This window comes from Clytia hemisphaerica, unplaced genomic scaffold (genome assembly GCF_902728285.1).
Source record: "Clytia hemisphaerica strain Z4C2 unplaced genomic scaffold, Clytia hemisphaerica genome assembly, whole genome shotgun sequence".
NCBI classification, from domain to species: domain Eukaryota; kingdom Metazoa; phylum Cnidaria; class Hydrozoa; order Leptothecata; family Clytiidae; genus Clytia; species Clytia hemisphaerica.
The window spans coordinates 1,073,595-1,124,825 of record NW_027103648.1 but is presented as its reverse complement, the minus strand read 5'-3'; the positions used below and the strand labels follow the sequence as shown (position 1 = coordinate 1,124,825).

Sequence of the window (51,231 nt, the reverse complement as noted above, 5' to 3'; positions counted from 1 at the left end):
TGGTGGTTCGAGTCGGGGTCGGAGACTTATTTCACCGGGCAAATTTCAGAAAAACACTTAGAAATAAAACAGTCCAGACCCGATCAATCGAACTTGTCGAACCAATCGAACAATCAAACTAATCGAACTCCATCGAACGATTAAAGTTCGATTAAAAAAATTAATCGAACTTTAAGATTTTTTAAAAGATTGTGAGTGTTCGATTAAGTTCGATCAATAAGGTTCGGTTAAATCAGTTCTATAAACCAATTTTGTTCGCTCGACAAGTTTGTGCTGCTCTGCCACCGTATATTAGCTTCTTTTCAAAGCCAAATTCGGAATGTAAATCGGGAAATTACTTCCGATAACGGATTACACCGTCAGGAGAGGCGGTTTGTTGGGGCGGGCGTAATATTCCGCCACTCGGCCGCGGGCGAAATCGCAACAGAGGGGCTACGGACTTTTTTCCGGATAGACAAATATCCGGGTACAATAAACGTCAAGCTGTTAAGTCTGGGAACTGTCGAAATTGGCAATCGCGTGCCAGGACAAAGTTTTTGCAAGCGAGGGAAGATATGAGGATTTTTAATATCATCGAACTAATCGAACTTTTTACTGACCGAACTAATCGAACTGCTATTGCTTCAAAAATTGTGAGTGTTCGATTAGGTTCGATTAATTTTTTTAATCGAACTTTAATCGTTCGATGGAGTTCGATTAGTTCGATTGTTCGATTGGTTCGACAAGTTCGATTGATCGGGTCTGGAACAGTTAGAAACACTTGAGAAAGTCAGAAAATCAGGATAGAAGATAGGAAAGTAGAAAATAGGGGGAAAATAAGAAGAGAGGATGCATCCACCTGGTGGATGGATATCGTTTGCCAACCGTTCGAGTGAAGTTAGATTGACGTTTGATAGTTGACTATGTTCGATTGGTTCAATTGATTGTCAATTACATTCGATTATGTTTGATTACCATTATGTTTGATGAGTTTGATTGCAATTAAATTAAATCGAATCACTCTGTTGGAGCTTTTTGGCTGTGGGCAGCCGAGCGCTTTAAGTAACTGAATGAAAGCGAATAAATCTAATACAATTGAATCAATTGAACGTAATCGAAGCAATCAAACAGCAAATCCTGGGTAATATTCGATTTCGATTCGATTGCGTTCGACAATCAAAATGCAATTATTCGATTGTGTTCAATTGCGTTCAGTGATTTGGCGTTCTATTCGTTCGATATGACACCGTCTGGGTGAATGAAACTCAAATAGAAATAGAAATAGAGACAAATAGCAGCTTATTCCCTACACCGTGATAATAAATCTGATAAATCGAAACATAAAAATCAAGTAAAATTGTAGCTTTTCAGCACCAAAACCGTGCAAAAAATGAACATTTAGAGCGAAACGACAAATGATAGCGGCCGCCATCTTGATCTTCCTCTTTCGATTTGAAACCACGAGTGTTCTAGTCATAATGGACTGGTTTTTATATGCAGCTCCGAAATCATATATTTTCGAAGGAAAAAACTGAGAGAAAGTAGAAACCAGGTATTTCAGTTGAAATATTTGACAAACTGGAAGATTCTCCTGAATTCAATGCTTCTATAGAAAAAGTGAAAAAATAATAACCAAGAAAAATATCAGGTTTTTTATTACATTAATTGAAGCTTCCAAATAAAACTTACCTTCAAACTTTTCAAATAATTTCACTTTAACTGGTCTGTAAAATATTCAAATTCGAATTCGTGGAATTCATTTTTTCGTGAAATTGTTATTTGAAATCAGTAACGGGGGTAAACAATCGAAAATCAGATCAATCATGGCGGATTTGGAAAGACCTACTTCAGCCTTGGACAACTTAGCAAGGTTGAATCTTCTGGATATTGTCCTTGAAAGAACACGTAATTTGAGTAAGAAATCCCTTATTCATTGTTTAGTATATGTAGGGAGATTAAACAGTGAGCAGACAAACTCCCAGCAAGCAGTTGCTGACTTTCATGAAAGGTTTTTCAAAAGCTTTGGTTCTCAATTTCAAGTTGAATCTATCACAGGACTACTCCTACTGTACCCAGGACACTTTATGCATGTTGTGGAAGGACCCGAAGGGATTTTGAAAGAATTGATTTATGGTGTATGTGATAAGATGTCAGGCAATGTAATGAAAGATGTCAAGTTACTTGTCTACCGAAATGATGCCCCTGCAAGATTATTTCACCAATGGTCTTCTAGAGTGTTGAACTTGATATCTGTCAGAATGGACGAATCAAAAAATCAAGACTCCATAGAATCAAAAGTAACTGATGCCATTAATCTTGTCATGAAGCTTGCAAAAGAGCTGTCAACAATACCTCGATCGCAATTGAAGTCAAATTTAGACCAGCTTGCTACCAAATATTCATCCCTTCTTTTACCTCAAGACTTAATTGAAAATCTCATCAAGTCTAAAGAGCTCTCTTTACTTAACACTTACCAGTCAAAAAGCCTTCAACCAATGCAAATCACTTTGGATAATGAATTGGTTTGGCCGATGGAAAGTAATTTTTCATTTTAGGCTTGCTCATACGAACATTTGGGCTATAAATAAAAACAATTCACATTTATCACCTCTTGTATAAAATTTGGAGCTATTTTGAATAGTCGTTTGGGAAAACCCAACAGTCTTTTGGATAAGTAATTACTGTTGGTCTAATGTTGACATCCCTCTTCTAATTTCAACACCCTTCTTTAGGAATAATGGGAATTTTTCTTTCCTTTGCAATCAGAGTGAAAAAAAACAAAAACTTTAGTCTATTAGTGATCCCAACCTTCCTAATATTCCTATCTCCAAAGGAGAGTGTCGAAATTAGAAGAGGGATGTCAACACTAGACCAACTTAAGGTACTCCAGCAGAATGTCTCTAGGTAAAAATCTCATCAATTAGATGAAATTACCATTAAAAAAAAATTATGCTACGTAGTAATTAGTTACTCAATAGACCGTTATGGTCTCCAAATGGCTATTGAATCACTGCCATGATAAAATCAAACTGAATGGTGCTCAATGATAAACCAGAGCCAAGTAAAATTTGAAAAAAGTCATTCAGTAAAAGTACACAATATAAAGCTTCGTACCTCTGCATTTGTATTCCTCTTAAGTATATTTGAACAAGTGTAGAAGCACAAAACTTTAAGTTATGTTGTTCTTTTATTGAAAGAAAACTATTTTCAAATTATAAACCACTTTTGATATAATCTAAAAGTTTGAATCATGGTCAGCGAGTTTGTTTTAAAGCATCATGTCTGAAAAATCCATTCAGTGTTTCTAATGACTATTTGTAGATTGATTATTGGAAAAGGAGAATAGAATGGTATCTAAAATGGCACCAACTTTAGTCTCTAAGACTCCAGGTCTCTGCTTTAAAAGAAAATCAAAACCATTTTTTGCGTTTGTATCCTAATAATGCAGCTCAGATGAAATGTGTGCCCAGCGAGTGGAAATCCAGTTTATAATAGGTAAACCCAAATCTCAAGTAAAAGAGGAATAGTATAGCCAGGTATAGCCAATTAATGAATTTTTAGATACAGATGTACTTGTACTTGTACTTTTTAAAAGTAAATCCACCAAAGGGTCTTCAGAAGAGGATAGATTTATTTTGATATTCTGTACATTTCATAAATATATATTAATTTTATTTTTTCATTTTTAATTGTACTTTAGAGATTGTTCAAGCAATTTTTTTTTATAATACAATGTAATGATTGATATTATGATTTGACAAATATTTCTAAAGCCAATATTTCTAAGAGAAACCAGTTAAAATCATTATTCGAAAGTTATGAAATATTTATAAAAGTAAGAGGCTTGATGCTATTAAAACCTCTGATTTTCTCGAAAAGATAAGATCAGAGAAATCTCTTCTGACTTCATTCCAAATCCAAATCAGGACCATGTTATTTTCTTTTCATGAAAACTTATTATTATTTTTTATAGGCAAAAAAAAATCAAATTACTTAGAGCAGCAAACTCACAATGGAGGCTATTTTAAGTGACCTAAACTTTGATGAGGGGATGGCCCTTCCTATAGCAAATGTTGAAAATAAACATATGGAGTCAGAGGTTGGTAAAAATTATTTTTGAATTTGAACCATTGAATTTAAGCCAAATAGTATACTTTGACGTTTAAAATGGTTACTTTTTTTTAAGATAAAGACTGTGACCTCTTTATCAGCTTTTACATCTTTTAAAAGGTTCTTAAAGGAATAAAAAAAAAATTGAAATTTGACAAAGATATCTCAAGGTAATTTCTTTTCAAGGTATAACCTGTGACCACTTTTATCAGTTCTTGAGATTTTTAAACGGTACAAAAATGTTTCGTTTTTGAAATTCCTTCAACAATAACCCACAATAAATTTTCTTTGCACAATCCTTTGCACATGGAAATTGAAATGCATAGCATGCTTTACTGATTTCCAATTTTTTTTTAATGGATGTATTTTTTTTTCAAAAATTATCATTTTAATATATTAGCTAATTTCATATACTTACTCTTTCAAAAGCTTGAGCTGAAACATAAAGATATTGGAAGAATTCGGGATGATATTGATCAATATATTGAAAGAGTACGTGCCATGTCAGGTCACTTGAAAAATGTTCGTCAAGAGAGGCAACAAACTCAGGTAAGTTTGACTTTGGTGAACTTTAACAATTTTGCTTTCTATATTGCTAGATTTCAGAATTGTTAATATTCAGGCACAATGTACATTTGGATATTATCGTTAAACTGCATTCATTGTCGTTATAGTTTAAATTGCTCTTACTCAAGGTTAAAACTTCTTATCTTCAATATGTACCTTTCCAGGAGCTATTTAATGCAAGAAATCGCGAAGTAAACACAGAAGAACATGCAAAGCAGTTAGGTTAGCTTTTTTTCACTACTCATAAATGATGATCCTTTACTTTCATTTGATACTTATCTTTCTCAGACAAAGATTTTTTTGCCTTCTATTATACGATTTCTTAATCTTCTAATTTCAGCTGAAAGGGAAGAAGGAAGACTGAAAGCTGAAATTCTGCGGCTTGAGAAAGAGCTTGATGGAATCAAAGAAAGAAAAAATGTCTATGAGGTACATCATTTGAAAAATTTCAAATTACTGTAACACCTTTCTTATCCATTTGTTGAAATTAATTAGCAAAGCCTGTATTTTTTAAGGAAACTGAGCTGATTATTATTTTCTTTTCCGGCTTAAGTATTTGTTTTAACTACACAATTTGAATGTTTCCCTTGTAGAACAATATCTTCAAAGGCACAGAGAAAGTTGAAAATTTAAAGGGTCAAATGAATTGGGATCAACAATCATTAAATGCTTGGTTAAAAGAATCTGCAAAGCGTGATGAAGATACATTGATTCTGCAAAAATATGCCAGAGCTGACGAGGGAAAAATTAAGGTATGAAAATCTTTATTAACTCATTTATTTATATTGGAATAAGTATTCAATCAGAAATAGAGCTACTCCAATGACAACAGATTTTTCCCTTCAGTGATCGTCAAATAAAGGGGCTTGACTCTGACTTTGGGGCTGTTAATGACTTAAAGCTGAGAGATCTTCAAAATTTTATTTATTTATTTATAGTAATATATTTCGCAGGTCTAGCGACCTCTATGAAATAATCATATTTATTTAACATTTTGTAGGCGCACAGTTAGCCTCTAAATCAGTCGTCTTTACAATATTTCATTTTCAGTAACGCGTAAGTCACAGCAGATCTTCTTGAAATAGAGTCTAGTCCGAGGACTTCCTCTAACCTTTATTTGACTGCCATCCTTTTGTAACTTTGTCTTCTCTTTTTGCGTTCCTATGCCATTCTTTGATGGTTTCGCGTTCTTTTTTAGAAAAATCATCGGTTACTCGTAAATCAGTTACAATTTTCTTTAGCTTGTGGACTGATGCTAGAATCTGACGTTTCTCTTCTTCATTCCTTAACACAACTTTTAAGGGTTGCCAACGTTTCGTCCTTGAACATCTCTCGTTCTTTCGAGCTCCTATTCTTTCTGCGCTGACGATGTTTACCTTTAGTCCCATTTGGCTGCTCACAAATTCTTCGACGTAATCTTTATCACTTGTTCGCTGTTCTTCAAGGGTTTCATGTTTGAGTTCACCAATGTTGTGAACAATGATATTGCACTTTGTCAGGTTCAGCCATCGTACTTCTTCTTTCTCTTCTTTGATGAAGTTCTTGATCGTTACCTCTTGTTTCTTTAACTCTGTAATGCTAGCATATGTCTGTTGTTTCATAGTTACCTCTTGCTTCTTCAGTTCTTCTTTGGTAGTTTCTGCGTATGTCTTTTGTTTTTTATCTTTAGCGACATCTTCCTTATCTAAAAGTTTCTCGATTTCTTCTCTCCAGCCTGTCCAATCGAGCGTTTGTAGATTTATCTCCTTGTTGCTCTCCATTATTAACCTTATCAGTATTTGTTGCCTTGTCCTTACGCACTCTTTCTGTACTTGTTTTGATCTTTTCCAGAAGAATTGGCGTGACTGTAACACATTTGGCACATTCGAAGCGCCGGCTTTTGTATTGGAGACACAGCCGTATCTGATAGGCAGGTAGCTCCGTGCATGCATAATGGACAAACCTTTCGCATCTTCTATGTAGCACATCATTGTCCTTCACAATCTCGTTCATGAAGCAGTTGTCAGGGGTGCAGAATCCATTATTTTGTTGAATTTCGATTTTTTTTGGTATTTCTTTAGTTTTCGCCATTTTGATGCATTTCGACGAGCACAACCAGCCAGAAAAAAATTTGACGTCAAAATCATTTATGTTTAGAGGATTTGTATTAAAAATAGGACATGTCTGAAAATGATATAAAATGATTCTCACAGACCCACTGGGACCCCTTCCCACTGGAAAATTTGACCAAAATATCGTCCTGGTGGAAAACTGTCCTCCAATTTTTGTCCCCGCTAAAAATAATCAAATCCTCACTAAAAAATATTATGCTATTTTTCCCATTTCCACTGAATTTTCTGACTTGAAAACGAAAGAATTCAAATCCCTGGCCATAATTAATATGTGAACATCAATCCCCATTAAGCTTTAGTCTGTGATTTTTACCCCCACTGGCTGAAAAAATCCTACCGGGTCTTTGAGAAGGGGATGTATAAGTAGCTGTTTTTTTCTTTAAGAGAATGAATAATAACTGATAGCGATAGAAGTGTAAGGCTAATACTTCATTGATAACAAAAGTTAGTTAAACAAAAATGAAAACTGAAAATAAAACCATAAACAACATTATTTAGTGCAAAATTGAAAAAAATCCAAACTTAAACTTAAAAATACGACTTAGATAACACAAACATTTGTAAATTTCCTCTTAAATTTTCACGTCTTTTCCATCAATTGTATGTTTTGGAACCTTTTGGTTGAACTGATTCTCAAATTTCTCAATTAAACGATACACCATCAATGCTTGGTAAAATTTATTTTCACGCTTTAATTATTTTGCTATCATTAAAGGTTCAGAAAAGCAAAGTCTACATGGGTTTAATATTAAATCCCTGATAATAGAATTGAGGTAGTCAAATGTCTTATAAATATTGTCTTGCTTAATAAGATAGCCAAAGAGTAGTAGATGCCATCGAAATTCAATATGTTTCTTGTAAGCTGGACCTTCGCTATCTGCCTTTAAACAAGAGATCACTCTGGTAATGGCTTTTCCAACTTCTTCAACATCTATTCCGAGTATCACCATCTTGCAGAAACCATCAAGAAAGAAATGTTTATAATCAAGCCTATTTAATTTTAAGAATTTGAGAAAATGATATTTGCTTTTTTCATACTCGCCAACTTTGAAGAGAACTCGTCCCATTTCCATATCTGCAAAAGGGTGGTTTTTTAACTCAATGTCACTTTCAATGATGTGCAATCCTTTGGCAACTTGTTTTTGTAAAATATAACAACACGCTATAAAGAACTTCTTCGGGGGATAATAGTGATTTTTAAATTCATAACTATTTTTGAAAAGTTGCAATGCTCTGTCATAATTACCAAGCTCTTTTTCACACATTGCTATATGAAGTAACCAGCTTTCTTCAGTTTTTTTTAATTCTTTAATAGCCTCTGTGTAAAAACCACAATCAAAAGGTTCAAAATCATTGAGCTTGAGATTTGACATGAGTTCATAGTTCAATTCTATAGATACTAGATGAGATTTAGATAAACTTGATGTAGTGATATTTCTCTCAGCGTTTCGTTTAATCTCCATATACCTTTTCTTCCTCTCAGCATGTGTATCTTTTTCAAATTTTCGGATCCAATACAAAAAAGATTGTGCCCAATATAGGATCGGGTTCCCAATATCCATCTTGAATTTTTCCTCTATCTCCTCCAATATGATCTCCACATTAGGATTCCATAACCTCATTGTTTTGAGTTGAAACTGCTTAATGCGAGGAAAAGTAGCAATTCGATCTAGAACCAAACTTTTCAATACAGGGTTTTTCCAAAGTTTGATCAATTGATCTAGCCAATTGTCTCCGTCTATGATATTGCCATCTTTGTAGAGGCCATATCTTTCACCCATCATCATATCAATACAATGATCCACTGTATTTTTCATCAATTTGTGGCTATTTAGATAATATCGGATTGATTCCTGGTACAATGAATGCATTGTAAGATAATCGATTGGATTATCAACTTCACTTGTAGATTGGTGAGTTTTGATCATTGAATAACCCAATAAGCTTCGTTTAGCTTTGAGATAGTCCCACTCTTCCATATAACAGTTCTGAGTAAACTTTTCATTCATGAAACTACCATCAAGTATACCTAATATTGATAACAGTTTGAATGATTTTTCATTTTCCTTATGAATTTTTTCAATTGTGACAAGAAAAGATGTGAAAACTGACATACAGACACCATTATTCAACACAATGTTTTCATCTAACATATCTTGTTTATGTTTTAATAGAAGCTCCAAGTACTTACTGGTGGAGAGCCTCATTTCTGTAATGGAAGCGACAGCATGTTCTATACCTAGAGGATGATACTCGAACTCTTTTGCCAAGGCATCAATATTTTCCTCTGTCGGTAAACGATTAGTCAAATATGTGTTGGCTACATCTTTTTCCCATACGTCAAGTGGTAGGACTTCATAACATGATCCCCAATTTCTCAATTGCGTAGTAATGATGGACTTGCAATTTGGAATCAAATACTGAGAAATCGTTTTTACATCGGTCCAGTTATCGTAAATCACCAATACATTGTCTCTTTTGAAATAGTCACCTAATAAATTTACGATAACATTCAAATCTTTGCGATTATGAAGATTTAGAATCTTAGCAATGTTCTGGAAAGACAATACTGCAGAACCTGATCTGATCCATATGACATGGTCATAGTCCTGCTTGTATTCCTGGTAATATTGAATAGCTAATTCTGATTTCCCAATTCCTGGAATCCCTGTCAGAACACAAGTCGCTTTTTGGTTGCTTGTAGAATTCAAAGTGACATGAATTTTGGATAATTCATTTTCTCGACCAATAAAATTTGGATTGTTATTTGGTACATCATATTGGAAAGATGGGCTTAGTTGATCAAGCTCAGATTTCTGACATCCACGACGCAACAATGGTGCTTTGACGTAATAGTATAGTTTTTTAAATTCTAATTTTGGAACAGAGAGAGGTAGATGTTGTGCGATATTTCTACCATTTTTGAAACGAATACCATCAGCTATTTCAGATTTGTCACTATGTGGAGGCTCATTTCCCCATCCATAGTATGGGGTACCATGTCCACAAACTGCTCTAAATAAAATGAACAGAATACTGCCATCTAGTTTCTCTGCGTATGTCCTTTTATTCTGTGGTAAAATTAAATCAAATTGTTCATCTCTCAGTATCCATTTGCTGTACAAATCTTCCAACGTTCTCCTGTGTTTGTTCAATGCTTTGTAAAGCTGGACAGGGTCTCTTGGGAAATAATAATGGAACAAATTTCGTAGACCATTTTCACATTTTCACGTAATAATTGTACTTCTAAACCATTTTTCTGGTACTGTGTTGGATATTTTGTCGAGCTACTCATCTTTGCCAGTCATCTTTGGGCCTTTGAAAATTTTGTTTTCTCTCTCTACAAAAACTGCTTTAAAGGATTGAAAGTTGTTTATTATAAATATCAGACATTCTAGTTGTTTTGGAACGGTGAATGACTCATTTGCTATAAGAATAATGGGTATTTTATGATATCGATTTCATCAATTTATTTATCCCAGTTGGATATCTTTTTATATGAAACATAAAGAATAAAAATAGGTGAAATAAATGCTCATATGGAAAATAAAAGCACGTTATAAATGGTATTGTCGAAGTCTTAAAAAAGCTATTAAAATTATGAGCTTTGTTTTGTTGTTACTATGACTACCAAGCTCTAGAGTGACCTAAGACGAAATGGCTGATGATATTTTGCAGAACATAATCACTTCGCAAAATATGGAAAAAATGAAAAAGGGGCATGTTAAAGTTTATGTGTACAATCTCAATTATATCTATAAAGAAAAATTAATAAACCATGATCACCAGGGTGTAGATTTCGTAGATCTCGGTTTCTCATGTTCTTATAAAGTGCAAAATTTTGGCCAAATTTCAGCCTAAATATTCTTATAAACTATATTAGAAAATCATGTAATCCAATGTCATTTTATCCAATCAAATGTCATTTTATCCAATCAAATGTATTTTTTTACTTTCTTTGGTACTTTCTGGTACGTCTCCACTGTATAAAAATAAGTCAGTTGTAGAAATTTCCAAAAAAGGATCATCTGACTCAGATGGTACTCTTGCATGTTTTTCACATGATATAAAATAGCTCATAGTGTCCTCTCCCCCCTTATACCCCCCCCCTTTAGAATAGAGAGTGGGAAACCCATAAATTTTGGACATTTTGATGGGGGAACTTCACTGATCTCAAGGTTATCTCGTAGAAGACCTGTTTAAGCAATAAAATCAGCAAACCTTACTTGAACCAAACCAAATTTTCATTTTCAAGCAGTTTCAAGGCTATATTTACAATTTTTCCAAAACTTTAAACTTGATTTAAGGCATTTTTATGTTAACCATATGAGGGAACTTCAAAATCGTCAAATAACTGGGGAAAAGCAAAAAAGAGGGGGGAACCGAAAAATTTGGATTTTTAGTTAGGGGTAACCAACCCAGGAGGACACAATGTAGCTTTTCATAAAAAGAAGGATTTTCTTTTTGCCTGCCCCCCTCCTTCAGTAATGCCACACATCCATACCATTATCACTAAAGTCTGTAGAGCAAAAAAGTCGAATCTTCAACCTTTCTCAAGCACGAAAAAAATGAAGCCCTAAAAGATTTTCGCCGCGTTTAGAGCAACGGATTGAATCCAGCGCTTTCTTTATTTTGACCAAGCGTATTTCTCGAAATCTGCCGATGGATTTTACTTTCCATCTGGCGATTTTGTGAAAACCATCCAAGAGTTTCATCTAGCTCCTTCGTGTCTTTAAACTCAATGCCAATATCAACCATTGATGTGTGAGAAGACTGGGTCAGAGTTCATCTAATAGTATCGACGTCAAAATTTTGTGTCTGCTGAGAAAATCAGTACAACGACTTGTGTAGACTGGCAGGACTGGAGTCGTTTATAATCCATGTAATATAGTATTGTTGTTATGTAATAATAAAATAATCATAACAGCATAATATCAGTTTTTAAGTCATTTATCCCTTCCTTTATTTTCGTTTATGTCTGGAATTTAGTCATCTATCATGCTTGACTACGACTTTAGACTTTTTCACTTAGGCTTATAGGTATACACAAGCCATTAAAAATACTTTTTAAGGGTGACATTTTTTACGAATTCACTACAGGAATTATCATAAGAAAAATGAAGGGAAATTCTTTCTTGAATTAGCCAAAAAATTTCATTGTTTTGACTTTTCAGGAATTATCATTGAAACAAGAGAAACTGGTGGATGAATCAACAAAACGAAGAAGAGCACTTGAACATGAAATCACACAAACTCTAACAACTCAGGTGAGATGATTTTAACCTGAAGACATATCTCGATTTTCCAGAAATAAATATAAGAAATTCTTTTTGCTAAAGGATGAGAAGTTTAAGCCTCATTCTAATACTGACAGAAGGTGCAAACTTACCTCAAATTTAAGAAAGTTAAGAGAAAAGTCGTACTGGAGCGGAGGTGAAAGTTTTCAAACACTCGAAAAGTAAACAAACCGTTAAGAGGGGTTTTTTATACTGCAGTGAAACTTGATTCAATTGTAGGAGCGAAACTCATTACTCGGTCCGTTATTTTAACCCCCACCGGCTGAAAAAATCCTATCGGGTCTGTAAGAAGGGGATGTAGATTTGACTGTATTATTATTTATCTTACAGCTTGAATTGGACAAAGTATCAGAGGCATTTCGCGAAGCTCACCAAGCACGACAAGAGTTATTAGAACAATGGGAAAACACTATCAAACAAATGCAAAGGCGGGACAACGAAATCGATGAAGCATCATTACGTTTAATGGAGTTGAGAGTTAACGTCAAAACAAAACAAGAAGATATGAAAGATCGCCAACAATTCTTAGATGATGAATTGAATAACAATAAAGAGAAAGAGAAAAAGATTTCAATGGCTGAACGAAATGCTGCTAAATTGAGATTGGAGTATCAAAATATTGAAAACTCAAGACAACAATTTCAAGATGAGGTTAGTGATTTTTTTTTACTAAGGCAATCAAAAGTCTTTCCTCCCATCTAAATAAAAATAAGGTTATTCTTAAATTGTTCTTTTCTTTGACATTTTTCGAGTCTAAATGTTCTTTTAAAATTCTTCTTTTTGTTCGCGTTTTACACGACCTTAGTTCTGAGTAGTTGGAATTTACTAACATTAAAAAAAAATTTCAACCCGTGTATTGTGCAATGATCAAAATTATTTTCATTTTTTTGTATAGCTGGAAACGTTGAAATATAAAGTGGATCGTACGGCAAAGGATCTGGAAAGCACTCGTAAGAAAGCTCACGAATTGAAAAACGAGGTTGCTATAAGACAAGACAAGTATGTGAATTTTGACATTAGATTTCATCGTGTCCAATAATGGACAATTCCATTTTATATCCATACAGGGAGTAATAAACATTTCCAGGGGGTAACCTGCGAGAAGAGTTTCCAGGGGCTCTAAAGGAGTATTCTTTCATTTTTCCAATGGGGGTAAAAAGTTATTCTAAAATTTCCAGGGGTTAAAACCCCGGGGGGGGGGCACTCATGTGATCTGGCCTACGTCATGTGCCGCGCTTAAGGGTGGGGTTTTTCAACATCCCAAAATGCACTGTAAGGGTGTGTTTCTGTGAGATTGTACTGCAAGGGTCGAATTTTAAAACAAATCCAAAATAAGTGTTAAAAGAAAGGTTTTTACTTCTCGTTTATTTGAAAAAGTTTCTATTGTCTGATAATTACAGCTCTGACAAGAATAATTTTCTCAGTTTTTCTTTGAAACAGAAAATTTCCCAAGCTTCTTCTTTCGCGCAGGTTTACAGCTGAGAAATATAGTGCACTATAAGGGTTGGGTAAATCAAGAGAAATGCACTGAAAGGGTACCTTTTCAGCCATTTTGAACTGCACTGTAAGGGTACGATTTTCAAAAGCAAATTTTGCGCGGCACATACCGTCGTTTCGAAATCGAGTGCCCCCCCCCCGGGTTAAAACACTGACTTTTGTTCGTCCACCCTCACTTTAAGGGAAATTTAATTGAATTGCCTGATCAACTTCGGTATTTGTTCGATTGAGATTCGGTTGTAGTCATTATTCGATTGAAATGAATCTTGATTCTTTGAAACGTAATTTAACAAATCGAGTTTAGAGGGCTTGAAAGATACCTTAAAACTTCGGGGCGTCTTCGCAAATTCGCTATTTGTTAAGATAATTAAATGTGATTGGATATACGGTGGAAATGTCCATAACTCGAACACGCACGGGGGTGGGCACAGATTTGTTCGAGTGAGGGAAATTTCGAGTTCATAAGGCATTGTTAAACTGAAGGGACTAGAAAACTTGTTCGAGTTAAGGAGACATGCAAGTTATAGAGGTTCGAGTTAAACAGACTCCCACTGTAACTAGTGTTTTTGATTTTTTGTGCTTTTGTATCAAAACTGAAAAATTATTTAGGTATATATCTCGAAAATGGTGTATTAAGGCCGGTCTGCACTTTCATGCAAAATGAGCGAAAACTTTTTAACGTTTTTGTAAGGATATTGGTCGGTTGAAAAATGTAGCAATTCCATTGGTCGAAATTGACGTAACGGTTGAAAAAAGTTGAACTTTTGTTCGCGTGAAACTTTTTTATGACGTAATCTTTTCTTCAGGCAAAAACGGTTGAGAAAATAACTGTCGCCAAATTCGCGCGAAAGTGGAGACCGGCCTTTAGCAATAATACCAATCAATACAATATTTTCTAAATCACCTTTGTTAGATTATCACGTGCTGTGGACGTCAAAGAAGAATTGATTGAACAATTGACATTGGCTGAAGATTCCAAAATGACAGCTGAAGAAAGATCAGATCGTTTGGAAGCAGCTTTAAAGAAAGAACAACAACGTATTGTTGATGTGGAAAAAGAATTGGCAAAACTAAGAGAGATGCAGGTATTATTATGACTGAGTGTCACCAGAAATTAATACAGACCTTACATCAAACATAGGAAACTAGCCCCAGCTAAATTTAAAAAACGTAGCTCCCACCTTCACAAAACAAAATATGGAAGAATTTTGCATGCAAATTCTCAAGAAATTTATTGCGCCGCAGACAAATCTTTTTGTTTAGAGGGGTTAAAACCTTCCCCACCGCATAGATTTTTAACATAATTTAAAATATTTTTTATAACCTATCAGCTCTGCCCCCAGTTCTATTACTCAACACTCGGCCCCCCTAGCAAGCTAGCCCCCATTATTAAAAAAAGCCCCAAATTAATCAAAAATGGTTTAGCTCTCCCCCTAATTTTAAAGGGGAGGGTGCATTCTATACCAAAAGTTCCATCTTGAAGAGGGATTGGTTCCGAGTTTACCAGGTTTGAATGTCTGGAGTCATTGCATTGACATCACTCACAGATGTGACTTCCATGAATATCCCTGTATTAATTTATAACGAGATTCAACTTTATCAATGCCCCTGACAAGACAAAATGTCTCGTATACTAGAGACTACTTCTGGCTGAACTTTGCTTATTAATGATTTTTTTTCTGAAGTAGACTAGGAACGCTTGGTGAGAACGCCATTTTGAAAGGCAATCACAAAAATTCAAAATAACAAAAAATTTCTTTTTAAGTTAAATACATAACAAAAAATGGGAAACCAACAAAAATAACAGGTTTGCAATGCAATCCTTTATTTTCAAATGAAAATATTGCTTAACCTATTTTTACCTTAAAAAAACAATAAGTAAAGCTCAAAATTGGAGAACTACCAGATGCCATTGAGCCACTTAATCGCGCCACCCAGTCTATAAAAAAGCTTTATGTGAACCCCGGGCTAACTCGTTGCTAATTCGCTATCATTGCTTATGAATTTTTCAAACAGTTCAAGAAAACACAAGATCTTTACCAAGTACGACAGATGGAAACCAACACAAATGCTGAAATCCATGGTGCCAAAGCTGCCAGTCGTAATTTGAGTAGTAAACTCTACAAGTTGGATCAAGAATCTCTCAAACAACAAGAAATCGTCTATAACCAGGTAAATTGTCACTAAAGTTTTTAAGTTTCCATAACCTGTATAGTAAGTCTGCGACCACAGTTGGAGGCAACCCGAAGGTAGAGGAGGGCGCCACTCTTTCTCCCTGAATTGCTCCACTTACCCATGATCCTTCTCTTAGTTGGTGAGCATCAAGCAGAGAGGCATCAAGTACCATTTTGGAAATCTTTGGTATGATCCGGCTGGGGGTTGAACCCACAACCTTGCGCATCGTAGCCGGATGCTCTACCATTGCACTACGGTCGCTTGAAACTTGAAACAAGTTATCTGTTCCCCTGAATTTATAACCAACTTTATTTAACAACAACCTAACCGAGCATCTCGAACAGAGTTCACCCATAAACTCGCTAATGACTGAATGTTTGTTGACCACTCCTCAGTGGGTGGGATCTATTCCGAAACATCTATCTCTATCTATCGAGTGATCACAGAAAGTACTCATTGGATTTGTATTCTTTGACTGATTATTCCTCTTATCCGAAATCCTCATTGACTTGTTTTTTCAGGATTTTCAACTTCAACAAGCAGAACGCAAGCTGATACGTTTACAGGGCGATCGTACGAATGAAGAGAAGAACCAATTGAATGAGAAAATCAAAGTATCTTTTTTTGTCTTTTCTTTTCTGTTAATATTAGCTCTAAAATTGTAATTAGATGGTTTATTTTTACATTTTAAGGATACAGTTAGCGATCAAACACGTTTTTGTAGGTCACCCGGTAGTCTAGCAAGTTTATTATATTAAAGAAATGCACGAATGCATGAAAATAGCCTGGAGATCCATGTTATGATTTCTTATTTTATATACTGATGGCAAAATATATAGCATGGCTTGGGCTGACAGTTTGAATTTCCTAGATCCTAATAACGGTTAAAAACATAGCCAATCAAATTTTGTTATTCTTTTACTGGTCACACTTTCTTAGAGAAAGCTTAAGTTCAGAAATTTGGTTTTTATTTTAGTAAGCGAGGACAGCGCTAAATTCGAATTTTTCACTTTAAATTTTTTGAAGCAGAAATCTGCTTCACAACTCGTACCCGTCCTGTATATATCGGATTATAAAAATACAGGACGGGTCTCCTGTCTAGCATGAAAAAGTATTTGATAATCAGCTATTAGTCCATATATACTATTCGTTTGTCTTTCTTTAAGCAATTGACCGGCATCTTAGAAGGTCACCAAAACAAACAGACCATGTTGACAGCACAGCTGAAGAAGTTAGGTGATGACTTAAGAAGAGCAAACCGTGATTTAAGCAAAGGAGAAGATGAAACAAAAAATCTGACCAATAAAATCGGTATGTCTTTAGGGACGATTAAATCTCAATTAATTTTTCATGTGATATACTAGAAATTACATCAAAAAAGAAATTTCTCATGTGATATACTAGAAATTACATCATGAAATATCATAATTTAGAAGCGCCGTAGATACAGTTTTGACTTATTTCTGTTTACTGTACAATAGCAAAAACCCCTCTTGTACGTTTACAGTAGTACTAAAAATCAAGGCACAGGAACCAAGGTTGGTCTAAGTACAATTTCACTTGGCAAGTTCTTGATTCTGCATTAAGACTTGCTCGTGCCATTTCATCTGGACAGGGTTTGCATGGGATCAACCCCCCCCAGGAAGATGGGGAAAATCAACTTTTGCCCTGGAGGGGGGAGTGAATATGGGGGGACTTGGTGGAGGACTAATGCAAATGGGGCATTATAGAAAATCTTATGGGAAGTGGGGATAGAAAGTGCAAAAATTAGGTATAATATTTCAAATAGATGATTAAGTGTGTTTATATTTCCTGCATTTGTGCGTTCATTACAGGAAATTGTTATTTTTGTTAAGTCATAATGCAAAATATAGCGAATCGTTTGGTCACAAAATATTCTTCCAATAGGGGGAACCCCGGAAAAACGGTAGGTGGAGGAAGAAGACCAAATAGGGGTTTTAGGTCCCAGATGGGGGGACCTGAAAACCTGGAGGACACCATGGTTCGGGTCTGATACTACAACGTGGCAAATGGATTATCCGATGGTGACATCGCTATCACATTTTAAGACAACATTTGAATTTTTTCCCCGTGAATAATCGGGTTATCGTGCTGTTGAATCTCCATAGCTCTTTTATGTCTGAAAGCACCTGGGATTTTCCTATCCTACGGTGAACGACTTTCTGTTGATTAAGCTTAAATTACAAACCATTTTCAGAGATAACTTTACCCTCCTTCTTTAAGGCGAATTGACTCTTCATAACGATTCATCGGAGCGTGAGTTACGAAACATCAAAAACAAAAAGGAAGATCTAATGGTCGACGAAAATCTACTCAAGCTCGAAATTAAACGATTACGCGACCAGCTTTTTAACCGTGCGACCGAAGTTCTTTCGCTTGAAGACCGCCGCTTGTTACTTGAAACAGCAATGAAGGAAAGGCGTCAGGAAATCTACATTCACACTGACATGTTGAAAGCACAAGTGAAGACATCGGAAGACGAACGTCAAAAAATTAGGTAAAGTTGGTTGGTTGGTTGCTTGGTTGGTTGGTTAGTTGATAAAGTAAAAAGAGGTTTTTATAGGACTGAGCCTTCCATGTGAAACTATTTGTTTTTCTTTTTTTCATGAAACTCACTTTGCTTTTTGTTGAACGTCTTTTTAAATGATTTTCCCTCAGAGAGAATGTACTTCACAGTAGGTTCGTCTTGCAATTCCTGCATTAATAACACGCATGCGTAATTTGTTGTTCCTTTAAACCACATGGAATTTAATTCCCGTGATAAACAAAGAGGAATAAATCTGTAGGGGTGGTACAGGCACGGCGAAATATAGAGATATTTGTTTTGAATAAACACACCTTCTAGAGGATAGCGAGACGTCAGGTTCTTTTATTTAAAGATTTTCAATAATATCATAAGGAAATTCTTTTAGTGCTGAACTTCACGAACGTATCTCAAAGATTGAAAAGCTACGAAAACGCTATGAAATTCTCATGGTCTCGATGGCACCGCCTGAAGGAGAGGAAGAAAAAACACAAGCTTATTATGTTATCAAGGCAGCTCAAGAGAAAGAAGAACTCCAAAGGACTGGTGACCAATTGGATGCCAAAATTAGGAAAGCTGAGAAAGAGATAAGGTATAATTTTGTCTTTTCGTCCGTCTAGTAGTTAAACGACACCAGGCTTTACCCTGTTTTCTCTTGGTATTTGAACAGCCTTTTTCAGAGCATTTTTCATTTTTCTAACACAGAGCATTGAAAAACACAGTCAAGTTGATGAATGATCGTAATTCCACTTATCGTAAGAGTTTCAACAACGTAGAAGAAACTTCTGAAGAATATGAAAAGAAAATGCAACTTGAAGAACAATTACGTGCTGCAATGGATAAATTAAAGTAGGTGAACATGGTTTTTTTATATAAAAACAAACCTTATAAGGCTTCGATGACCAAAATATTAAGAACAAGGCTTTGCGAACATCCGATTCCTTAAAAAATTGCACTAAAATACAAAAAGGGTGAAAATAAAAACATCATAAGAACATTTCTAGGCTTAACAGGGCTTAAAGCTCAAAAATTAAAGAACTTGCGACGACTTCAAAAATTTTGGATGCTTTCTTAAAAAAAACGTGTAGGCATTATTTATGCGATAGAAGTTTTTTCAGTTTGTCTGATTGATATCTAACTCTTTGACTAGCATAAATAAGAAGCGTGACCGGTATAAGCTGACTAATCCACCATGTTATTTTTTATTCGGGTTGTAGACAGTGGGATTTAAATGTTTCGAATTGAAACGTTCGAAAGTCTAAGCTAAAAAATAGAAATCAGCACGGTGGAGTTGTTGATTTTAAAACTGGACTGGTTTCACAGGAAATCTGTAAATAGTTAGCCTATAAAGTTAAGTTGTGCTACTTCGGGAAAACTTGAAAACCCCCTGTACGATCTCATGTCGTTCCAAAATCAAAGAAAACCATTCTAATAGCCAAGTAGTATATAGAAGTATATAGGTTTTCTCCTCACTCATCAAGTGCTGCTCTTATTTTTTTTGGCCCCTTTAATACTTGAAATATTCTTATCCTGTTCTTATTTTAAAGAACAAATTTTTTGCATCTTAAGTTTTTATCCTTCTTATTACCCTACTACAACTTACTTATCGTTTAAACTTAAAGATCGCACGCTTAAATGGGAATCTTCAGGGTAATTCTTTTCTTGCTATTTTACTTGAGAGATTTCTGAAAAAGAAACGTAAACTCGACCCGTTTTTTTTTATCATCGTTATATTTCTTTAGATACAAGAAACGACAAATGAAAGAATTACAAGAAGACCTGAGAGTGATGCAAGCCACTGCTGAATCCTTGACAGTCGATGAAAATGAACTTGTTGTAACCATGGAAGAAAAACAAAGAACTATTGATAGGTAAGAATTGTGATTTTGTGTTTGTCATTCATTGATTGGTTGAATCGATATTTTACGTGGATAGTCAAGTAAGCTAGGACTTTTTAGGCAACATTTTGTTTGTTTTCATGAGGTCCATGGTGAGCCAACAGAGTTATCTGTAAACTGAACTTAAGGGAACATTTAGAGGCATAGCCGACGTAACTCAGCTATCTATGAGCTGAACTGAACGGAAAATTTACGAAATTATAAATCCGACATCGACGGAGCGAGGCCTCGGACAGAGAACCCTTGTTTGTGGCCGTGAAGCTTTATACTAGTCGGTGTAAATTACACAATGTTTCTGATTCATCGAAATCCCATTTTGGAAAAATGATCAATGTTATACTGAACAGACTTGATACTTAAAAACACGTGTGTCACAGATCCTTTGGGAGCACTGTTCCTCTGAAAAATTTGGCTCCAAAACCATCCCCATCGGTGTATTTGACCTATGAACAATAGAATTTCTATCCCCTTGAGATTTCGATAAAAATCTTTATCCCTACTGTGGAAACAATTGCCACTAGGACTGTGAGACTGGGGTGTAATATTTCTTTTTTTGAATTTTAGCTTACAAAAAGAGCTTGACGTTCAAGAAGAGAAAAAAGAGCGAGCGGACAAAATGACACGAAAAGTAATCCGTGATGTTAAGGGAAGCAGTACTGCATTAAAAAAATCTAAAAAAGCATTCGAAGAAGGAGAGGCGGACATCAAAGTACGAGAGCTACGAGATTTTAATAACAGTTTAATGAAGAAATTGGGTCTCATTTGTCGAGATTATCCAGACATTGCCCCCGTCTTAACAATGTATTGTCAACAATCAGGACTTCCGGTTCCTCCATCACCCGGACCAGGTAGTTCCCGTGGCTCATCGACTACTGGAAGTGTTCGATCGAATTTGAGTTCAGCTAGGTATGTTTGTTTTTAGATTCCTATATCTCCGACCAAAATGTATAAGTTTTGACCGTTTATTCTAGGTGGTTTGGAATTTTCTCGATATTTTCGATATTTTCTATTTAAGTACACTTTCTTGTTAACGAAGGCCTTTGCTGATCTGAAATGTGTTATCAACATACAATTATAGATTATTCAGATGTTAACCATCGCCTAGCATATTTTACGCAAAACTGCGATAACGTGCTAAGATTAAAACTACCGAATTATATATATTCCTTGATTATCTGTAATAATCTTAATAGTAATTGTTTAATACTCTACATTAAATCTCAAGGTTTGATAATAATTTAATTTCCTTAACATACAAGAAATTATATTCGCACGCGTATTATCCTGTATCGTTTGAAATGTTATTTTCATCTTTGTTTTTTGGACCTACCCCGGTGGGGTGAAGGTCCTATAAATTAACCCGTGTTCGTTAGTTCGTTCGTTCGTTCGTTCGTTAGTTACCAACTTTTCTCGAGATTGGCTCATTCAATTTTTCTGATTTTTTGCACAAAGGTGCATTACTATAAACCCTCGAATGTGACGGAGCCCGATTTTCGAAAAAAAAATTTTTCCGGCCGGTAGAACCGGAAATGTCCCGAAAAAAGCGGTTTTTTGAGATTTTCTCGAGATTTTATCATTAGTTTTTTGCGATTTTTTGTACATAGATGCACATTAGTACTGCCGAAAAGGTGTCGAAAACCGTTTGCCGAAAAAAATTTTTTTCCGGTCTGTAGAACCGGAAATGTGCCGGAATCGTCGTTTTTTTCACATTTCCGTCACATTTTTTTCAAGTTATTTAATTGTTTCTTTACAGAAAAATGTTCTTATGATGATGCCCAAAACTTAGCATTGTTTGATTTCCAAAAAATCATCCTTAAATCCGAACTCCTTAAAAATCGCCGGAACAGCCGAAACCGGCGTAAAACGGTTTTCCTTCATTTTTTCAACTTTACTCGACAGATTTTCATGATTTTTTTTTGCACAATGATGTAAAATGGCAAGGCCCAAAATGTGACAGAGCCCAATTTTTCGAAAAAGAAATTTTTCCGGCGCTAGAACCGAAATGTCCCGAAAAAAGCGGTAAAAAATTTTTTTTCCGGTCTGTCGAACCGGAAATGTGCCGGAAATCGCGTTTTTTTCACATTTCCGTCACATTTTTCAACTTATTTAATTGTTTCTTTACAGAAAAATGTTCTTTATGATGATGTCCAAATCTTAGCATCGTTTAATTTCCAAGAAAATCATCCTTTGAATCCGGAACTCCTTAAAAATCGCCGGAACAGCCGAAAACCGGCGTAAAACGGTTTTCCTTCATTTTTTCAACTTATACTCGACAGATTTTCATGATTTTTTGCACAATAATGTAAAATGGCAATGCCCAAAATGTGACAGAGCCCAATTTTCGAAAAAGAAATTTTTCCGGCCGCTAGAACCGGAAATGTCCCGAAAAAAGCGGTTTTTTGAGATTTTCTCGAGATGAATGATTGATTAAAGTGTCGATATTATTTTTCTTTCACCGTTAAACATCGATGCGTTTCTTAATTGCTTTCTCCGTTCCAATAGATATATAAATCGAAATTTGAAATTATACATTACTTCCATTAAATTCTAATTATTCGTTTTATAAATAGGTAGGTCCATTAAAGTATTACTTGTCTTTTTCTCAGATCATCAGTGTCGTCGGTTCGAAGTGATACAAGTAGTGCACGACAAAGTCGACAAGCCTTGGGTACCGTGTCTGTTGACCTGTCTCTCAATGCTTTCGCATCACACAGTCCGCTAGGTAGGTATCATTCTGCTACTCATTGAGTTTAAAGCCAGAAGGGCTGACACACAACGTTGTTTCAACGTTCATCTAACGTTAAATGGACGTTGTGAACATGAAATTGATGTTGAAACAACGTTGTGTGCTATCTGGGAAGGGCTATAGAAGAATCTGCAACCTTTCTCATGTAAGAAAACGGAAAAAACTTCAGATTTTTGTTGTATTTTGGACAGCCAAAGTCGAACCCAGTCATTTAAGGCCGGTCTTCACTTACGCGTGCTGCGTCGTACAGTTTGGTTTCAATCCTTTTTGCTTGGAAAAAAGATTACATCATAAAATGTAACGCGCGCTCGAAAAAAAAGTTGAATATACATTTCAACTTTTTCCAACCATTACGTCGCGGATCGCGCCAATGAAATTGCTTCATTTTTTTTTTTGACAAATAGCTTTGCTAGATAAAGTGCGATCGCGATGCGCACAAGTGGAGACCGGCCTTTAGTTCGCTCTTTTATGATTTTGATAGTGCTCACGTCTCTCAGTAAAGTTAAGAAAGTGATGCAAGTGGCTCTGGGTACGAGATTGTTGGACGATGTGTTAGATCTCACTAATCGTGCCAAGCCTTTTGAGCTACCTTTCCAACACTGCTGGGTTTTTTATTTCTTTTTTCTTTATCAGTCTCTTCTGCCACCTTTCCCGCCCGTTTTTCTTCGTCCGCCCTTCTCCAGTCCTTGCTAGGCAATAGGACAAATAACACAGACCAAATCATACGTTTTTAAAATTCCACAAAAATGCATGGATAACAAAAATTTTGGTTTCTAATTAAATTATCAACTGCGGCTATTATGACAGTTTAATGATGTCTCTAAAAATGATTAATGATGTAATTTTCAAGTAATTTTACTACTGGTGAAAGTCTTTGTCAGAATACCGAGTAATTATTGATGAGAAAAGGGGAAAATATTTAAAGGATAATCAGATGGTTTGAAATATTTAAATTTAAATTTAAATTTTTTGAAAGTAATGGGTTCTTACACGGTTCTTACGTTGAAATTCTATTGCTTTCATCCTAAAAGCCAAAAATTAGTAACTTAAATATCTCGACTTTGGAAAATATTTTGAGATTTTGCTCAGGACAATAGAAGGATCCAACATGTCAAATATTACAAACCATCTGATTATCCCTTTAAAGTTAACCCACATCTTTTCTTTTCTTAAATTGATGATCAGATATGCGGGACATATTTTTGCCTGCAGAAATCACCTGTAGTCCTAAGTAAACATCCGAATATTTTTGCCTAATTATTAATTTGGTTCAAAACACATTTCTTTCGTTAGATTTCGATTGTTTTCCTACTAAAACTCAAAAAATATAGCTTGAATATCCCGAACCCAGAAACTAGTTAGGCAAAAATATTTCGAGGTATTGGTCAGGACAATGGAAGGAATCCACATGCCAAATATTTCAAACCATCTGATTATCTGTTCAAAGAATAAACATATTCTTATCCTCAAATTGCCTGTACCAGGCAGCAAAATAATCTGTGAATTCCTCGGTGAATTCATACCCTTAAAGTGCATTTTCTCAAATTTTCAAAAAGCCGTGGTTACACTACATTAATATCTTTAAAAATTTTGAAATTTTTTAATCAAAAATACATTAAAGAAATTAACTATTTTCTTTAAAGTCTTTTTGAAATTTTTGTATGTTGTATCAAATCTTCAATCGCTTTTTCTCAACTCATTTTCTCACTCAACAAACGACATGAGTGAAAGGAGGAAGGCTGCAGCCCGTATTGTGCTAATTCTTTTGTAACGGAAATTTCAGAGGAAATATTCGAAAAAGAAAAGTCGAGCTTAAAAGGTCTTGCTGGGTACGCAGTTGGTTAAACTTAAAGTTCAGGAACGAAAAAAGTGCCTAAGTACAACAACATATTTGCTGAACTTCTTCGTCTACGTGACCAAGAATAATAGAAGAAGTCTATATCTCAGGATGAACACAGAAACTCGTGGCTGATATCCATCCATCATGCAAAATCTTTCTCTTATCCTATCTTTCACCCCTATCTCATATTAGCCATATTACAGTTTAAAAATTCCAAACGCTGGAAAATCTATTCATCGAAAAAATGTACAGAACTATCATGTCGGTGCCTTTGATCTCGAGAGAAGTGAAGAAAAAAACTTTAAACTCTTTACGAAAAAAATGGTAAAGAATCGCAAGAAATGATTTATTTTTCAAGAATTTATAGGTCTTTATTTTCTTTAAAACTGTTACACTTGTAAATTTTTTAATCATAAAGACTTGATTAAAAAATTTCAGAAATTTTGAAATAAATTAATGTAATGCAATTGTTCTTGGATTTGCTGAAATTTCCACCCTTACAGAGTGCACTTTTCAAAAAGTCCATCCTTACAGTGGATTTCTGCTGTTTTGAAACCTTAACCACCGCACCTACTCGTCGGTCAATTTGCCTGACTGCCCCCCCCCTCTTACCCAATGGCCACAAACGTCTTTTGGACGTCTAATGTACGTTTCTAGGACGTCAAAGGCCTTAAAGCCGTCCATTGATTGAATGTCCATTGGTTATGAAGGTGTGACTTTTGAAGGGAGAAAAAACTTGCTTTTCTATGCATCTGATGATTATGAAATTTCATTTCAATCAATTTTTCAATCTCAGGAACACCGCCACGATCAACCGCCAGTTCTCGGGCGTCATCTGGCAAATCAACACCCTCTCGTACTCCTTCACGAAGCACTTCCGCCTCATCGAATCGGACCTCACCAACCAAGAAAACACCCACGTCTAAATCCAATTCACGCCCTCCAACAGGGCAATCATCCGCTTCATCAAGCAAAAGATAGATAGAAACCCGTTTGGTTTTTTTGTAGATGGTGAAGTGTTAGTTAATACCCTCAAAAGACACACTGTGTTTTGGTTTGTGTATATATTTGCCACAAATACTTTAGGCGTACAAACTTTCGCCAACAGAATGAATTCTTTATTCGAGAATCTTCTAAAATCACAATATAAGATAGTCTCTAAAGCATGTTATGTTGCCATTAAAACCCCTCTCAAGGTTTAAGATCAACTTTTTAAATACATCTTTTCGACCGTAGCCGCCAATCACCGCGCGGGCATTTTTTTGTCCGTCTTATCCCAACCGTCCCAGTCCTTTTTTCGCACCTATAGACCATAGAAAAAATGTTCAAAAAGTATTAGATCGAGTTTAGTGGGATAAAAGTGGTACGCGCCTGACCGTGCGAACGGTCGAAAAGGTGTATTGAATAAATTTAGAACGCCATGTTAAAAATACACTATGTACTGCCATGCAAACATTATGTCTAGGGTTTAATAAATGAAAATTTAAGCACAAATCTTAGAAAGCCAACCTTGCTATTGATAGTTACGTATTACTGTATGCTGTGTTTCCTGCAGCAGAGACGGTTAGTTTTTTGTTGCACTTTACCGTCTTTCGATTTTGTAGGTCACAAATGGGTCAAGTTGAACATTTACAAGAATTTTTGTCATTGGATTGGTCGTTAACTATTCAAAGAAAAACTTTTATTATAGTTTTCTAAAGAACGCGTCATCTCTATTGTTTTGAATAACCAATTATGTGAGCATCTTGTAAAAACTTCAATACAACTGCACAAATGCGGGTTGTTCTAAATTTTTAAGGATAGAGGAGTTCTAAACCCACTAATTCAGGGGTGCCAGGGGGTACTTAAGTAAACTGGGTGCCGGGTATGTGTGAGCTTTTAGGTTCCCTTTTTACACCCTCGAAAGTCCCTCAAATGGGTACAAAGACCATTAAAAAGCAATTGAGTCTCTGTAAGGGTTCCAAAATTACGAAAATAAAAAATCGTAAATTCATAAATTCTTGAAATTCGGACTAAAATTTGAAAATTTTGGCTGAAATTTTGACTGAAATAGTCTTTCTAAGGGTGGCAAAAACGTCAAAAATGGACAACATTTTCGAAATTCAGTCTCTCTAAGGGCCGATTTTCGGACTTTGGCTCGGATATACCCGTCACCTCGTAAACCCAGTACCCCCCTTCCTAATCAAGGAGGGGGCTGTATGCCACAATTGTACCAAAAAATAGGTGTTCTAGTAGGTGGATGTAAATAAATTTGTTAATTTCTAAATAGTTCATAATGAATTTTACATATTGAATGATTATATGATTATACTAATATTATATTTCCTCGAAAAGATTGAAAAGGATAAGTTATTCCACTAGTAAAATAATTTAAATATTTGATACCGTTTTACGTCAATAAACTTAGTACTTATCAGTTGAGCAATTAGCTTTCAGAAGCTTTTTTAATTATCTTCAATCAACGATGTCATCAAAATCAAAAATGAAACTTGATTATTCGTTCAAAAATGACGTCACCAAAAAGTTAATTGTCAAGATCATCTCGAAAATCATATCAAATCTTTGTATAAATACCGACTAACTGTTGTTACTGAATCAGAGTAAAAATGAAGTACCACATTATAGTGTTATCGTGTTTGCTATGGATAAAATTAACAGGTAATTACAATTTTTTTGTACAGTAGAGTCTCGAACCTTTATAATTCGAGTGTCTCCTTAACTCGAATAAGCTCCCTCGTCCCTTACCGTCGTTTCGTATAAGATTCCCATTTCCTCATTAAGATTCTCGTTATTTTTCCGGGATAACTAGCACGAGATCAGAAAGGGTTTGCTTGTAAAGGTACGGAAGGTGTTGAAGTTACTCACGAAATTGCCCAATAGTCCAGGGAAAGTGTGCTAAAAATGAAAACAATTGTCCATTTTGAGATACATACCATGATGATTTTTAGAATCAGTATGAAAAAACCTTTCCAACGGTATATAATATCACATGTTTTGGAACAAAAATAAAAAAGATTTTCCGGCATGCAGACTGGTCTGTAAATTACTTCCGTAGCTCATAACTCGGACCCAGTCCATTTTCAGATATATGTTGTGATGTTTTTTAGAATCAGTGTGAGAAAACCTTTCCAACGATATATTATATGACATGCTTTGAAGCTTTGAATTTTTTTCTTGCCTGGGAGGCATTCTGGTCTGTAAAATACACAAACAGGTGTTCTGGAAGTGGGTCAGAGGCTTAAAATGTTTCTTACCCCCTAAGGTACCACTGTACGAAATTTCATGCTTTCTAGTCAAAAACGCACAATTGATGCACACTTTCCCTGGACTATAACTTTCCGAAGCTTAATTTTCAACTACCCAAAGAAAAGCTAGAAAAGTGGAAAAGGAATCTTAGTACGGAAATGGGAATCTTATACAAAACAACGGTATAAACCTTACTCCGTAAGTAGAATTTTCCTAACTCGAACAAATTTGTGTTCCCCTTGCGACTTCGAGTTATGGAGACTCGACTGTATTATATATTTTCTAAGTGCTATGGAATATAGTTTTTACAGTCTTCACTATTATAAATACTTGGAAGTATTCTTAACTTTAATCTCTCTGTCTTTATGTTTCAAATCCTTTAAAAGGCAGTCTGGAGACTTTGGAAATCGTCAGATTCGGATGAAATTTAATTAAGCTTGCTCCTTGTGTGCCTTTTTTCATTTTTTCAAAAATTTTTATCTTTAAGGCCTAGAACGATCTTTTCACTATACCTTCGATTTAGCCCCCGTTTGTCTGTGTACAAAATAATTTTTTTTTTTAACTTTCAGAATGTTTTCAATGGGACAATTCAGTTAGTGATTCATCCGTGTATGCTAACAACTCAGGCTCCGCAATTATCAAGTTCAGATATAGCTATGGAGCTGAAGACCGTTCAAGTGTTAATATTACATGTGGAATATGGAATACAGATCAAACCAAAATTATTCCCATGGTGACTAAAATTGGTAACCAACCTGCACAAAGAAGAAGTGGAGTTACTGGCGATGTTTTAGGGAATAATGCAGCTCTTTATACAGAATCTACACAACCAACTGTTATTGGGTTAAGATTGAGTAATATTGCAAAGACCTTCCCAACTCAGTACCGTTGCGATGCATCTTTTACTAAAGCCGATGGTGTGGCTGATAGTGTCCTAAGTGAACGTGTCATCCTTAATGTCTTAGGTATATATTTTTAAATACATCGCCGTGTCAATTCAAGACAGACTTAAGTCCATTTTTTCGAAAATTGACCACAACTCCCCTTTTTCAGCATGCACGCTTTCCAAAAACGGCCTCAAATCCACAGAGTTCTAATGGTAAAGAGGTGTATTTTGCAATTCAAAAAAAAGATATCAACGATAAACAGCCTCAGGTCCTAAATTTTAGGCCAAATTTTATTTTCTATGAAGCATTGACATGGAATGTGTAGCCTTAAGTCCAAGTGTTTTGAATTGACAAGGCGATATGGTCTTTCCTCAATAGGATATACAGTAACAGTGTTAGTAAAAGTACACATTTTTTTCTTAAGAAAAATTATTGAAGCCTTCGGGTATTCTTAGCTTTTTAAGTTCTCAAAATGTTATTATTTTCACCATTTTGTGAGAATTTTTGTTCGATTTCATAAAAAATTGGTGTTTTAGAGTTTACAAAGACTTGAAATGTTCTTAATTTGTTCTTAATATTTTGATTAGCGAAGCCATATGTTCTTATCAAATCTATTCTGATAAAAAAGCGTGTATTGATATAGACGATGTTATTGTCCGTTACAGTGATAGTAAAGGCGGGAAAATGCGGCGGTATGCGGAAAAAAAATCGGTGGGAGAGTTTTGAAGACTGGCAACTCTACCGACTTTAAACTCTTTTCCGCAAAAAACTCGTTTGCGAATTTTCTTCGGTTTTGGGTGGCCTTTTTTCTTAGATAGTGATTCGTCTTAGACTATAGCATAGTCTAGCGTCTTAGACTGTAGCATAGTCTAGTATTAATAGTGAGACTTGCCGACTTAAAAGGAAAGATACATTTTAATTTTGACTGTCATGTTTAGCAATTTTGACTCAATGGGTAAAAGCCATGACATAAAGCAAGAAATTACTTTCAAAAAAGTGCTTTGAAAGTTCAAAAGTTGAACTACTCAAAAAATGTTAAAAAGAAAAGCTACTGTACTGTAATTATAGGAAGGCCAATTTTTTACTTTCGACCAATATTCAATTAATTTGTCTGTTGAACCATGACAATTGATTTTTGTCAACTTCAAACAAAATTGAAAAATCAAAATGTGGGCTTAAATTTTTAAGATACTCCAACGATAAATTGAATGCTTTAAGGCTGGGGAACCAAAAGTTTTTTTCAACAATGCAACATGCTTCCATCCCACCAACCTGAAACGCTTTCTCGTGTCTCCACCCCATTTTTCATTTAATAACATTTGTGCTTCTCTCACTTTTAGCCCAGGGACAAAATCAGCGTGTCTTTTGGATATTTCCCTTACTTTTTGTCAATTTTGTCCCATGAAACAAAAAAAGAAACCATGAGACACGCACCTTTTTCTTGTGTTGGTGGGATGGAGCATGTTGCATTGCACCAACGCAAAAAAAAGGTGCGTGCCCACAAGGTCATCGATTTTTGGATTCGTAATAATCCATCCACCTTTATTATTTTATATTTTCAGAACGTCCAAAATTTACAAACTGTTTGCAAAACATACAATCCAAAGAAACTGTGGCTGGCAACTCACTCGATATAACATGCAAAGTCTCTGGCAATCCAACTCCTAACTTGAAATGTTCATTGTTGGCTTTTGATAGAGAAATTTTAAATACTTTCCCTAAAAAAAATAGTGGTCGAAATCTCGAGGAAGATGGTAATGATTTACTCACTTTTTTATAGTAGTTGAGTCCCCTTAATTCGAACAAGCACGGGGAGCTGGAATTTGCACTAAGTTTACGCTAAAACTACTTTTGAGTATTCTTTAAAAGAACGAGACAAAGAAAGAAATTCTATACCTTATCGGGGAAAAAAAATTTTGAGGGGGTGATGAAATTTTCCCCCGACGAATTTTTTCCCCGATATTTTATCACCCGACCAAAACTTTTACCCGATTTTTTTATCCCCGACCAAAACTTTTACCCGATTCTTTAAACCCCAACAAAAATCAAATTCTAATCAAATTTTTTACACCTTTATTAACCGAAATTAGTGCTTTAAACGTCGAATTACAAGATCTTTTTTCGAGCTAGTGAAGTGAAGAAAACCATTTCATTTGGACAATTTAGCTGGGTGAAAGTCACTAAATTGTAAATTTCGTCGGGGAAAAGTGACGAATTTGAAATTTTGGTCGGGGGAAAGTGACGAAAATGCCTCTAGGTGACGAAATTTTTCCCCGACGAAAAAAAACCCGACTAAATAAAACTCCGACATTTTTTTCCCCGATAAGGTATATAATTATATGGTTGATTACATTTAGCTTAGATTTGTAAGGGACAAGCGGGCGGATAAATCCGTAATAACCCCGCTTTTTTGTAATCGCCCTGATGTAAACAAGAATTTCTATTGGTTGAAAAGTATCGTACGATATCTTCAGAGCATTTTGATTAACAAAGTATCGCACAAAATTTTTAAGCAAATCTAGATAAGAGTGTCAATCAAATGTTGTTTATAGTTTCGAATGTTTTTTATAAGTTTCAAAAAAAAAACAACAAAAAAAACGATTGATTGTTCTTCAATTCTTTTTTTGACCATATAATTAACGCGGAATAACATGGTTTGGAGGGTGATTTTGTATTAATAACCCCTCGTTTCATTGAAAACATTTCAAAATAGCCCTCACTACGTTCGGGTTATTACTAGTACATATAATATTTTCCTCGTCTTTAGTTATAATCAGGAATGGTTATCAACCAAGGGGTCCCCCAGCGGTTTGCGTGAATGCGTGAAAATAGAAGAAAAAAGTGCGTGAATGTGTGAATTGAAAAAAAACTTGCATGAACGTGAAAATCCATTTTCTAATAGCGCACCGCGCTGAATCTAAAAATAGATTTTATTTTTGACATAATCATTACTCTCAATTACACCTTTCCCGAGTTTATTTTGACTTTATGAAAAACACCATTCCAAAACCCTGCTCTACTTGCATTTGATTTAGAAAGATTCTACTAGGAAAAAAATCGATAAACTTGGGAAAGGTGTATTGCATCGTTTGACAAAAGATATATAACAGCTTGCACGTATCTTTAATTGAGCCGCGTTGAATTGTGTGATTACAACTCGTACAAATGTCAAAAAAAGTGAAAAGTAATAATTATGACGTATGTGTTGCAGAGCGCTATTATGTGAATACGTGAATACGTTAATCTGCCCTGTTTATAGGGTTAATACGTGAATTTCCCTTTTTCCACCAACTATGTACAAATTTCCGATTTTCTAAAAAATAAAATTATTGAAAAAATGTTGAAAATTTTTTTTTATCAACAATCAAATCCCTGGTGTAGTTTATCTACAGTATAGAGTCGCTATTTTGCGTGGATAACCCAATAGTCCAGACTTTTTGTTAGGCTTTCAACTGTTTTCACGAGCAGCACGGCCAGACGGCTCCCTATGAATGAACTAAACGGAACATTGGAAGGAACGGGGTTTCGAACCGCGAACCTCTTGCTTGTAGTGAAGACGCTTTAACCACTCGGTCATCGCTCCTCGAAGTTGTATGTCATTGAAATTCATATTTTCTTCATCTATTTTAGAACCTGGTATGCCATCAAACATCACAGCATCATTTTCAAATTTGCCGAAAGAGGCCCGTTTTGTTCGATGTTTTGCTTCCCAAACATTTACTGGGACTAATACGCTAGAGAGAAGATTTACTATCTTACGTAAGTTATTGGAGGGTTTTCTTAAGTTTATTTATGTTTATTTAGTTTATTTAGTTTATCTACTATTCCAGGCCACTCATAACCCTTATTTAGACAGAAACTTTGTTGGTTAAAGTCCTCTAATAACGCGTTCGAGGGTTATTTACTACTTTTGAATACTTAATATATATTGGTGAACAATATTAAAGGTTTTTATGTATCGGTGGATATCGTGAGCGACGGTAAATGAAGTCAACGCAAAACAAAGTCGATAGTTGATTTACGGCTCTATATCGCCTTTTTTCACCTAAACAGACGACGGTATTATAGTCTTTTTACCGTCGTTGAGCAAAGTGGACGTTGATTTTAGAGTTTTGTCAACTTTGCTTTATACCGTCTCCTTCGATTTATTTTGAATACATAAACTCGCTATAAGATTACCCGGAATGTATGAATAACATTTTAAGATTGTTAATGAGATTAGAAATTAATTGGCATTAAATGTTTTTTCTTTATAAGCATTGTGCTTATAAACATATCTAGGCTCTGATATAAGAAAAATTTAAGCATATGCTCAGTCTACCTTGACCTTTCATTTTTAGATTTTTCCCTAAAACTTTGCTTTAGGATATGAATTCTTCAAAGTATTTTTCAACCTTGTCAATCTCTTGATCTAAGCATCTCCAAGCCAGCTTTTGGATTTTTGTAAAAAAACATATATACCTCCCTAAGACTTGTGCTGGACACTCGTGGTTCTGCTCAACTCACCTGCAAATGGAAATTATATTGCATCATCAATCTCCCAAATCGTTTAAAGTTACCATATACTCTTATCAGACTTTTTTGTATATTTTTTTGTAGATGGTAACCTACCCAAGCTTGCACACAACGTTGTTTCAACGTTAATCTAACGTTTTATAGACGTTGTGAACATAAGATAAACAACGTTGAAACAACGTTGTGTGCAAGCTGGGTAGAGAGTTTACCTTCTGTTGCTTAGGGAGAAAAGCCCTAACGTTTTCCCCTCTTTCTTTTAGACACACCTTTCCCACCAAAGAATTTCAGACAAGAAAACAGTCCTGATCGAACATCAATCACAGTCTCTTGGTTACCACTTACTGATGATGAATGGGGAGGTGCTAAAGACAGCTACAGTGTAGCTTACTACATGATTGGTCAGGATGCAGGGTTGAATTTAACGACAAAGGAATTAGGACCTCAACCTTCAGAATTTGGCCAGGATGCAAACGTTTTTGTCTCTAGAAAAGTGGGAGAAAAAGATGTGGAATTTTATTTCTATACTATCAAAGGTTTAAATCCACAGGCTTTATGCACAGAACCGTTATGGAAAAGGAGATGATTCAATAAGGTTTTCTATGACACCTGGTGATAATCGTAAGTAAATGTTGTTTCTACAAAGATTGTGCGTGTTTGCTTTCAACAAAGATCACCCTGATCTTTGTTGAAACGGCATCACGCGGTAAAAGTGAGCGTAGGAGTTAGGTAAGCGTAGGAAGAAATTTTGTCGGTGGGAACAACGGATTAGAATATAGGTGGATTAAGAACTCATAGAAAACACTCCTCGTTAGGTTATCAAACTTTTTTACGAGTTTGCTAGCAATTAAAACTTGATAAGTTGTAAAAAAGTTGTGAAAAATCATTACTTTCAACATTTTCATTGGTCATTACGTATCACGTGGTACATTTTAAATAAGAAAATGCACTTTTTTAGCCCTTTCTATCCAATGCAGAAATTAGCCAAATAATTTGAAATTTATTTTCCTAATTCTAAATACAGTCTTCTTTCACCAGTATGCAACCCATTCGTGACCCATCGATAGTTTCTTAGTTATAGACCATACGTTAATTTTCACTTATCTGAAGATTGCCATTGACAAAAGATTAAAAATTTACATTAAAACTGGTCTAGCGTTTGTTGATGCTAAAACTTAAGTGCAGGATTTAAAATATTTGCAAAATCATCAAAATTGATCGAATCATAGGACAAATTCGTTTTCGAAACTGTATAAATTGGAAAATTGTTCTTATAAAAACAATGAAAAAACTAAACGAGGAGTGCGCAGAGTCATTTACAGATTTTTCTTGTAACAATGAGAAGACAATGGATCTCTCTTGGGAGCAACGAGAGAAGTTAATCCACTTATTCTAATCCGTTGGTGGGAAGGGCTAAAAGCTGTTAATCAGCAGCCTCTCACTAAAAGTTTGCTCGTTCTCCTACGCAGCTCCTATTCTAGCAAACGCCCGCCGCCTTTATGTTCCCGCCCTCTGACATGATTAATTAACAGACTAGTTTGCTAGTCTAAGATCACCCTTTCGATATGCTACATTTTTTTTAAATATGGAAAGTCAACGTCAATACAATAAGAAACTCTGATAATCGACGCTCGACTACGCAATACGCACCTTTATTCGATAAAAACATAATTCCCCTTGAAAATCGGATTAGAGAGGGTCAACTGTATTTTAATTCGTCCAAAACGGTGTACTCTCATATTCTTAAACCCCTACCATCTAAACCGGATTCGCATTCTCAAGGTATATCTCAATATAATCGGCAGATAAAACAATGGAGCCCACAATTTGGTTCTGTTTTCACCTAATTAATTACGATCCCATTTTGTGACAAAGTAATGGAACTTTCAAGCTTCGGTTTCAAGCTATGAAAGTTCGAACGTTTACATATTCTTTTTCAGCCATTTCATCCGCCAATAACACAACCGCCAATAACACAACCGCCCATAACACAACCGCCAATAACACAACCGCCAATAACACAACCGCCCATAACACAACCGCCCATATCCCCACCGCCCATATCACCACCAATGCACCATCCACCAATAGCACAACCGCCCATACCACCACCAATGCACCATCCACCAATAACACAATATTTGTCAATGCCACAGTAACAACTGACACCACCACAACGACCACACTATGTGATGATACTGACTCTGGTTCTATCGTTCTTTGCAATGACATTCGTTGTATGATAATATGCAACTTGGTTTTGTTGTTAATGTTTTATCATTCTTCATAATAAAATTTGTGCGCAAGTCGAGCACTCTACTTGAATTCAACATACCAAGTTATGGAGAAACTACATTTCGATTACTCCTACAAAAACATACCGATTGAAACAATAATTTTTCACTACTTCAACTATGATAGCATGATAATATTTTATAACTAGCAATTAGCTTTCGCTATGATGCTCCCGATGACAGGCATTTGACAGTGATTGATTGAAATTCAGAAAAGGCGAAATGCCGGGATAGAAAGTCGCATATTATTGGTCTTTCCTAATTCAATCCATACTACTACATAATACTTGTACCAATGTTCCAATACTTAAAATTCTAAAACATGACACTAGAACATTCTTGAAAACATTCTAATGTCTTAACAAAATACTTTAATAGGCGGGGGGGACGGAATAAAAATGTCCTGGTGGAAAATTTTTGGAACGGAGGTCAATACAGCATAATTAGGACAAAAGAGGGAATTTTCAAAAATATTTTCCCCGAAACTAATAAGCGAGGGGTTGGATTAAAGCTAAGGGGACACGGAAACAATTTTTGTGCAATTGCAACAAAAACAAATTGTCGCAATCGCAATGAAATTTTACACCGTGTCGTATAGGGCTAGCACACGAAACAAAATCATAAAAATGAAATCAAAGCAACTCCACCATTTTGAACTCATGTCTTGCGTGTTAAAAATGAGAAGATTATGTCATAATTTGTTTTGAGTTGTATAAAAGAATTTGATTGGCTAAATGAAAAAAAATGTTTCAAGGAATCTTCTCAAGGAGAGGGGACACGAGGGTTTTTGTATGATTCTCATTTGCAACATGAAAATTTTGTTGCAGAAACAAAAATAAAATTCAAATCGATTTGAATTTTATTTTTGTTTCAGCAACAAAAACTTTGAGCGAAAAAAGTTGCCAATCAAAGAGATTTAACGTGGGGACACAGTGAAACACATTTATGCGATTGCAACAAAAAAATGTTTTTGTTGCAATCGCATAAAAATTGTTTCCGTGTCCCCGTAGCTTAAGAATGTCCTAGTTGAAAAATTTTCGAAAAATTAACGGCTAAATAGGTACCTGAGAGTAATGAATTGTTTTTTTCTTCAAATTTTTATTAGAAAGCATTCTAAGAAAATTAACCGGCACCATTTTTTGGAAAGATGAAAATTAAAATTGATTATTATGAAATTAAACGAGACCTTCTAGTAATTTTGTCAAAATAGGTTACTTTTGATTTCTTCAAAATAATATTGAATTGACATTTTCATTAGGAGAGCGTTATTAATTAAAGTCACCCATGGGGTTATCTTAAAACCGGCGTGTTCTTCTTTTATATTCCTAGAAACATGCCAAATCATTTCTAATTAAAGAAAATCTTGGGAGTTTGCAAAAAGAAAATCTTTATGATTTTATCTATTAAAATTTTTTTGACAAATTACAGTAAGCAATATTTAGCAAATTCAACAAATGAAAATTGCAATTGATTCAAAAATACTAGTAAAAATTGTCCATTAACACAATTCAACTTCCATTTGCAATCAAAAACCAACGTCATATAATGATAACAGCAAATAACAAAAATTTATGAACAGCAGCAATTTGTAAGTATTTTTGATGTTAACCAGGGAATGCAATAATATCCATGTTTAAGCCAGAATGTATATACTTTATTCAGCCACAATTTTTAACTGGAAGATTGAGAAAATATATCTTGGACATCAGCAAATGCATATTGTTGTTAAACTCTATTTCAATAACATGCGTAGGTGACACAGGATCCAGAACGTTAACAGGAAAACATGACAACGGGTGTTAATAAATTTCATACGTGACTGCAATACTATATTCAATGAAAGGTTTAATCAGAAGCAAGGTGCCAATAACGAACTTTAATTTACTTCTAAAAGTACATATCCTTTACAAGATCATATTATGGACAACATTAATTACAGGATTTAACATCAACCAAACGTTTTTGAAATATGGTTTGAAATATTGCATGGATACATTATTGTTTCAGATCGATTTGAATGTTGTGAAAATAACCTGAATGAGAAAAAAAAACATATTTAAAATTGGGTTACCGTATTAATAGTATATGCCTAAGAGAGATTTTATTTTGAGCTTTAAACACTCTAAAACTATAGATGTATAATCTCTCGAAATTGATTATTTGTAATTTTCGTAGAAAGACGACATTATATTATCCTATACAATTTCAGTATAGAATAAAAGTGATTCGAGAACTATTGAAACATTAAAAAATAATTTTAAACTTACCTTTGTTTTTGGCTTTAGTTACTTTGTTGAATTGTGTTTGAATTGAGATAAATCTCCTAAATTATAAAAAGAGAAACAAAATAATAGTACAAATTATTCTATATTTACATTTTGTAATTTTATGACAGGGTTACCTTTCAAGGCTTATTCTGGCTTATTCAATGGTTATTATTGAACTTCATAAACCTTCATTTAAACATCTTGCTAAGTCGGTGATCTTTTCTTCTTCAGCTTTTCTATATTCAAAGTCCTTTCTATTCTTTACATCTCTTAAACGTTCTAGTGTCATTGACTCAATTATCATATCTTTTAGCTCTCTTACCCTTGATACTGCTACATATGCTAACCCAATAAATTTCTCAGTATTTCCTAAATCAATCCATGCTTTATTAATGGTGAGTCCTTGCGATTTATGAATAGTAATTGCCCAAGACAATCTCAAAGGTAACTGCTGTCTCTCATGAGAAGAACCATGTAAATCTGAAGCATTAGTTAAAGGTATAATGGGAACACAGCGAGGCTGGTCTTCACAAATACTTGGTCCTGTATAGAAATCATCAAACTGAACAACAACAGCTATTGGTAGATTCGGAGTTGAATCTCCTTCCTGATAAATTATATCTTTCACATAACCCATTGATCCATTGCAAAGCCCTTTCTCAGTCCATAGGTTTCTAGTAAGCATCACTCTAGAGCCTTTACACAAAAATATCTTTGGTTCTAATCCACCCATATCGTCTGATGATAACTTAGCTGAAGCTTTATTACTATGCCTTGCATTTATTTGTGCTACAGGTACATTTAAACTCATCAAAGCCTCGTGATTATCACAAGCTACTTTTTCATTTGAAAATGACAATTTCACAAAACTTTTCTTGTCAACTTCTTCTGTTAAGTTGGCAGGTGTTCTAGATAAAAACATCTGCCAATCTTCCTCAGTTGAATCTCCATTTCTTAATCTGTATAAAGCAGATCTAAACTTTTCTTGTTCAATATTATCACCTTTTGATCTTTCATTAACAGTGAGTTTAACAACTTTAGTAAATTTTCCATACATACAAAACCCCATAGTGCCTATTTCACCATTAGGTTTTTTATGATATAGAACTTTATCCCCAACAGGTGGTAGCTGAGCAATATCTCCAACTAAAATTATTGAGATTCCTCCAAATGGTTTATCTGAATCACCAGTGCCTTGACGACACCGCTTATCAATCCAACCTAGTAAGTTCTGGCCGACAACAGAGTATTCATCAATAATGATATATTTAACACCATTTAATTTCTCCTGTAATTGTAAAAGAGCAGGACCCTTCAAATCTTTAAGATTTCTACCTCGTATTGGTAACTTTAACAATGAATGCAAAGTTTTGCCTTTTACATTGAATGCAGCTATTCCAAAATAGGCTGAAACTATACATTTCTCTTTCAATAATGCCCTAATATTATTAATTAGAAATGATTTTCCACTTCCGGCTAATCCAGTTATCATCATCAATAATTGTTCATGTGGATTTTTCTCATGATCAAGTACAATGTCAAATGCCCTTCTTTGAGCCTCATTGAGTGATTCAACATTAAGTTCAAAGCATAAATCAAAACTTTCAGACACTTCTGCTTTTTTCTTATCAAGCCAAGAAACCATATTGCCAATTTGTTCTTCAGTATAATTTTGTCTAAAATTCTGCCAATATTGTATGTTATTAACACTCATTAACTGAATCATTATCATTAGCACATAAGTCAGCCAAATGCATCCACTCTTCTCGTTCACCTTCGACATTTTCCTCATAATCATCATGTTCTGATCTTTCAAAATACAGTTCTGCATTATGAAATTCTCTTCTCCAGTTCGGAACAAGTTTTTGACCTTGTTCACTTTGCAAAAACTCATTCCATTTCAGGCAAAACATTTCAGAATCTTCGCCATCTAAATTATCCCAAGCGTCACTTGTCCTGGACCTCCATGGCTTATATTTAAGCAATTGATATTTGCAAAAAGCACCATAATTAGGTCCTTTTGGATTTGCTGGCGGACTTGGGAATGCTCTAACAATTACAGGCTTTTTTCTTTTTTTTATAACTTCTTTTGTCACTGTGTAGTCTGATACAAATTGAACAAAATTACTTTCCAAAATAGTTCTATCACAACCTTGAAGATTTTCTCTGTTAGCATAATTGTCTACAGTAGATGCTTCAGTGACAATTTCTTCATTGCTAATTTCAATCTTTCTTGAACCGTCAACAGAGACATTGAATACTTGAAATGATGAACTTTTCAGTGACAATATATGGTGCATTACCTCTTGTACACTAAAATCTCTTTCACCGACAGCTTTTATAATCAATTTTTGCATAACTGATCTCATTTGTTCCGTTCCCTTCAGATTTTCAACTACCGAGACAAATGCATCTCTAGCAACATCAGAAATCTTTTCAGCTTTCGAAGCATACTTTGCGAGATATTCTAAACATGCATTATAATCTATAATTGGCTGTATATCACAATTAGCTCTCCATGATTGCAATTGCAGCCGCTGATGTCTATTAACTCTTGAATCATTTCTCTTCAAGACAATCTTGGGTCTAAATTGCTTACCGTATTTCTTAGAAGTTACTTCTTCAAAGTCAATATAAGTTTTATCACAGTCTTCAAACGGAAATTTAAACCGGCAATATTGTTCACCGTCATTTTTCTTACGTAAACAGTAAGCTGAGCTACATTTAGTATGTCTCTGAACACAATTAACTAAATCAGCATAATCATTATCAAAATCATCATCATTTAAGTCTTCAAGCTTTCTCTTACAAGGATGAACTTTTGGTTTTACCCAGCCTTCCTCAGGTGTGCATGGATTACAAGCAGTTACCAAAGTATCAACATAGTCACAAACTTGCTGTGCTGCAGCTTTACCTTCATTAACAATAACCTGTAATTGTACTCTATTATTTTCAATATCATCATCAGTTTCAGACAATTTTTTCTCAGCTAGATGACCTTCTAAGGCTTTTTGTGTAAGTTTACATAGTCCTGGATCATTTTTAAGCTTGGCGACACCATGGCAATGAATTGAACCACGCATAACAGCGTATTCAAATCTGTACCAATGCCATTCAGCCTCAAGAGTCTCATAAAGCCAATGCTTAACAAAATTTTCAACTCTGACTGTAAAGAACCAATCGATCAAATGTGGATTGTTAATTATATTCTCATGTAAAGTGCTCGAATCAGCCTTCTCATCAGTAGAAAATAAGGCATGATACTCTGGCCAGTGAAACTCTGCACAAGACAAAGTCCAAAAAATTGTTGGTGAGCCAACTTGGTTTATTGTAGCTTTTAACTGCTCTTTAGCTTGACTCCAATAAGCATTTGTTCCTGTAATGTTCTTAGCATATCTCAAAAGTTTTTTCATAACACTACTATAAGTACCAGCTCTAATCATTTCTTGTAACTCATCAATAGTCAAGTTAGCTTCTCCTGGATTTTGCTTCAAGTAAAAGCTTCCTTGTCCTAAAAGTCGTCTGCGATATAGCATATTATAGGCCCAAAATCCAAAACGAGGATGGGCCGCAAATCTGTAAATCCATTTACCATCAATAAACTCACCAAATTTAATCAAATGTTTAATTTTTGCTGAGAAAGATTCTGTATCACTTTTTGCTATTGACCGTTTCGTGCTAAATCTAGTGGGGTCTCCTTTTCCATCAGGAAATAGTGTTGGAAATGCTAATGTAGCTAAATACTCAGTGGTGAACTCATTTAATGGTTCTTTTCCAACATCAATTGCTTCCGGTTTAAGAACTGAATCATTTAAAATATCCTTCTCCATTTTGGACTTAATCTTAGTTGGAATAAAACTTCCCATTTCAGTATTACAGTCATAAACTTTTTCATCATTTTCCTCAGAATTAGGACCCATATCAGGAAGAACCTCGTCATCACTACAACAGTCATCATCATTAGAAATATCTTTTTCATAATTTTCAAAATTTGCATTCATAGGCATTTTAAGAAAATCATCTTCAGGTAAACTATCAAATCTATTTTCATCAATAGTGACATCTTGGTATCTGATGTTGTTTGGTTCACCCTTCTCATTTTTACCGGTTAGCCACTTTAAAGCATCAACAACCTTTTGTCTACGTACTCTGAGCTCTTTAGATTTATTATCCTTCCCATCAAATTTAAAAACTATAACAGGTATATCTCTGGGATATCTTGGCAAAACATTTGCAATTTTCTGAACATCGTGTGGCAAAGTTAACACATGTCCTTTATAGGCTTTTTGTCCACCATTTGGCTTCGTATAAACTTGAATAACAGGAAAAGCACGGGCAATCAGCATTTCCTCAACTTGCGTAAGACCTTGAAGCTCTACTGGGACCGTGCTAGGTATCATATCATTTTCTTCGCTAAACTTTTTCGGTAAGCATTTTTCTTTCTTACACCTTGTACATTCATAATTATTTGGCGTAAACTTTGTTGACGCTGTTAATGGCCAAGCTTCTTTGCACGTATTGCACTGAGTTATAGTCATTTCTAAACTTTTATTGAATTTGTCGTTCAATCTTTCATTACAAGCATCAGTTTTTTTCTTTTCTTCAAAAGTCTTATTGGATTTTTTGTTCAAATTTTCATTGCTACAATCATCAGTTTTTTTCTTTTCTTCAAAAATCTCATTGGATTTCTTGTTTAATTTTTTATTGCTATGAGCATCAGTTTTCTTCTTTGCATTATACCTCTCACGTCGCTTTGCTCTTATATATTCTCTATTTCTTTCATAATATTCTTTCGCGTAATTGCTACTTTTTTCCTTATTCATTTCACGATATTCTTTTGCTTTCTCTTTATTCATCTCACGATATTCTTTTTCTTTTTCTTTATTCATCTCACGATATTCTTTCTTAGCTTGTTTCAATTTTTCTTTATTCTTCTCACGCTAATCCCTATCAATTTCAGATTTTTCTTTATTTCCTTTACTAAATTTGCTTCTTAAGGGATAATTTTTTGAATCACAACTTTTTCTTTTACCAACTGGTCTAGAAACTGAAAAATGTATATTTGATTCAGAGGCATCTGATATCCTGTTACAATCATCATCTTTAACATAAAAGCAGAAAAACCAGCCATTTTTTTGGCTATTATAAAGACTTGCTAAATCGTTATAAATCAAAATGTATTCTTTACAGTCATCTATATAACTCCAATGCCCATTTTTAGAAACAGCACATACAAAGTGTCTCCCCTGATTTCTTACTAATCCTTTCAGAACGTATTTTTTTCCTTGAATCAAAATTTGCTCATCAAAAAATATAACTTGATTTATATCTGAGTGAAATTCAACTAAAAAAACCTTTGGATGTGTAAAGGAATCTAAAAATAAGTCTTCACAAATTGTGCCACATGTGCAGCGCAACCTTTTCTCACGTAGTGGATTCAAAAGTTCTTTCCAATCATTAATGTTGTCTAACAAGCTTAAATGATACCCTGTTATGTAATTTAGCATATCATAATCCTGAGCAGATAAGACTCTATTGCAATCTGTACATTGACCTTTCAATGTATAACCTACGCGGAATATATTTTTTTCTTCATCTGTCATGTTACACAACATGTAGTTGTCTGAAAAAATTTCTGAAAACTGCGCATTACAATCACGATTAGCAAATGATGGACATTTTTCAGCTAAGAAATCCCAAACAGGCTGACGAAATTGAGACAGGAGCATTTCATTATTAACATTTCCATCATTATAATAGTTCAAATTCAATAATGCATCATATTGTTCTAAACACGTACCAATTAGTCTAAAAAATTCACTTTTGAGCTCTAAGTTCTGAATGAATTCTCTCAGAATAACAAAGATTATTTCAAGAAATGAGTCAACAGCACAAGTATAAACTGAGCTTTGTAATCTGCAAGCATTCAAAAAGTGGATATCTGTTATTTCACTTTTCTCATTTAAATCTCTTATTAGAGAAGTCTTTCCTTTTAAATCTCTTTTTAGAGAAGTCTTTCCTTTATGAACTTTCATAGTAGTCTGAATATTAACTTCATTTGAAGTCTGATTAATATCACTAGAGGATACTTTGTCAGTCATATTAGAGGGATTCTATAAAATATAAAATTTATTTATACCTTCTACTTTCTGAAACCAACTGGTCCCACGTAACCTGAGATCAGATTGTGGTTGTTTTCTGCCGACCACGCTGAAGCTCTAAAGGGATGGGTGAAAACATAACAATCTGACGAATATGCAATCTCGAAATCGTAAGAACCGCGTTCGTCTAAAAGGACTAGGAATGACAACAAAGTTGCGTGATTGTGTTTATGAATAGGGCGCCGTATCAGTTTTTAACTTTCCGGCGCACAACAAGATTCTTGTTGTAGAATTTTCCGCGGGAGGACTATTTTCCTCAGATGTATAATTTTCAAGTGCCTTCAGAGGTTTACCGTGCGCGTAAGAAAATTACGAACATCTGTTATCAGGTTAGTCCCACGTTGCTTTCGGAATCAAGCTATGACTTTGGAGCGCTAAAGACGCAAAATATCTGATCGCGCGGTCGAGCTAGCTTAAAAGCTCACCACACGGCAATCTTTTAGATGCTGCGGTCACTAGGTTACATCGTCCCGTTCTTGAACAATTTTTCGCCAGCTCGATCCCTAGCACGGCCTCGTGAAGCAACATAGGCTCCCTTCGGGAGCAATAATATATTTTGGAAAATGTTATACATTATCTTATATAATAAGCTGATCTAAAAAAAGGCAAAAAGTAACGAAATTGCTCTGATTTTACATGACCCATACTCCCCGATCTCCTTCTACAAGGGAAATAGGGGGCAAAAAGAAACACCAGAAGAATGGGTAAAATTCCATTTACTTTTGGCCAGGATAATATACCTTTTTATAAATTACGTCTCGAACATCACCTGCCTCGCATTCAAACAACTACCATGTGATTATGTCCCTTGAGATATTAAATGATTTTTTTATGAATAGAAAGTAGTTTTAATAAAATCCGCTGGGAGCTAATCACCATGGCAATAATTTCAAAACGAGGCAAGTGATGTTCGTGACGTTATTTATGAAAAGGTCTATTGTTGCCAAAATATCTAAAGGGACATAAAAGTACTGACGAAATTTGTAAACAAATCATATGCGGCGGAATACAAAATCAAAAAAAATGTCACATATCAAAAAAATCAAATTGTTCTCTTTAATGACACGTGGTTTGCGCAATTTTACATTTTACTACTTTTATGTCCCTTTAACAAGAACCAAAAGCTTTATATTATAGACCACTGTGTCACAGTCTTACAGACCCGGTAGATACGTTCTTTTGATCAAATCTTGTAAGTAAACTATTAGCGTTATGTTATAAAGATCTTAAATATTTTATTAGATATTTGAATATTAATATGATATTAATTTTTCCCGATCGATGAAAATTTCTTTGCAATGGTTAAAGCTTAAGCTAATACTGTATAGAGCAAATCTTATCAAAACGCTACTACTATTCGTTTTGTGCCAAAATGTCGTACAACTGTCATATTCAGCCCTAGACTATGTTATAGTCTAAGACGAATCACTATCTAAGAAAAAAGCCCAAAGCCGAAGAAAATTCGCAAACGGGTTTTTTTGCCGAAAAGAGTTAACAGTCGGTAGAGTTGCCAGTCTTCGGAACTCTCCCACCGATTTTTTTCCGTATACCGCCATAACGCCATACCGCCATTTTTTCCCGCCTTTACTATCACTGTAGTAACGGACGATAACATCGTCTAATTCAGCCCCTAAATTTGAATTTTCCAATAAGCCTCATATTCTATTTATCTAATGAATGGGCATGAATGAGCTTAAAAATCATGTGTCTAACTTTTCCTCAAAAATTGTTAAACAAGTTGATAATCATTTTTAATTCTAGCCTCGATTCAACAATTTCGTGTATCCCAGGCTTTATTTACACTACTGATGGACGCCATCTAGCGTCATCTGGCGCTATTATCTAGCGCCTTATAGTTAAAGCATAAAAAAGCTAATGATGCGCAGGGAACGAGGTTGATATCAACCGTTATCATAGGACATTTTACAGTCAAAATGAATCATTGGTAATCAGGACTGGTTGCGCTCTAGTAATGACTTCTGGTTGGCTAGACGCAAAAATCTTTTAAAATTTTCAAAACTTTGGACAAATAGTAAGTTGTCATTAGCGCAAAGTGGTCCATGATTACCCATTACGCTTTGCAACTCTGAAATGATCTGTGTCCTCTGCTTTTCAAAGCTCTTTGATATATGCTTTTACATATTATTCTACTTTGCAACCAAAACTTTTAAGCATCACACCTCTAACGTTTCTTTTTGACACGAATTTACGTTTTTATATCCCCACTTTTTGTCTATTATTCACTGTTACAAAAAGATACGTTAAAACCCTTTAGACTGTAGGTGAGGTTACTCGGCTATTTCGAATCAGTTATAAAAGCTTAAAACACTCACGGAACATTCAAGATCTTTTTACACCCCTGTCTCTATCGAAATCATAAATGAGAGGATAGAAGTTCTATCGTTCTGGAGTTAAATTTCTTCCATCGAATAAAGATAAAATATGAAATCAAAGTCAATTTCTCAGAGGGAATTATCGGTTATTTTTCCCACCATACCAGTGAAAGAAATTTTAAACTATATTTTTCAGTGGGGCGGGGGTCCAAAGGGGTCTGTGACACCATGGTGACACAGGTGTGTCTTTATTTAGAGTATGTTACTTTTTGTAGCACCCTACAGCTCTAACGTTTTTTTAAGACACGATTTAACGTTTTTTTTAATAACTGATTATCTCTTCTATCCAGCCGTTATTAGAAGCTGTTGTATTATAACTGTCTTCCTCATTCGTTCATTGACATATTCAAAAAATTTTAAATAGCAATATATAACACTACTATGATGTAATAGAGAGAAAGAGTAGGAAAGAAAATACATGCTATATGTTAATTACTTGAAGTTACTTTAAAGATAACTGCCCCATTTATCTTCAGATCCATGATTTGATTACAGCCGGGGGGGGGGGGTACTTAGGCAAATGGAGGGCACGGTATGTACCGCCCTTAAGGGTGCCTTTTTTGGACTTCCAAAGTCCCGCTAAGGGTGGGAAAACCAGAAAATTAAATTTCAGTCCCACTAAGGGTCGGAAAAATAGGAAAATTTCAACTTTATACCCCCTGATCGAAATTTGGTCAAAATTGGTCAAATTTGTCCCGCTAAGGGTCGTAAAATTCCCAAAATGTTCCTTTGTTTTCTCCTTTTTAGTCCCGGTAAGGGTCCAAAGTTCGAAAGTCGGGCGGCACCCCCCCCGTATGCTCGCAACCCTAGTACCTCCCCCCGGGATTACACCCCTGATGGGACTTTTTTTAACAGTAGCGGGATAAAAATTTTTATCAAAATCCCAATGGGGATAGAATATTCAAAGAATTTCATTGTGCCATTGGCACAGGGATGTTTGTTACCTTGGTGTTGGATATGAAAAATTGACCCACCTTTTTTGCCTGAATGAAGAAAAGATTACGTCATAAAAAAGTTTCGCACGAACAAAAAAAAGTTGAAATAAGTTTTACACTTTTTAATCCGTTTTACGTCAATTTCGACTTTCGACCATCAATGGAATTACTATTCATTTTTCAACCGACCAATGACCTTACAAAACGTCAAAAAGTTTTCGCTCATGTCGCGCGAAAGTCGAGACTGGCCTTTACACCTTTGGAGAAATATACAATGCGCCAGGGTATTATCTAGCGCTACCAGTAAGCATCAGAAAGCTGCTGATAATGCACAGGACAGGAGGGAACGAGGTTACGGAAAAAAGGGTTATCGCGAGTATTATCAAATTGTATCGATATACATCATGGACTGCGTGTGCTGGCAGCTATTCCCCACTTGATTGAAGGGTTGCTCTTTAAGCACATTTGACATTGAAAATTATTAATAAAAATAACTAGGCTCCATCTCGATCTTTAAATATTACTGCTGCACTGATGGTCTAGGCTGCACGTACCCCCTCTGATATGATTTGATATAACAAAATAAATTCTGGGGATGCGCGCAGCTTACTATGGTCGGGTTGCGATGATATTGCGATAACAAGGGCGGCAAAGGAAGATATAGGCGGGTCGCCCTCCCTGTCTTATCCTCGTTCCGGGTTTTATCATATGACGTCATGCTGACACAGAAAATCAAAACATCAACAAAAAGTGATACAACTTTTTTACAAATTTTCCTCCTCTTTCGATTCGATGACATTTCGGTGAGTAATAAATTCCAACAATAAAAGCAATTTCTCAAAAATTTGATTTTTAATTGTTGTCGGTTACAAATTTGTCATATCAAAGATCTATTGTTGTTAAAACAAAGAGAAGTATTTGTCCCTTTTATATTCTTTATTTGATATGATGATATCATTTTATTTATGAAATGATGTTAGGTATTTTATGATCATGATGGGCGCTATACTATCACAAAACTATAATGGCTGATAAGGCTGTAAAGTAGAAAATCTTATGTGTGTTTTGATACTGAGATTTGTTCAAAGAAAATATAGACTGAAATGAGTGTGTATGATATATTTAGGCTCTCTTTGGTTAGAAACTTGTGAATACTCATGCATTTTTGAAAGTTTGTGAATCAGTTTGATTGAAAATTATTTTTTGCATTATTTAGAGAGACATCCTAGTTTAGCATTTAGTGATTCAGTGCAGTGACTTGTGAAAGATCTTAGTTGGATCATCATTCATTGCTTCATTATTGCCCTACATTCTTTAATATTTTTTTTTGGGACTGATGCGTGATGGATGGTCTGGACAACCAACAGGGTCTGGCCTGTGGATGGCTGGTAGTAAGTAGAGAGAGGATTAATGGTTTTATACACTAGAATTCAAACTTATGTTTTTTTGCTCTGTTATTACTGTGATGATTCCCTGTGGTGTTTACACATTTGGGCAATTTTATTTTCAAAATTTACTCAAACCCAATTTTGAAAAAATATAGAATTGGGTAAATCAAGAAAATTTGCACAATGTGTTACCGTGAGTGGTCCTACATCCGACAGCCCTGCCTAAATCCGAAAAACACTAATTGCTTCTTGTACAAAACATAATTTTTTATTACAAAATTGTTTAATGTTTTAAACACGAGCAACGGATTCAGAATAATAGAGGTAATTATTTTTACAACTCACACTTTTTTATCACATTAGGGGCCGTCGACAAACAATTCTCCTTTTTTTTAACGGCTTCTGGCCGTAAGGGGTGGGAGGGGGTCACTGCAATGCTGATAAAAAAGTTTTTGAAAAAGGGAAAGTCTCACTTACAAATTTCATCAGTCCAAAAAGTAGAAACATGTAAAGAAAGGCTAAGACCAAAAAAAACACACAACATTCACCTTATTCCCGATCACCAATTAATGCTTCAACGAGAAAAATGACTGATCACGTGACTTGCCACGGGGCTTGGAGTTTCAAAATTGAAAGGTCACAGCTCAAAACCACATGTTTATTCCGTGCGAAAAGAAGAACTTTGAGGATTATATACGAATCGAAAGAACATGGGGGCCTTGGACCAGTGGAAGTATTTACTTTTGAATAATTTTTTGTTCGCTAAGACGTAGGGGTGAGGGGGTTTGAAACCTCAACGGCCTCAGGCCGTTAAAAAAAAGGAAAGTCGTTTGTCGACGGCCCCTTAATTGACATCTTGACATATTAGTCATCTTGTTAGGCGGGAATCACAAATATCTTCATTTCGCGTCCTCGTTGGGTCTAAAAAGTGAGTCGATCGGTCGTAAAAATTTTCTGCCAGCCAGCCAGCAGCCAAAAAAACCGCGTGTAATGGGTGGTTTAAAATTATGACCTTTGAACACTGTGACCTCCGACCCCAAAATGGCGCATGTAATGATAAACAAAGTCAAAAATGCTGCTATACTGTAATCGCTCGCAAAAAAAAATTTTAGAACGCAGGAAAGGTCATTGACAGAAAAAGTCCCACAAATTTACCAACTCACCGACTCAATTCTACTCAATTTTTGAGAGTCGGTCGAGCGATGCGAAAGAAAGATATTTGTGATTGCCGCCTTAGATGTTTTTTTTTTCGAGAGTTCTTGCAATATAGTTTATTGTTCAACTTGGAGAGGGAATGTTTGTAAACATATAATTCTTTTCATAGCAGCTGTTTGAGGTGAGGGGTCGAATTTACGCAGGGCTGTCAGATTTAGGACCACTCAGGCTGGGCTTAAAAAATTGTTGGTTTGCCGTCACCTGATCCTAGATTTTGTCGGTCGGTTGGTCGGTCGGGATTTTTTTTATTTTGGCATCCATGGAAGGGTTAACAGTTTGTTTATATTCAGGTAATTTCGAATAAAAAACAGAAGTGCTAGCAGGGAATTTACGATTCTTATGCTTGAGACAAACAAGATATGAGTTTTGATTTTTTATTGTTTGAAGTGTTTGAAGGAAAAAAAATCTTCTTTAAAATAGCAATAAAACTTTTTGGGTTGGCAGGGGTTTCGAGGTAGGGTCGGTCGGATGACAGCTAACCAACAATTCCAGCCTCAGGGTAGCTAGGTTAAAAAAGTGAAAATTCAGGCATAAATTTTTCGTTTTAGTGTATGCCAAGCCTGAAAAGTACATGTATACATTTATACATTACCGTCAACTGCTCTAACTTGGGACAGCAATTCGGCCACCATTTCACCAAACGTCCAAAGTCATTCCATTTGAGTTAATGAACGGCGTATTAAAAAAAACACGATTTCTCTTTCACACCAAGTATGCTTTTAAAAAAAATTCGTAGTGGAACACATATGTGAATGTCTGGAACGAAGAAGACCAAATAGTGGCAAAACGATATGGAGCGTTTGACGTCACTTGCGCGGCAAGTTACACACTCATTATTTATTAATCCCATTGGGCAATAGGCAGTTAGGCGGCGGGCGTTCTCTAATTCTCCAATCGGCGTCCAGCCATTTTGAATGAAAGCAAAAAAAGTTAAAAAGGGCGCGCTATCAGTGAAAATTATTGTGACATGTTATGACAGAAAGTATGATTGATAAACTTGGTGGAGTTCTCAAAACAAATCTGTTGTCAAAGAGATTTAACAAGTAAGTATAAATAACGGCCAGATATTAGCAGTCCCATGTTTTGACCAATCGTCCCAAGTTAGAGCAGTTGACGGTAGATTGCTAAGTCTAAAAATACCAAATAACCCCATGCATGGACTGTGCGT

The 51,231-nt window shown here is 35.1% G+C and overlaps 4 protein-coding genes across 8 annotated transcripts; 3 read left to right on the top strand and 1 right to left on the bottom strand.

The window, feature by feature from the left end:
* The first annotated feature begins 1,763 nt into the window (after positions 1-1,763).
* On the top strand, positions 1,764-3,771 carry LOC136803042 (testis-expressed protein 47-like). The gene has a single exon (XM_067059795.1). The coding sequence runs from the start codon at positions 1,803-1,805 to the stop codon at positions 2,532-2,534; it is 732 nt and encodes a 243-aa protein (XP_066915896.1). The 5' UTR covers positions 1,764-1,802; the 3' UTR covers positions 2,535-3,771.
* A 183-nt stretch (positions 3,772-3,954) lies between these two features.
* Positions 3,955-25,929, top strand: LOC136803039 (coiled-coil domain-containing protein 39-like). Its single transcript, XM_067059793.1, has 19 exons — positions 3,955-4,078; positions 4,519-4,638; positions 4,821-4,878; positions 4,997-5,085; positions 5,250-5,408; positions 11,942-12,034; positions 12,395-12,715; positions 12,960-13,063; positions 14,475-14,646; positions 15,578-15,733; positions 16,258-16,350; positions 16,903-17,047; positions 17,981-18,254; positions 18,670-18,873; positions 18,987-19,130; positions 20,024-20,152; positions 20,744-21,085; positions 22,786-22,901; positions 25,562-25,929. Exons 1-19 carry the CDS (start codon positions 3,992-3,994, stop codon positions 25,744-25,746), a joined length of 2,991 nt encoding a protein of 996 aa, XP_066915894.1. The 5' UTR covers positions 3,955-3,991; the 3' UTR covers positions 25,747-25,929.
* Positions 25,930-27,337: 1,408 nt separating this feature from the next.
* LOC136803038 (uncharacterized) lies at positions 27,338-35,721 on the top strand. Its single transcript, XM_067059792.1, has 6 exons — positions 27,338-27,423; positions 28,581-28,976; positions 30,461-30,652; positions 32,529-32,657; positions 33,674-34,031; positions 35,351-35,721. Exons 1-5 carry the CDS (start codon positions 27,372-27,374, stop codon positions 33,994-33,996), a joined length of 1,092 nt encoding a protein of 363 aa, XP_066915893.1. The 5' UTR covers positions 27,338-27,371; the 3' UTR covers positions 33,997-34,031; positions 35,351-35,721.
* A 1,074-nt stretch (positions 35,722-36,795) lies between these two features.
* On the bottom strand, positions 36,796-42,958 carry LOC136803037 (uncharacterized). Of its 5 annotated transcripts, none has more exons than XM_067059791.1 (3): positions 40,886-42,958; positions 37,972-38,027; positions 36,796-37,737 (listed from the first exon to the last, which is right to left on the bottom strand). In XM_067059791.1, exons 1-2 carry the CDS (start codon positions 42,858-42,860, stop codon positions 37,990-37,992), a joined length of 2,013 nt encoding a protein of 670 aa, XP_066915892.1. In that variant the 5' UTR covers positions 42,861-42,958; the 3' UTR covers positions 36,796-37,737; positions 37,972-37,989. The 5 variants fall into 5 exon arrangements, with proteins under 5 accessions (XP_066915892.1, XP_066915891.1, XP_066915890.1 ...); XM_067059790.1 differs by having other exon boundaries at positions 40,781-42,950; XM_067059789.1 differs by having other exon boundaries at positions 40,803-42,948.
* Between the last annotated feature and the right edge of the window lie 8,273 nt (positions 42,959-51,231).

Bases quoted from the DNA above. Each gene is read 5' to 3' on its own strand.
- LOC136803042 (XM_067059795.1), top strand. From the start codon at position 1,803: ATGGCGGATTTGGAAAGACCTACTTCAGCCTTGGACAACTTAGCAAGG.
- LOC136803039 (XM_067059793.1), top strand. From the start codon at position 3,992: ATGGAGGCTATTTTAAGTGACCTAAACTTTGATGAGGGGATGGCCCTT. The intron at 14,647-15,577 runs GTATTATTATGA...TTTTTCAAACAG, and splicing joins CAAAACTAAGAGAGATGCAG to TTCAAGAAAACACAAGATCT. The intron at 18,874-18,986 runs GTATAATTTTGT...TTTCTAACACAG, and splicing joins AAAGCTGAGAAAGAGATAAG to AGCATTGAAAAACACAGTCA.
- LOC136803038 (XM_067059792.1), top strand. From the start codon at position 27,372: ATGAAGTACCACATTATAGTGTTATCGTGTTTGCTATGGATAAAATTA. The intron at 27,424-28,580 runs GTAATTACAATT...TTTAACTTTCAG, and splicing joins GCTATGGATAAAATTAACAG to AATGTTTTCAATGGGACAAT. The intron at 28,977-30,460 runs GTATATATTTTT...TTATATTTTCAG, and splicing joins TGTCATCCTTAATGTCTTAG to AACGTCCAAAATTTACAAAC.
- LOC136803037 (XM_067059787.1), bottom strand. From the start codon at position 42,860: ATGAATAAAGAAAAAGAAAAAGAATATCGTGAGATGAATAAAGAGAAA.